At 40.3% G+C, this 60,948-nt stretch overlaps 1 protein-coding gene across 1 annotated transcript; it reads right to left on the bottom strand.

The window, feature by feature from the left end:
* Positions 1-702: 702 nt before the first annotated feature.
* KCNJ6 (potassium inwardly rectifying channel subfamily J member 6) lies at positions 703-37,972 on the bottom strand. The gene is made up of 2 exons (XM_005151680.3): positions 37,060-37,972; positions 703-1,028 (listed from the first exon to the last, which is right to left on the bottom strand). Exons 1-2 carry the CDS (start codon positions 37,955-37,957, stop codon positions 703-705), a joined length of 1,224 nt encoding a protein of 407 aa, XP_005151737.3. The 5' UTR covers positions 37,958-37,972.
* Positions 37,973-60,948: the final 22,976 nt, after the last annotated feature.

Raw genomic sequence — 60,948 nt, 5'->3', positions numbered from 1 at the left:
AGAAATGCCTACTTGATTGGTAGTTAGGTTTTGCATCCCAATACTTCTAGAAGTCTGTTTCTAAACCTACATTAATTACACATCTGTGTACATTATTTAGAAGTTCTTTACTACAGTACTTTTGTACATGCTGTGTTTATTACTAAATGTAAAGAGAAAGTAATTACATAAGGCATATGTACAGTATCAGGTTGGGTTGCAGATCCTTCTGCTCACCTTCATCTTAAAGCTGCAAGGCCCATTTCATAGAGGCTTGTCACCAAGTTTAGGTAACTGTCCTGAAATGCATAAAAACTGGAGCCAAGGCCCATTACCTTGATGAGCATTAACTGGTCTTTCCTTTTAAATCCCTTGTATATATTCCCATTGCTTTTGGGTTTTTTAGTTGTTGGTGGTGTGAATAAACCTGGATGTCTGAACACAGAGAGGTGCCGAGGAAGTCAGGAGTCATTACCAGGGTGGGGATTGAGATTCCACCATAAGTAATGGGTATTGCAGCTTTAACCCATGCCTTTGCTTAGTCTGTGAATCTCTTGTTTAAACTGGGCAGGTAGGTATTTCACAACTTAAGTATTTATTTTCCCGGACTTAAGTATAACAAAGAAGAAAAAAAAATAAATAAAAGGCATGTTGGAGAAAGAATAAGGGAGCAAAGAAGGAGAAGATAGAGGAGGTGGTGTGGCCTTTATGCTTCTGGTGGTTCTACACTTTGGACTCATTCTCCAAGTTGGCCACGTCACCGTTTCTTTCATTCTGTTCTTCTTGACTCTTTTCTTCCTCTTCAGTTTCCAGCTCAGCATGCTGGTCCAGCTTGCTGGAAACTGACCATGTCAGGGGTAGTTCTGCTCGGCTGGCCATCTCTGCCAGCTCTTTGGCACTGTAAACTGGTGTGTTGGTCTCATATGTTTCATGAAAACTGTTGTAGTCTACTTCATAAAATCCATCCTCCAGAGTGAGGACAGGGGTGAAACGGTAACCCCACAGGATCTCACTTGTAATGTATGAACTTCGAGCTTGGCAGGTCATTCCTGTAACAGAGAAGGGAGAAGTGCTGTAATAAGGACCCTCTGCTTTCCCAAATCCATAATTATTTTTTTTTTCATCTAGAAATAGAACTGTATATAAAGATGCATGCACCAGAAAAGAATTAGGTTTGACTTCATATAAGGTTGAGCTTAGAAAACAGTTTCACAGTGTGTAACCTTCCTGATGTTCTTTCTTTCTGTGCATGTATATAATCACAAGTGGTGAGACTGTGATCAGAGGTTAACATTTCTTTATTAAATGCAGTTCTGCTTTCTGTATCTCACCAATGAGTAACTAAACCTCTGATGAGTCTCAGATGGTTTATTGAGAGTGTACATAACTTGCACCATGCCATCCATCAGCTCCCTGGCATGTAACAAACCCATGCTGCCATGTTCAGCACTTCCCCAGGCTAACTGAAGAACTTATACAGAAGCTTTCCTCTACTGCAGCCAGCATATGAGCTTGTGATCCATGGGTTGACTTTGTTCCTCTAGAGGCTGGGTCTGCCTTTTAGTTATGATGCTTTGAGCTAGTGGCCAATGCACAAACGTCAGTGAAACTGCTGAAGGACATTGTGATAGTGTGTGGATTCTAATAAATGGGACTAACGTTTTTGCTACCTCCCTTCACAGCCCTGCTGGACCTCACTCTGGGAGCTCCTATAGGGCAAAAAAATCTGTAAGATGCTACCTTTTGTTAAGAGGCATAGAGATAGATAGGCAGTTTTTCCAAGCTCAGAATGTAGTCCAGTGTCTTCTGGGTGAAGAAACTCCTGGACATGACACAGACCTGGTACTTGAAGAATCTGTCCCATCTCAGTCAAACAACTCAGGGAAGCATTACAATCATAGAATCATAGAATGGTTTGGGTTGGAAAGGACCTTAAGCTCATCTAGTTCCAAAGCCCCTGCCATGGGCAGTGTCATCTCCCACTTGACCTGGCCTTGAACACTGTCAGGGATGGAGCATTCACAACTTCCCTGGGCAACTGATTCCAGTGCCTCACCACCCTCGCAGGAAAGAATTTCTTTCTTATATCCAATCTAAACTTCCCCTGTTTAAGTTTCAATCCATTACCCCTTGTCCTGTCACTACAGTCCCTAATGAATAGTCCCTCCCCAGCATCCCTGTAGGCTCCCTTCAGATACTGGAAGGCTGCTATGAGGTCTCCACACAACTTCTCTTCTCCAGGCTGAACAGCCCCCAACTTTCTCAGCCTATCTTCATACAGGAGGTGCTCCAGCCCCTGATCATCCTCGTGGCCCCTATCCATTCTCTCCATGTACTCCCAGTTTGCTGACAGCATGTTTTTCCTCTCAAATTCATGTCTCCTGACCTTTTTTTCTGGTCTGCTGGGCTTCCCCTTTCACTCCTAAGCATTAAGATAGCAGGAAACAGGTTAACCAAAGAAGTGGTGAATGGAGCATCCCTGGCAGCGTTCAAGGCCAGGTTGGACAGAGCCTTGGGTGACATGGTTTAGTGTGAGGCGTCCCTGCCCATGGTAGAGAGGTTGGAACTGGATGACCTTAAGGTGCTTTCCAACCCTAACTGTTCTATGGTTCTATGTGATGATTTTTCTTTAATTATTTGCACACAATTAGTTATGTATTACTAAGCAAACTTCAGTTGAACAGTAAATGTTGAGTACTCAGCAAATGGAGTTACGTAACCCCAGCACAAGCCTGCCACACATCAGTTATTTAGAAGGTAATCATAAGCAATTAAAAAAAATGTTTAATCTGAGAGGCACAAATGGCAGTCTGTAGAAGTGCACATTGTTTCTCTGCACTGCTGGCATCAGGGAAAGTGACACGGAGAGTCCCAGGAAGAGCAAACATAGATAGTTTAATGTCTCAAATATTTTTCAGGGCTGTGTAAACTGCTCTGGATAATTCTGCCCTCATTCTCTTGAGCTCAGACAGCTTGCTTCTGGGTGAAAACCGTTGTTTATTGGTACTCTTGTCTTTTTCACTTATGACAATGTGTTTAGAAAGACATTTACCAGCTTATACCACACTGCGGTACTTCAGCCCTTCTTCATCTTTTCCCTCCATTCACTGGAGTGCCTCAGACCCTCTGGAGTGGAGACTGTCAGGGAAAGCTTTAGTATGAAAACTGCTGCACTGAACCTACCTGCCACAGCCAGGCAGAAATGCCACTGCACTCCTACTGTGTTCATTGATCTTAATTTCTCTTTCCTTATGCCTGACAGAAATACTCAAGCCTTTGTTTTTCTCAGGGTTGCAGGACAAGACATGTTCACATTTCAATTCTCAACTAATGCACAATTAGAAAGATCTTTTTTCATTTCACAGGTAGGAAGGGCAGAAAGACATGAAACCATATGACAAAAATAATCTCTTGTGAGATTTCCTGTGTGATTTTTAGTCTAAAGGAGATCTTTTTCTTTGTTTTTTTTCCCCCCACAGAATGATGGATGGAGAGGAACTTGGCAGCTTACAGAGCACTATAGAGATGAGAAACACACTAGTTGTGTGGCAGCTTTCCCAAAGGGAGATTTGCTTTTCACATCACTCTTCTGCACAGAGCCAGTAGTTTGGGTGCAGTATTTGGTAGGATCTTCCCACCCTGGCAGAGGGGCACCAGTGGTCTGGGAAGCAGAGAGGCCCAGCAGCATCCAGTGCTGATGGCCATGTCCTCCCTGCTGTCTCAGGCACCTCCATGGATTGGTGTCTGACCAGCTCCTTTGCTGCTCCTCGGTGTTGCATGAAGACCAGTGACCCCTGGATGTGTTTCCCCAAAGGCATGTACCATTCCTAAGACTCATGCCATTCCCTTGCTCTGCTGCTGAAATTTGACTTCAAAGTGAGTGGAAAATTTGAAATTTTCATTTCAAGGGCAACTACATTAAATAAAAAAAAAAATAAAGTTGAGGCCCCTTTGAAGCAGTATTGTCCTTCCTGTGCTCAGACCAAGTACCCAGGGATCCTGCTGCTTTGGTTGGGAAAAATTTGTTTGACTGGTGGGAAAGAGCAGGGCGATTTTCTGCAGAAGTCAAGAAGATTAATTGAATTACGTTAGACATAGAGCTCATTAAAAACAAACCCTCATCTGAAATCTTGACCTGTCTCCGTTTTTAATTTAGTCTCCCATTCAGGAATGATTTAATAACCATTTCTTTTCCACAGCCAGATGAAATACTTTCAGAGCTAGAATGAAAGAGGATTTTTCAAGCAAGAAAGTTGATCAAGAGAAAGATCTTAGCTAGTGAGGGATGTGTGTATGACAGAGACCTTATATGCTCTCTAAAGGTTTGAGTAAGCTAATACAGAAAGAATGTGTAAGTGGATCACAAGGATTCCAGATTAAAATGTGCCACAGTTGTGTAGACCCTTGAAGTGATTGTCACTGTGCCTGTATGGCTCTGGAGGCAAAACAGATTAATTTCTGCATTTCTACACGGGGTGGCTTTACCAGCCCCTGCCTGTGCTGGCTCAGACGTCCTTCAGCTCCTCAAACATCAGACCTTCTGAACTGCCTTCTCTGCATTTAAGCTGTTGCTATTGTCTATATATTGATGTTTAATATATCATTGCCTGATTTACATGTTTCAGTGTATTCTATGGTTTTAATTGTCCTGTAAAAGGAAATGCAACTTTTATTATTTCCTGTAAGTTCTGGACATGCTTTTGGTTGACAGGGGAGGCTGCAACTTGGGTGAGGGCATTTTAGGCTTTAGGTTTCCAAGTACAACACGATATATTCTGTGATTGTGTGGTTTATATGTAGCTACAGATCTGTTACACAATGGCAGTAAAAATTACTGTGGTTTGACATTTTGGCTAGTGTCTCATTTTAATTGGATCCCTTCAGGGCAGAGGAGAGCCGGGGAGCCTTTGGAGCTACTTAGCTCAGCATTAATTGGACTTTTTCAAAACAAGCTGGGAAATTAAGACACCCAAATAATTCATTCTACATTAATTAATACTATAACTGGAAGGAACAGGCAATTTGAGAAGGAGCGTCGGAGCCCGGCGGAAACCTCAAGGCTGCCCTGTCAGCCCTGCTGTGATGGGCGCTGCACGGAGCCGGAGCAGCGGGCGGTGAGGGAGGAGCGTTCCCGCTGGGCTGGGCAGCTGCTTGCCCCTGCACGTCCCCGCGCGGCGGCTCTGCAGCTCCCGGCACCATCTGTCCCTGCTGCCCGGCACGGTGGGACGGCCGGGGCAGGATTAGGTTGCAGTGCCATGAGGCTTGTGCTTGCACCTGTTCACCTGGCTGCATGCTGAATGTTAAACACTTCGCGAGGTGATGAGATCTCCGATGGTTGCCCTCATCTGCTGCCTCACTCCCTTAAACTAGAAGCGTTTTTAATGAGCGGTGATGAGCCTTTGTATGTGTTACAGATTCCTGTTAGGTCTTAATGACAGCGTTGCTTTCTGTTTGTTTTGTGTTTGCACAGGCGAGGGAACCAACACCGAGTGTTGTGCAAATAGTTGATTGCTGGGCAAATTACCTAAGTAGTAAAATTAATTGCCATCTTACTTCATTGTAGGTTGTTTTCTTATTATGTCTAATGTTCGGTTAGAGCCTGATGGGATCTGCCCACAAGAATTGCCACTTCTCTGTAAAGATACCCACCAAGGCACACACAGTTCCTATCGCTCCTTCATCCCCATTCCTGGGTCAGAACTCTGCAAGGTGAGTTGCAAGCTGAATTTTGGTCCTTGTTATATCAAGAAAGGCAAACTAAATTATGGGCATTGGGTGAAGCAGACTTTTGGTTTTAATTGAAGCAACCAAGCTAACTGGGCACCATTTTAGTTGTTTTGCTTTTAAATGGGAACTAAAAAGTTGCTGCTAATAATGCTGGGATTAGCTCCATGTATCTCAATTCAGCAATTAGTTACTACTTTGGATGGTCTCATTACCATACAAGCAGTGTAATTTAAACTTTAATTTATCATCTAAATGCTTATTATTCGTATTCAACAGGTGAGGAGCTGAACTGCACAGAGACATGAGCAATGCTGCAGAGTGAAGAGTGGGTTGTGATCAGGAGCCAGCATGCCAAGTCACATCTTGTCTGCATGGAATCTGACACACAGCCGGGCTCCTGCTGCAAGGTACCCATGCTGGGGTGGGGATGCTGCAGAGGGCTTGGTCACATCTCGTAGAACACACAGAATAGTTTGGGTTGGAAGGGACCTTAAAGCTCATCCAGTTCCAACTCCCCTGCCATGGGCAGGGACGCCTTCCACTACACCAGGCTGCTCCAAGCCCCATCCAGCCTGACATCCATGACATTATATCATGTGTTTGTTTCAGCAAGAAGTCAGGACCAGCCTCTGGTTCATGATAACATGTGGGCTGTTCCTCTCCAGAGTGCAGGCTACAGTGGCTCCCTCTCCCTGGCTGGGAGCATGGACACTATTTTGGTGTACCCCATCAGCAATTTTCCTTGCAGCTAGAGTGAAAGGTTTTATCGAGGTTAACATCTGCACCACGCAGTCTAAGAAAATGACAGAATAATTCCCCTAAGCTGTTGCTGATAGGTGGATAAGGTTACAACCCCACCTTTGACTGATGAGAACTAATATCAAAGCTGATGTCACCTCCAGATTCATTACTCTTAGAAAGTTGACCTGTGCAGTTATTTTGAGGTTACAATTTGTTCATTATGTCTACTGGTGTTTAGGCTTATGGTTTGCACTTACAGTGCTACAAGGGTTTGGTGTGGTGACCCAGAGTGACTTGAAGCATTTTCTCACAGGGCACTTAATTTAAGATTTCATGGTAGCTTGCACAATAATATGCTGTGTCATGCACTCTTACCGTATATTATTTCACTTTGTGATGGGAGTCATCAAAAATAAAATGCTATAAAAAGTCAGGGGGGAAAGGGTACTTCAAAATCACAGCATCAGATACATGTTTGGGCTGAAATACAGTTCCAGGTCAGTCTACTGTAGATGACACAGTGACACCCTCATTAAGCTTTTATTTTACTTGAGGAAGTCTTCCTTATAATAGGATTTCTTATTTTCAAATTCCACTCCTGACAGGATTGCAAATGAAATGAAAGGGGCAAGAATTGTGGCCCATTACTGACTGCATCTCTGTCTGACAGCCACGATGTCAGGCTGATTTCGAGGTTCAGCAATTTCCTCCTCACACTTCGCAGAATGAGGCAGACAAAATTGAATGAGATATCCCGTAAGAACACTGGTTTTCAATCACTGCATGGGAAATTTCCTTCACAGTTCAACTTGGAGTAAGACTTCAGCAGCAGGGACTCAAGTGTGCACAGAAAACAGTGGCGTCTCCATTTCTGGGGTGAGTGGAGTTTCACTCGTACAGAATTTGGTCTGAGGTGTCCAGCTGGGAGGATTTCCCTATGCATGTGCGATGCTCCTGTTATATTTCTTTCACACTGGCTTTATTCATAACTTCCTTTGCTAAGGTATCACTAAGGTAGAGGTTTTGATCTACTTCACCAAAAGGTTCATTTTTATCATGAAAATCTTTAAAAAAGACACAAATCAAACACGTAGGAGATTCTATGGCTCTGGAGATTAATTCCTACAGCCTCTGTGTCAGTGCTCATGATGAAACTATTTTGCTGTAGGAATTGTGAAGGGGGAGGTGCTGACCCATAGCGTTCAGGCTGACTTTTGCACTTTGCCTGAGGGGAGGGTGAGAAGGTGGGGGAATTTCATTTAAACACTGTGATGATGGTGCTAATCTGAGTTAATTAGATCAATGTGCACCTTGCATCTGAAACTTCAGTATAGGGCTCAAAAAAGCTTCAGTGACTTTTTAGGCTAGTTAAGCAGTACACTACAAGGCAGGAAGATGGCCTCTGCCAAGATGACCTTTTGGTCTCACATATATTTGGTGCAAGATTTGTCAGTCTGCTATTTTTAGATGTTAAGAGGAATGAGAAAGCAATGTGTGCTATTAATAACAACCAAAAGGGTAGGAGTCAGGAGCTCCTGATTGATACCTTGGTTCTCCTGCAGACATTGTGTGGGCTTTGGCAAATTACCTTGCTTTTCTGGGTGTATTTAACTGGCATGCCACGAGGGATATGCTGGGATTTAAATGCAGTAGATGTGCTTGCAGTACATCCTCTTTCTCGTTTAGACATTCACTGTCAAATTTGTACTAAACAATTCTCCCTGGTGTGAAAATCATTGCCTCAAAAAAAGGCAGAGATTTAGCACAAAATTTTCATAGTGCCACCAAGTTATTGTCAGCATCATCAGTTGTTATTGCTGGAAAATGATGCAAATACCACAGAATCATGGATTGGTTAGGTTAGGAAAGGACCTTAAAGATCATCTGGTTCCAACACCCTGCTATGGGCAGTGGCACCTTCCACTAGTCCGGGTTGCTCCAAGACTTGTCCAGCCTGGCCTGGAGCACTGCCAGGGATAGGGCAGCCACAACTTCTCTGTGCCAGTGTCTCATAATCCTCACAGTAAAGGATTTATTCCTAATATCTAATCTCAATCTACCCTTTCTCATTTTAGAGCCATTCCCTCTTGTCCTGTCACTACATGCTCTTACTCTGGTAAGATATTTTTCCCCTCCTTTTTGAATTTAGGTACATCTGACAAGAAATCAGGCAGGGTATTAGCCTTATTTGAGTAAAAATCCCATAAATACTTATCTAAACTTTCACTCAGAGCTAGCAAAGGGGAATTCCCTGCGGTTCTGATAACTTGATTCAGATCACACCTGGAAATTGGCTGCTTATCTCATGCTGAGCAATGTGAGGATTTTAATGTATCTTTGCTTCAGCATGCCTGGGGATCTGTGCATGACAGCCTCATGTTGTGGGTTATGAATGGTGTGCGTGTCTTCTCCATGCCCCAGCTACATCATAGCATGGCCACACCAGGCTCTGGGGCAGCAACTGGAGAGAGGAGTTTGTATGTGAATGGGAGAGAAAGGGAGGGGAGACAGATGTTTTTGTCTTATGAGAACATAAAGAACTAACTTTCACTGTTATTTTCTTTTTGTTTTGTTTTTCCCTTTTTAATGTTAATACTGGTTCTTTTTTTTCTGTAAATGATTCAAGTGATTTGGTATTTCTATTTTTGTATTTCTTATTTAATCAGACTAAGAAGCTGATCACTGTATTTGAAATTCTATAGCTTTGATCTAATTCCATCTGTGAATTCTGATCAGAGGTCTTTGTGGTAGCTGCTGTCTTCATCTCACAGCTGACAATGGGACCAAGTGACAAGCTCCACATCAGAAAATGCAAGTTGCCGTGGAGTGGGCTGGAGCAGCTGGCCAGGCCACCAGCAGTGGTAATAAAATCATATCCCCCATAGAAGGAGGCATATATTATTAGGTCATGTTTGCGTAACAGTGGATTATGCATAGGAAATTGAGCTGATGAGATGCCATAATTTCAATCCAGTGAGACTTTCTGACACTCCAAAATCTACTTCTTTCTAAACAAGATGAAAACAAATAACAAGTATGAAAAAAATTGAATTGTTATTCAGTTACATTCTAAATGAAGTTTTAACTTGGATCAGTCAAAGCATCTGTTTTCAGTCTGACTTCTTCAAATGTGATATACTGTACAATGCAGCATCTAAATTAGCAAAAGATGGCCATGTTTTAGTCTTTTCAAAATATTTAAACAAATGCATGTTCCCCCTACACCCAAAGATTTCAAAGCCAGCAAAATTACATTTTCCAATGGAAAAATGCTGAGTTATAAATGTTTGACTTACTTGGTTCATATTTCTCCTATCAGGAATTAAATATACTTAATTGAGTATTTTTGTGTCTAATTTCTTGCTTTTAAAGTGCATGTGGCTTAGTCTTAGATAAGGCATAAAAGCTTGACTGGTTCAATCCCAAATGTGCTGCCATGTTTTGCTAACAGTACTACATATACTCTCAATAAACAGCTTCTCAAAGATATCATACAATTACTATTCAGCCAGTAGTTAGCCTTCATTTAGCCTTATATTCAGGCCATGCCCAACACATCAAGCTGCCTGATGCAAGTGAATTTTAATCGTTATTTCAGCTGCACTTTTTCACATGGATAATGATTACATTTTGCTGTTGACTAAATCTGTGGAATTTAATACATTAAATAACAGTGTCTGACCAGAGAGAGAAGCTTGTTCCAGAGTTGGCACTCGGAGCCCTTGGAAATGGAAACCCAATTCAGTGGAACTGGAACAAGAAGTACCAGGATTTTGTACCCTACTCTGTGTCTTGACTGTTGGGCTACATTTATAGATCCAGTGGTTTCTCAAACACTGAATCAGCACCACACACGTGCTTTATTTCTCCTAACAGGTATTCACCACAGGAGGATATAGGGGAAATTTGTCTACAAGAAGCTGCAGTGCATGGTTTTATCTGTGATGGCCCTGCTTTCAGAATGCTGAAGACCTGTCCTGACCTCTTAAAAATACATTGCTGTTAATCTATGGGCTTCCTCCTGAATTCTGGCCTGCAGATAGGCAGTCTGCTCTGCAATTCCCTGGTAAAGAGCTGGGAGCAGGCAGCGGGCTCCAGCTGAGCCGCCTGCTGCTGCCTCACTGGAGAAAGGTCTTGGCATGACTCTTCACTGAATAGCACAACCTGATCCACCAGAGCAGAGGTATGACATGGAGCAGAGGGGATCCTCAGTGGCAGGGCGTGTGAAGGCCCCTGGAGTGCCTCAGGGCTAACAGTGCTGTTTATGATTTTGGACCTCTCGAACTGTGTCTTGCTAGCTTGCTTCCTTAACAGAGAGGATGTCAAGTCAGCAAGAATCACAGCCCTTGTGGGAGTTCATGTTGGCTCAAAAGCTACATCTTTAATCCTTATACCAGAGAAGCTCAGGAAATACATAGTTTACACAAATATTCCAGTTTAGTTATCTCAGCGTTTGAAAGCACTTTGGGCTCAATTTGTTTTATGGTCTCTCCAGTTACTAGGTTCACTGCTGCTGGGGAAAAACATCTCAGAAAAGTGCTATGAGAAGAGAGGATGTGGGACCCCCAGTGGCCAGTGATAAAAGCCCCCTGCCCTTTCCCTCACCTTTTATGAATGGGTGGAGGGCCCCAGGAAGATTTAGTTTTAGATAAAAGAAGGGTGAAGAAGGAGCTGCTTGAGCTGCTGCATTACCCATCTTCGTGAATAAACCAGCAGAAGAGCTTCTGTTCTTCTCTGTTCAGCATAAACCCATTAAAAAGTCTAAATGAGAACAGTACCTCAAAAGCAGGTTCTTCTCTCTGAGCTCTTTGCTGGGGAGGCAGGAGATGAGAATGGGACAGGTACAGATTACAGGAAGGAAATGAAAATAAAATGCACACTCTAACACTTCCAAGCTTCACAGTTTGATAAAACACTATGTTTTTTTGAAAACTCCAGCTTTGATAGGCATTTTAGATGGGAACTGCTTCTTCTCCAAAGTGTTCAGGCTACATTGCAAGACACAATGCACCTACAGCAAGCTTCCCAGGAAGGTATTAGTAGAACTAGATGCTTTGCAGGTTGCTTGCTCAACTGTTGAGAATACAGACCCTAAATGAACTTGGCCTTGGAAAGCTGCAAAGATATTGTTTATGTGAGAGCTCTTCCTCTAAGATGCATGCGCAGAGAACCAATCTTTTCTGGAGAAACACAGCTGACCGCTATATTGGCTCCATGCTACATAATGCACAGCATATGCAAGCTTCTTGAGGAACATGTATTTAGCACACAGTCATGGCTGGGGCTGAGACTAAAACATAGCATGTTTGGGCACTGCTGAAATCCCACATCAGTGTTAAAGCCAAGGGGCAGCTGGGAGAAAAAACCCTTTAGTTGGAATGGTGCTTGCTGTGAAAGAAGCGTTTTCTGTAACAGCTTTTACCTGCTGCACACTTGTGTTGTCATGACAGTGAGAGAAACATTTAATTAAAATAGATGTGTGTTCTATTTCACCTCTTGCTGTGCAGGCTTTTTAAACATGTAATTTGCATGTTTGGATGGCTTTTGTTTCTCTTAAAAGGCTACTTACGAAGAGAACAGAACATCTAAGGTTTGCTCTATCCTGAACTTTAACGATTTGGAGCTTTTTATAAAAAAGTCACATTTACTGCGGAAATGCTTGTGAACCCAGGCCTGAAGACAAACCAGTGTGACATACAGCATGGCACGATGTAAAAGTCAGGAAATAAGGATGTTCACTAGCTTTTTCATAACAAAATCAGTGACTCACCCACAAAGCATTCTAGTGGTTGTTTCTAGGTTTGTGGCTAATGGCACTGCTGAAGCTTGCCTTAGTTGTTGTGAAATCAGAGGAGGAGATGAAAGAGAGTTCAGGATAAAACACTTGTTTCTGCCAGGCAGATGTTGGTGATGGTTGGAAATGCAACACAGATAAAGAGAAATCATGTTCTGCCCAAAATCACTTGGATGTTTTGTAAGCAACAAAACATTTCAGTGGGATTGCCTGGGCAGTTTCGTAATGGTGCATCCTTTTAGGTAGGCTGGAAACCAAGCTAAACGTGAGTAGGTGGTACTTGCTTTTAGAAGAGACAACTTGTGGAAATATTTTTTTCTAAAGACATCTGAGTTTCAGAGATTCTATTTTTGATTTATATTTCACCCAAATGAGTACCAAAAGGACTGATGTAGAGGCACTCCATGTTTTTCAGAAGAAAGCTCTAAATCCTGATGGATTTAGCTACTATTTGAGAAGTCTAGCTACTATCACACATCAGCCTACCAAAAGCAGCTGAGCATGGGGATGTGTGAGAGCTGGATTGGTTCAGCTGCATAGCACTGGTTAATAACAGAACAGCTGCTTTCTTGTTCTTTAACCAAGCAAACAAGCAAACATCCTTTTCTCTGTGCATTTTCGACAAAATTCAGCTCCTTGAAGGTGTTGCTCTTTGGTGATGGCGGCTAAACCTGTGCTTAATTCAGCTGGCAGCTCCCTCTCTTCTCTCTGGAGGTTTAAGCATGGGCCTGCCTCTAGCCCCATTCCTATTGCTGTGCCCTGCTGGCAATACAGCACTTGGCAGGTGAAGAAATTTCGCTCATATATTTTGAAGTATATGAGCAAAATTCCCTGGTTTTGGGAATCTTTAGTGTAAGAGCTGAAGCGGAGCAGTGCTGTGGTCCTGACTGCAGGATCCCCATGCTGTACATGACCCAGAGCTAACTTACCTGCTCTGGGAGGAAGAGGAGAAATATCTGGGCTAGTTTTGTTAGCATTTCAAATTATGGGTTTGGATAGTAGACCTTACACCCTTTCATTTTCTTAATGGGAGAGAGTTTAAGCAACCAAATATTTGTTCATGCTGTTTAGTAAATAGTGTGATTGGTCAACTCCTTTACAAAAATATTTTTAAGGGAAATTGTTAAACACACTAAGCTTAAAAATTAATCTGTCACAATAACAAACTTCTTTAATTAAAATTGAAATTAGGTTTATTGATTCAGATATTACTATCTTTACCATAACAAAAGAATCAGCCAATCCCAGACTTCATGCAGCTCTGATTTTTGACGAACTTTTCCAGGCCTTCTAGCAGTTATGCAAAGAAAATCATCTATGCTGTTAAAATCCTCCTACTGAATAGCAAGTGGGTTTTGATTTTCTCATTTTTTTTTATTCAGTTCATAGGATGAGACTTATTAAGTTGATGCTTTCAGGTTAATAATGTTGGCTATCTGACAACTTTAGCAGCATATTTTTCAAATGCAGGACTGAGCAAAAACCAGCTGCCTCAGGGAATGAGATGCAAAATATTTCACTTCTGAAGCACTGTTTAATATTCAAGTTATGTCAAAATTTGTATCCATATTTTAGCTGCTTGGCATCCTGTCTGATAATAGGTGCTATTAATATACCTGCTGGTAGATCAATGATCATTTTAGAAAAATTAATACTTCACTTGGTTTTAATTGACTTTGGTTTTATTTGAGGTGGTGAGGAAGAAGCTGATTCTGATCTTTAATTACTGCCTAGGATTTAGCACTGAGTCCAATAAAGGAGAATAGCAGCAGTAGAGTTGGGATTTTAGAAAAGCTTCAGTACTACTCTCCTGATATTTCTATTCTGGGAAAAAACAGGAACAACACACTTCAAGCCCAAGCTTTTTAATTCTAGCACTTTCCTCAATGCCTGAATTTGATTGGTGTGTGTGTGTGTTTGTGTGTGAGGAAGGCAAGAAAACAGCAGAAAGCTATTTTGCTCTCTTCTTTGTTCATTTGTTGTAAATGTTTAAGCTAACTGTTTCTGGGAAGAGCATAGACAAATCAGTCCATGACTATATGTGTCTGATTTTGCCATGAACATTTCCAACTAGTGATAGAGCAAAGAAATTCTGAGTTTCTTTGACACTTGCACCTCACTTATGGAAGCAACAAAAGTCATTGGGACTTTTTAGCAACCCCAAATTCACCTTAGTTCAACAATAATAAACTGGTAGAGAAAAATTACTTGTTTTAGTAAGAAAAAAATGATGTACTTGAGAAAAGGGGGTTATGTAGGAGAAAGCTACCTGAGAAAGAAAGAAGAGGGTGGTCACACTCAAAATTGAACAGTAAGAGTACATGAGGCAGCACGGAGGAGTCTGAAACAAAGTGTCTGGGCTTTCAAAACAAGAAGCACTTTGTATAGAAGCCTCCACAATGTCACCTTCTCCTGACTAATTAATTTCTGTTCAACAGTGAGGATGGATTTGGCGTTCAGTGAAGATGCTAAGTTTATTTGTCCTGCAACGCAAAGGGCTTGTTTGGCAAAGGGGTGTTTGTCTCAGGGCATTGTGTCACCGGAGGAAAGCTGGCTGGGTACAGAGGGCATGAGCTGCTCCTGTCCTCCCTGGCTGTGAGCGCTTGGAAGTGCTTTTAGCTTTACGGCTGTGGCTTGCTTCATTCCTCTCTTTCAGTCATGAGGTGGCACTCTTCTACCAGAAGAGATAGCTTACAAAGGGTTTGAAATGTGCAAATATCTCTAAACTAAGAAAAAAGCAGCAATGCCCAAAAAATATTGTTGAGAGATTATTGCAACAATTATTTTTTAAATGTCTGGGCTGATCAGACACCAGCAGGAATGTAGTAAGTGAAGGAAATACCTTGCTGAACTCCCTTTGAGATAGAGGTTAGCAGCTTACTTGGCTTTCTTCTGACTCCCATACACATTTGAGACATTTCTGGACACCAGCTGCAGACTATATTCTTCTTCATGACAAGCACAATTACACAGTCTCTTTCTTGCAGCTTTTATTACTGCTGCCAGACCACTGCTAATTTTGAGCACTTCGTTGATACATGCTTTGTACAATGAGCACTTGGCAAAAACTAGACATCCTTTACTCTGACGGTATCACACCTCTCAGAAAATAAACTAGACCTAGCTTCCCGTTTCAGAAGTGAACGGGGTTAATAAAATAAACCCAGGCATTTCTTGCCAAAGAGCTCTGTGTCTAACGTTGAGTATGAGTGTTTAATATGAGGGTTTAAAAAAATATGTATGCCATAACAAGTGGAAAACACTGTGCCAGATTCTAGTCTCATCCAGCAGCATTTCAAACCAGCAGCATCTTCCATCAGGTTATAGCTATTCTTGACTGCGGACCTGACTCAGATCTCCAGTTTTTTACCTCCATGGCACCCTTGCTAAGTTCCAAGCAATCTAGATGTTTACTTGTGAGGCAGAATCCTCTGGCTCCTGCTGTGTTCCTAAGGCACACTTAACCTCCAGGACGGGAAAGAGAAAGAAAACTTGGCATTGCCTCTTTGAAACTTTGCTGACCCCTTCTCTCCATGCTTGCGTTGAACAAGGCTTTCATAGTAAGGGAGCTCAGAGATGTCTTTAAAGCTAGTCATACTTCCTTCAAATAGTGTATATCACAACACCTGAGAGGAATAGTGCAGGAGTTTGGAGACAAGGCAGGCTGATGAAAGCAATGTGAGTTTGAGAGTAGTTCAAGAAGGTATCATAAGAATGCTGAATCCAACCATCCCTGTGCCATGCAGTGAGTCCTTCTCTCTCCTCCCACCATGAGATAAATTTTCCCTGGCTTCCAAATGAAATCCACTGCTACTGCCTGCACTTTGTACTTACTCAAGTGTTTTTTTTAATCTGAGCGATACAGGAAGTAAAAATCCTGCACAAGGCACTTTATTATCTAAGCAAAACTGGGAGGTGCCTCTGGGACAGGTGGCAGGGCCCTCTGGACAGGATTGATAGGGCCACCTTGGTTTCTTCCCTTTGTTTCTCCTCAAAGCACAGCTGAGGATCTGGGTTCTGATGTGAATAGGTGTTCATCACCCCTCCAAGGCTGAACTTCTGCCTGGTTAATCTGAGATCTACACAGGCAGAGGTGTCTTGAAGAATAAGGGCTCTTATTCTTCAAGGGAAGGAAAAGGGAGGAAAACCTTGCAGTCATTTATTCCCAGCAAGCATGTGAATACTGGAAATTAAGTGAAAGATGTAGCTGCACCCGAAAAAGCCCAAACCCTGACATTGCACATTGGTTTAAGAAGAAGCTACAGAGCTGCCATATGCTGGGTCCTGTGTCCATGGAGCATTAGCTGCTACTCATTTGGTGTAACCTGGATTATTTGCTTCTTGTGTATCTTATCAATTTTTAAATTACATTTTATTCTGATTTTACTGGAAATGTAGGTCAATGTAAATACAATAATGCAAGTGCAGAATGTATTATGCCAATATGTCTGCATCAGAACCCAGAATCACAGTGGGGAATGAATTACTGAGGCTCAGAAAGGATAAGTAATGTTTGAGTCTTATTTCCTGTGATCTTTTATATGAAAGTCTCAAAGGAAAGGAAATAGTATTATTTTTGTTTTTCCAATGGGGAAATTGAGGCAGATAATAGTGACTTGCCCTAAGGCCTTCTAGAACATGTGTAGCGAAGAAAGGCTACCTGTGTAGCAAAGTGAGGTGAGGATGCATGCATTTTGATAGTAATTTAAGCCATACTGTCTGTCTGTCTGCTTTCCTTTGATGTAAACCAGGAAAATTTTCTGGCCTAAAGCAATGATTCAGTTTTCATGGAGTGCTAATGTTTCAGAAGAGCATTTTTTTCAGGTCCTGTTGTTTCAACACAAAGCAAACTTCTGCTTATTACTGGGCTCTGAGCAGAGCTCAAAATCTTTCATAAGATCAATTCTCTCCTTTGCTTTAACCAGTGCAGGGTATGGATGACAAAACTGGAGAGCTTGTTTTGGGAACAGAAGGCGGATGAGATAAATAATGTCATAGAATGTGAACGTGTTTTCCTGGAGTCACAATTGTTCTTCCTCAGCCATTTCCTGCTCTCTGTGTAGTGGAGATATTCTCTTCTTTTAATCATGATTGCAAAATTTCTGCTATCAAAATAATGGAGATTTTGCCTGCGGGTTCTCTGGTGACATTAGGCTGTGGCATGCTCACATGTATGCACACACATACAGATAAAATGTACAATGATACCAAAGTCGGTGATTTTGTGGTTCTCCTGTACCCAGAATAGCAAAGCTTTGATGTGTGAGCCTTGGAAATCCTCAGTCCCTTCAAATGCTTAATGACATAAGTTGATTATCATCAAATAGAAATTACTTCTGCTGTATGATGGGAGGAGAAGAAAATTTAACTGGCAGCAGTGAGAAGACAATTAACAAACTTCAGAGAAGCACTGGGACAGTTAAGATGTCATTACATGAAAATAATTGGGAAGTGATGGATAGATCAGGCTATTAAAAACATATGGTGAAACCGAACAACAAATCACCACAAAATACTTGGTATGATGGGATTAAATCAGCAAACAAAGTGAGTTAAGTCCTGTTACACCATCTCAGTGAAGAAATGCTTGAATTTTACATTTTTGGGAAAGTATAATGGCATTTCCTCCCTCTCCCCCCACACAAAAACATTCATAGTGCAGAAAGCTTCACTTCGGGGAAATGCTGTACCAAACCTCATAATTCTTTTTCTGCACAGTTTACCAGGGTACTATTACATGTTTTGGCTGCAAGAAAGCCCTGTAATAAATGATAGCTCTTTCAGCCTTTTGGCAGTATACAGTCCAGCCATCAGTCTTGTAAATGTTCCCATAACCATTGAAAAGTTGAAATAATTTGGAATTGTGGCTTAACACATTATTAATCACAGAGCAAAGGGTTTGCTCTGACTTCACCAGGCATACTAATGCAAAAAACGTTATGACCCTCCCAGATGCCAGCACAGGGATAAAAGCACAGCTAATCATATGCTACTCCCCTGACTGAATACAGGCTTCAAACCCAGCATTTCAGGGAGCATTCCTCAGATTTTGGTCAAGTATGAAGACTTTAATTTAATGAATCCCTCTGTACAGTTGACCAGGTTGTATGTCAATGTGGGTATGTGTCTGTGAATGAAAGAGAAGCTGATTTATATCTTGTTTACTTTCCTGACCAATAATGAGAAAGAGAAATATGATACGGTTTCTTTGTGAACTGACTGCTTTAGCTGTGATGTGCTCATCTTGGGCTAACCAGTGATCCCATTTCTGCAGGTTTTCAACCAGCCAGCTGATGGGTCCAAAGTAAATGACAAGGTGATGGCCCAGCACAAGCTTTGCAAGAGTCTAGAGTATCTTTTTACTGCATTTCTTGGTGTTTGGAAGGGAGTGGTTCAAGTCCGGATGAGAGTAGGTTGCAAAAGTCTCTGTGGGAATGAAGATTCTCTTCAAGGTCCCTGAGCTTTGGGAAGTTACTTATTTTTTTGTGTGTGATTGCTTGATCACATAAGTGTTTCTGAATCCAAGTGTGCCATATGGAGTGACAACAAAAGAACTCATTCAAAGGAAATCAGCCCAAGGTAATGAGGCTGCTATTAATATCTAAAATGTATAATTCAGCTCCATGAACTCTGCAATACCTAGCAACAATACCACAATAGCTCTCCACTGCATACAGTGCTACGTTCAAGCCACATCAGGCAGGCCTGCTGCTGTTTGGGTTATTGTTGTACTTTGAACTAAATTGCTGTAGCAAATATCACAAAAGAAAGAGCACAATCAGAGCCCTGATACTGCAAAACTCCTGAATAATGCTGTAGCTTGTGGCTCTGTTGCTAACAGGAGAAAGATAAAGATGGCAGCTGCAGAAGAAAATTCACTTCATAGACACTTTTTACACTGTCATATCTAAGAAAGAAAGCTACAAGTATAGCTGATGAGGTATGATGCTTTAGAGGAGGACACTTTGGATTTCCAAGAAGCTTTGAATGCCTTGTTTTCCCACAAGTGTTGCCATCTCCCTTGATAAGCTAATTTTAAAAGTTAATGGACTAGATCATTCCATGTGTTAGTGCTGCATTGTACTGCTTCAGTGGTGTGAAAGAACACTAAAGCAATCTCCTTCTGTTGCTGGAGGTTTTTCCCTGTCCCAGGGAACTGCAGGGCAATATGGGTCATCCAGAAGGGATCTTCCAGGAGCCCTGGTATGTCTGGAGCAAAGGCTTCTGGGGAATAAGTAGGATGAGAGGTGTAATCATACACCCTGCATCTGAGTCACTATTGCTTTAGAACTGTAGGCTGACAGCAAAAAATAATTCTACAAGCTATTGATAGGCAATATATTCCCAAGACTGGAAGAGCATTGAAAGACTTTAAGTGGTGTTATGCATTGCCACCGTTCCTCCACTCAATCACGACATGTGGGTCCCTGCTACTTTGGGCTGCCTACTTGGAAGAAGGCCCAAAAAGCAGTGAGGGATAAATGATTCCTTGCAACTAATTTCCTCAGCTACAACTAAAGAGTCAGTTTATTTTGGTGTGGGTTGCACCTGCTGGCCCATAGCCCTGGTCAATGAGCACTGTGCTGAGTTAGGCACCAGCTGCTCTGGCATCTGAGGGGGATGCTGACCCAGTGGGGCATTGGTGCACCTACTGTGCAAAGGGGAGACTAAACTAAAGGCAAAGTCTGTGGGTTGTATCATCTACCCAAACCCTGCAATGCACCCACTTACTAACTCCATGCTTATGTGATTCGAACCAGGGGTTTTGGAAGGTTTTTGTAGATACCCTGGAAAACCACGGGGTGCAGCAACAATTGTGTCCTTTAAAGCAGCATCAACTGTGACAACGTTTCTCAGAAAGGAGACTGGCAGGAGGCAGTAAACAGCTTTAGCTGTCCAGTTTCAATCTGCTGTTTGAAGTCCATCTGACTCCAAGCCATGGAATGAGCCCCACTGTCTGATTGCCTCACCCTTCTGATGAGAACAGGAGCCCACAGGAAACCAACATGAACAGGGCATCTATAAAAGGAAACAGCAGTGAATAGGCAATCAGACTGGTCACTGTTACCACTTGGTGCCATCACATAGCGGTAGTTCAAACTTTCTACAGCTTAATTCTGTCATCACTCAAGAACCTAGACAGGCTCCCTGCTCTTCCGATACAGACTCAATATTTTCCACTCACGAGCTTAAGGTTATTGCTGTTTTTCACTTGAAGGAACCTATTTCATTTAAATTGGTCCAGATCTAGACATATGGACAGGTCTTAAGCACAGCTGATGGCTCTCAAATGGATTGACTTTGGGCCTATATAGTTCATCTCCAACCTGGGCAATGCAGTGAAGTTTAGCAAGGCATAAAACCATGGGGCAAATCTATGCTGAATGCTGAAGCACTCCCAGAGACACATCTTACCTGTCATTTCATCTCTACAACAAGAATAAAACCATATGCTTTTTTTTAAGGTGTTTATTACCTGAGACCAGAATAACTATAGACCATTTCCATCCTGGGGAAGGACGGTCCAAATAGAGCTTTTCTGTTTTTACAGAGGCAAGAAACTGAAGAATAAACTCCAATGACAACTAAAACTCAGTAGTTTTCATTTGAAGTGCCAGACAGGCATTTTTGACCTTGTATTTTTAATGCAAATACAGAAGAGCATGGATCAAAAAAACAGACACCACATCTGACATACTCTTCTTCTGATGTAGGGAGGCTATAGACCACTTCTGATACATTTCAGTTGTGCTGCATAAAGTCTTTAGACAATTCAGCAGCAGAGATCTATCTGAGAATGGGAGAAAAAAGAACTCCCTGTGTAGACAGTAATGAGACCAAGAGGCAACACTTCTTCCTGGGAAAAGCATCACCTACTAAACTAGTCTTCCTTCTTGGGGCTGTCAGCAAGGGCCAGGACTGAGAAACCTGAGGGACAGAATTGCAACTTGATGGTCAAGAGCATCTCTTCTTTTTCCTTGGGTACATGAGCTGCTGGGGCAGGACAAAAGCACATGTCTGAATTTTCCCTTTCTGTTCCTTTTGTGCTAAGTGTGAGGAAGGAGAGAGTCAGTCAGCTGGGCCACCCATGAGTGGAGTGGATGCCTCAGTGGGAGACGCCTTCCGGGCCATGACCATGTAAGCAGGTGGGGTGTAGGGCTGATTCTTTGTTTTGCATTAGGTTTTGATACATTGTACTGCTTGAGGGGACAAAATCTCTATGCTAACCCATAGATTGCTGCTAACCCACTCCCATACAGTACTTCCCTGAAGGACTGCCATGCAAGGAGCAGCATGGATAGCATCCAGGCTCAGCAAAAATTCTGTGTGATGGAAAACTGAAGCTGTAGAGAATTGGCTGGAATAGGAGCAGGCATGCCCTTTCTGCCTCGTAAGTTAGTACAGCTTCATGGTGTGTCATGGAGAACTTGAGGAAGACGTTTTGATTCCAGAAAGTATTACTTTTAAGTCTCAATGTTTTATGGCAACATGGAGAAGCATAAGTGTAAGGGTGTACCTGTAGGTTGTCAGTACCAGAACACAACCTAGAATGTGAATATCAATAACTGGAGAAGTTTTGAACAGTGCACATCAGTATGAGCTGCAGGAGCAGAGCAAGTTTCATATGTTCAAAGGATGTGAATAAATTTTTGTGTCTGGAGCCATTCTGGCCCTGGTACTGTTAACAGTCCTGCTATCAGCTGTACAATTAACTCAGCATTATCAGGTGATCAATTTAGGTAAATCTGAGCTGAATGTAAATCTGGCCTCTGTGTGGCAGATTTGTCTTAAAGGAGGGCAGTTGGGAAGATAGAAAACTTTTTCCTTTTGTCTATTCTTTTTTCTCTCTCCTTTTCAAAAAGTGAAATGGCACACCATCGGGTATAATCTTTAGTTGAATGAAGGCTGTAATTTGATTAAAGGTCTCTGAGCAGTTTTGAAACAATGGTAGCTCTTAAGAATGAACCTGGAGGATTTAATTCATTAGCAGTGTAGGTGCTGCATAATACAGTTTTCATAAACCTTTCCTACAGTAACAGCTGGAACTTCTCTCTGTCTACACATCCTGCTGGATTCAGAGGGACCTAACAGAGCTGAAAGATCCTGTGAAAGGGCAGCTAATGAAGTAAACTTCAGGGAGGTTCAAATGAAGACCTGCAGTGACTTGACAGCTGCTAAGCAATCTGCGTGGGAAAAGGATCTGAAACCCACAAAACAGAACTGGTTTGAGATTAATTTCTCAGCCCTTAGCTCAGGTCAGAGTCACAACATTGAAAAAAACCTGTCATTTGACAAAGTCTATACTTGGTATAAATGTAGTTGGAACTCAGTAAAGCTTATTAAATTCCATGGTGCTGTCAGCACAGATATAAAGCTTGAGGTGAAAAGCTGTAGGTCAGAATTGAAGAGATATTTTTTCACTTGTGCTTCCCCAAAAAACATTACCATTTTTTTGTGTCCCATATGAGGGGCTTAGCACCTGTGTGGGGATCAGGCATGTGGATCAGACATAATTGCTCTTAGCTCTAGAAGATCAGGTTCACTTGGACTCTGGTTTGTAGATGTGTAGACAACATGGCCTTATGGAGTCTCCAGGGGAAACCTGGGTTCATACATTGCCCAACGTCTTTAATGTTTTGGTTAGAAGACTTTGGACACAAGCAAGCCAAAATAAATTATTATTATTATAAATAAAATTATTATTATTATAAATTAAAATAACCAAATGTTTTCCTATTCATCCAGCACCACAAAGGACACACAGAGGAAAGGTTTTCAGTTTCTTTCTGGTGGAGCCAAGGTTAGATCACTGGGTCACTTCTTTGGAGACAGCTAAAAAATCGTACTAGAGAAAGGTGTCTTCAGGCCCCAGATAGAAGGAAGACCCAATCCTCTGGTAGAAAGGAGGGAATCTCTTTTTCATTCCTGAAAGTCTACTTCAGTAGCACCCACACACTGTTCCTTGGACTGGAAACTTAATAACTTCACTTGAAAATCATGCCTTTTTGATGGCAGTGGAAATAACATGACTTTTAAACAAGTAGAGGAGACTGTCATTGAAGTCGAGCCAGTTATGTGGGAGTCAGATGATTAAGGTAGATAGGATGTAGGAGGGAAGAAATACTATCATCTGGAAAAAAATATTGTATTTTGAACAGGTTTAACGTTCTCTTCCAGGAGAGTAAGGTTGTTATTATCAAGTGCATTACCAACATTAGATGCAGGGCTAGATTATCTCTTGATGTGCCTTCTCTATAATTGCTCACATCCATGCAAATTGCCTGCAAAATTAGTCTAAGTTGTTACTGAGTTGTACAGTTTAGGGGAAATGTGTGTTCACTTTATCAGATATAAAAACAAAGAGGTAGAGGGTGAGGTGAGAGGGAATTCCTCTCTCATCCAGGTCATGCCACTGTCTGCCTGTCTGTCTGTAATGCAACAGTCCAGAGATTTATTATCTGATCCAGTCATAAGGTCTGTTTCATTCTTGTTGGCCAGACCCGAGTCCTAGCTCAAGGCTGCACAACGCTGTTCCCTTTTCTGGGGGGGACATGACAGTGTTGCTCCAGCACGGGAAACTTCCCCTTCCATGGTTCTTGGGCTTTGAGTGATGTGGGGGTCTCAAACTGGCCTGTGATGATGCAATCCAGCAGCCTGAGAGAGGGTGATGCAAACAGCCCTTTAATTTATGGTTTAGCTCAAGGCATGTGCTCAGCACATACCCAGAGTTGGCACAAGTGCAGGCAGCCAAGTGCAGCAAGGGCAGCTGGAGGGCAGAGACAGCATTTCTGGTTGAGCATGATGCTGTGTGTGAGATTCAGCAGCAGCTGGGAAACGGCTGATGCTGAAAGGTCTGTTCTTCTGAAGCAAGAGAATAGAAGCTTCACCTCTGAAGCTTCAGTCCCTCTGCTCCTCTCGTTGCTGTCCACTGAAGAAGTCTTAATTTTGCAGCATGGCTCCTTCACTGGGCCTGTTCCTAGTTTCTCTTTGTGGGACTAACCCAAAGCCAAAATGAGGTCAAAAGGCTTGGTTCTGAACATTTGTTTCCCCTCACATCTTATCCCAATGTGAAAGATAAGAACAGAATGCACAGTTTGAGAGTGCAGATTTAGAGCTTGAAGTATTTATATTTAGGCTTGAAGTACTGCTCACATGGTACTTTTTTTTTTTAATCAAATGCTCTTGCATGCAGTTACTCCAACACTAGAAGGAGAGGAGGAAGCAGAAAACCTGCTTTGAAAACTTAATAAATACAGTATCTGAGATAGATTTAGTATATTATCCTATGTTCTGGGTGCAATAAAATCTCAATGTGGTGATTATGCAAATGTAATAAGCCCTGGTGACTTGACTCAAAGCAACAAGATTCTTTCTGTTGATTTCAGTGGACTCAGGGTCTTCTCACCCACACTGGCAACTCCTTCAGCTTAGGGTCTCAGCAGTCTAAACCAGTGCCCTCTGGATAGCAGCCCATAGGGGTACCTTGCAAAAGGCTGTTTTACTATCAAAATTATTTTGTCCTGTAAACAAAACTTCTTCACAAGCAAATTTCCTTCTCCTTGACAAACTTATACAACTTTCAAACTCATAGAAAAATTATATTAACTATAATATATGCTCTAAATACTTTATGCCAGGTTGCAGAAAAGTTTCTTTCTTTCTTAGCACAGTTACTGATCTCTGATGGAGGAGCTAATTGACCCTTAACTAATAACCAGAATGACAATGAATGTAGAAATCAGCCTCTGAGCTTGCAAGATGTTCTGTGTTAGCAAGTATATTTTGATTTGTATCAATGCCTCTACTTTTCTTTAATCTTTCTTTCCACAAATGCAAACCCTATATCCATAAAACAAATTAGAAGACCCTGTTCCTCATTTGTTACTTTGCCTGGGATTTGAGTGACCACGTATATTTGAGTGGCCTCTGCACAAACACTTTCCCTGGTATTTATTGCAATCTTGCAAACTCAGTGCTTTTTAACAATCTGTGGTTTAAAATTGATTGAGAAAATGGCATTTCTTCCTTGGCAGGTTACAAATGTTTTAAGAGTCCCTTTAGCACCAGGTCTTTCAGACTCATGTTAATGGAAGTTCAATATGTTACAGTCTGGAGACCAAAAGGGTACTACCCCAGTACAAATATTACTTTTACAAGATTATCTAGGTTAAGCTTATTGTAATTTCATGACTTACAAAGAAAATACAGTTGCTGTGTATTACCACTACCTGCTTGGAATATCCTTTTTATATCAGCATGGCTTCATCATTCAGTTGTAGTGTGATGCTACAGTGTGTCATGATAAAGACATTATAACACATATAAATGCCAATATAGATTTATGAGACAATCTGCATTTTTTTGCTTTCACAGCACTGAGTGCTAATCGTACTGACGGTGTATCTCTTCCTGCTCTGTGTTATTTCCTTCTCCTTTTGCTTAAACAATCTAGAGATATGTTATGCACTTTGTTCTTTTAAGTGAATTACATCCATCCTCAAAGGAAATAGCTATTAAATTGCTTTAAAATTGAATTTTCCTTATTTTCTTAAGTTCTGCATAGCTGGAATAGTAGAGATAAAACATTCTGTATTGCATGCTTTTACCTGGAAAGGTATCTGGCTGAAGTACACTGCTCTCCCAGCAACTAGTGATAGCTTTGTCCTAACTTTTTTGGGGAAATGAGGCTGAAGGGTGCTACTTAAGGGCAGACTCCAGCTGCTTCAAAATTACCTGGGCCTCCATGGGTGATGTTATACCTCCTGCATCCCAGCAGGACAGTGCACACTTTTTTTGTGTCCTTACATCCTGCCAGGTGCCTGGAAGCAAACTTAGTGTGCTGCTGAGGGTCTGGGCTATGAAGAGTGGGAGAAGTGTCTGGCTGTGTGGCATTAAAAGTGTCCATAAAAATTGGGTAGCATCACTCTCAGTATCTGTTGAACAAACTGCTGAGAGTCAAACCAGACCTTTAAAACTTGCCTTGGGGAGGATGACGATTTGAGCCTCTGTTCTCCTGTTCATTCTGCTGAATTCTGCCTTGCTCAGCTCCCTTCAGGTTGCAAACCATCAGCCTTTGTGTGACCACAAAACTATGTGTTTTGACACCAATACATTGAATGATCTGTCTTACATTTCCATCAAATGAATCATGAAAGCAGTGGTTCATATTCAGCAGAAAGAGCATTGGATATTTATACATTTAGGTTTTGGCTATTATTTTTTGCCCTGTCTTCATTTTTCCAAAGTTCAGGGGTTCTGGGGTAGTCTTAGACTGAGTAATTTTGGAGATAGCAGAAGAAACAACTCATACCAGAAGACAGTTTTAGCTGGGTACCTCTCTTTCATCCTCATGGACAAACATAATGAATTAACTTATATATTTTGTTTATGTTTTCATCCATCTGTTTTATACACAGGCACACACATACATATTATACCCATATTAGCGTATAAGATGGGGTATTGACATAGTAAGTTAAAGGTATCATTCTTCAACTATACCTAAAGGCCTTTTAAGTGCCATGAGACATCCCTCCACTTTGTTGCAATTCCTTACACCTGTCTTAGTCACACAAACCTCCTTTCAGCTTGGTGTGAATCAGCCTACAACTTTCCACCTCTAACTTGGCCCCTGATATTGCAACACTGAGATTTACATTACTGTTTCGTCCCAAAAAAACAGAATGCAGTTAATTTTGTGTTCCCTCACATGTTTTTTTATGTCGCAGTGGAGCATTGCATAAAGCTGGAAATCAAAACTCGCTAAGGAAAGTGGGAATGGGAGAATCACAGCACTAGGCTATCATGCCCTGACTGTTTTGCAGCCTGCAGGTGGAAGATACTGTATGAGTTGCTGGATAGAAATTATTATGACTATTTGTAGCTTTTGCTGCATTTTATTTTGGTTGCTTTGTAGACATCAGTAAAACTTGGCTGCTGTCTTTTCAGCATCACAGGTTGGGCTGTTGGGTTCTTCAGACACTGTCTGAAATATTGTCTGCCTATTGGGTCTGTTGAAAAAGAAGTGAGAGTATGAAAAAATGAGGAGAAGAGCATGACAATGCTGGAACAGTGATGTCCAGACCTCATATTATAAACAGGGTTCATGCTCAAGATACCTTCTTGCTTCTGAAGGAAAATGGGCTTAATCTGGAAAAAAAATCTAGGAGAACTGTTGGAGATATTTTATTTTTTTTTTTGGTATTTAGTTAGTGTAATGAAAAGAGTTCTGAGATAGAGTTGGTCTCTGTCTTGGCTGCTGTAAAGATGATGAGCCTTGATATCTGTGTGTGTTTATAAGAGTCCCTAGCTCTCTGTTCTAGTTCTGTTATTTTTTAAATTAAATCATTCTGACGTATTTGTAATGGACCTGCTATACCTGGTGAAACAGTGGCTCTTGGTTCCTTTTTCTGTAATGGATTATGCACTAAACTCCATATGACAGATGGAAAGTGTGGTAGGAGGCTGTGAATTTAGTACATAAGTAAGGGAGATAGAATAAGATGTATTTTAAAGGCCCAAGCATTTTCATACACAGCAGTGTTTGTATTTGCCGTGAACAGTTTGTATGATGAAATATTCAAGATTTGTTGGGGCTGTCTTTGTGGAACAGCTTGTTCCATCTGTACTCAGAAGAACGATGATTGTGGAGAACAACTGCAGAAGTGCTGCAATACGGCATGCCTGAGGGAAAGATACCCAGTCTGATACCATCATTCTTCTCATATGTATGGAGTCTCCTCAAATGTCATGAAGTCCCCTTTTAGTAGCCAAAACTCTCAGTATGAGTACTTTATCTGGATCATAAACACTTATCTGCTTCTAATCTTTCATTTGCTTTTTAATTAGTCTTAATTGTTTCTTCTCTGAGGCCATTAGGGAGTTCACAAGTATTGCACAGCTCAATTTATTCCATTAGGGTCCTAATTCAAAGGCCACTAGAGGCTGAGACCTACTCCACAGGTTTGGGAGAGCTTTGAATCAGGCTGGAAAATATATATTAAACTTTTGATATACACTGGTAGATATTTCTGAACTAGATTTCTGTCACTGATAGCTTTTGAATAATTGAACAGTATTTTATATCGCTTTGGAGGGTAAAGGAAGGCAGATGTAGCAAGGTTAAGATTCATGTCTTATGTCTTAAACCCTGGATCTTGACTAATTTAACAGGATTTTAAAATCCTGTTGTACTTGTGTTCAAACCCCGAGGGAAGAGTCTTAAAGAGGAATTTGAGTCCAGTTATAAAATAAGCTGTTCTAGAGCACAGACAGGCAACTTTCATTCAACTGTTTCTAATTCAACTGTAAGTTGGAAAACGAGTACTGGATTTATTTGGAAAGTTTTCTTTTGAAAGGACTTGGACCTTTGTCTCATTGTTCTCTGCTACAGAAAGCGAAGGAAAAATAAGCAATTTAATTGTAAAATTGGAAAGGGGAACAGACCAATTGTTGTTCTTCAGTGAAAGAATGGGGAGGAGGTCAGTTGTGAAAGGTGGGTTTGTGCTCATTCTTGCCCTAGCTGCTGTGATACCTTCCTTGCCCTGATATCAATCCCTTTCTCTTCGTGTTGGCTCCCCTTCCTGCCCTGCCCCAAACTACAGACTGTGGTGGAAGTGTTGTGAGAGATCTCTTTGCTGTGGTCTTAACACACAAACATACTGGTACTTCCAGCTTGTATTTCTGAAATGAATACTCTGCAAAAATGCTCTGGAAAGGTTTGAGTTGCTGTAATAAGGGCACACAACATGAGACCAGGCCAATCACCCACAGAGCCTTGTGATCAGTAAGGTGATCAGTCAGATCCCCTTCATCAGTCAGGTACTGGCAAAGTGTGGGACAGTTGTGGTGTGAAGGCAGATGCTGGTGATAACAGATGCTGGTGAAAACAGATGCTCTATTTTCTCAAAAGAGCCTGCCCTTGCCTCAAGGCAGGGAAAGGGCATTTTCCTCAGACTGCAAATCTAACCCTCCTCTGCTTCACAGATGTATAGACATGTCTACTGTCTTTGAAGAGTTTTGGACAGACAAGAATCCCTGACTGACTCAAGACCTTTGGCTTTGACTCTTCTACACTTTATCACAGCATCTGTCATGGTTTTATTGGCTGATAGAAACTCATTGCTGCACTTCTATCTGAAAAAGCAGCTCATTTGTTGTCTTCTCACTGTAAAAAGAGACTAATAGAAAAAGAATCTGAAAATTATGGAAAAGGAAGGGGTATTTTCCCATCCTGGAGATCTAAGGGTAATAAATTAATACTTATGCAAGGGTGAAAAAAAAAGAAAAAGAACCTAACAGCTGGTTAAAAGAAGTGCCAGCATAATTTAGTTGGACTGTCTGAGTCATAGATCTTTTTTCTTGTGGTGGTGCCTGGCAGCTCTGCCATAGTCAGATTGATTTTATTCCTTTGGTGGTAAGTCCATGTCCCTTCAGTTAATATTAGCCTGCATCAGCCAGAAATGTGGAATAGAAGTTGTCAGCCCTGATGTGCCTTAGGGCTCCCTCCAAAGACAAACTTAAACGTTTTGACTCTATTGCTAGATACAAGGCTGCCAGTTGTGGTGAAGGATGACAATAACAATAATGATAACAATGGTAGTGGAGCAATTGCTTGTAATTGGATTTTGTGTTGGCAGTTTGAATCACACAAAGCCCATCCAATGGACAAAGAGGCAGATGATCACAGCAATGTTGGATGCCTATCTCGATCTCCTTCACTGTCTAGAGGGGCAGAAAAATGTAAAAGAGGGTGACTGTGGCCAGGGGAGTGGGACAAAATCCAAGACAAGAAGGGAATGCTGTGGGTTAGTACAATCTTTGGATCACTCTTCAAAGACTGGTTGTCTGATGGAGTGCAGCCTTACAAGTTTAAAATTTCCTCTTTTGTTAGACCTCCTGGAGTAAAGCTTGGTTGCACATGCTGCCTGCCTGCTGACATCAGTGAAGTCATGCTCCTTACCCAGTTCTGCCTCCCCTCTCTGAAGCAGTACTGTCTCCAGTGGTTCAATGACAGCCACAGAGCAACTTTCAAGTATATATACCACAGTTTCTTAAATGGTGATGTGTGAGAACAATGAAAGCTGTTAGCTGTTGTTCATTTTTCAAAGCCATTCAGTTCTTCACATCTATAAAATGCTAGGAGGAGCTGGCTTTGAGTTTTATAATTACAGGCTAATTTGGGCTGGAAGGGATCTATGGAGTCATCTGGCCCTACCTACTGCACAAAGCATAGCCAAAGATTTCGAGTTGCTCAGGGCTTATACAGTCAAGTTATGGATATTTCCCTGGTGATCCTCCTGGGCTCCTGTTTCAGGATCTTACCAGCTTTGTGGAAAGGTTTGTGGAGGCTTGTTGCCTCCTGTCCTATCACCCTGCCCTTCTGAGATGTGCCAGCTTCCACCTTCTCTGTAATCTCCTACTGGTATGTTCAGAGAGTGGTAAGATTCCCTTGCACTGACCCTTCTCCAGGCTGAACAGTCCCAGCTCCTGCCATGTCTCCTTGTGTGTGTCTTGTGCTCCAGCACCTGACTGTCCTGGTGACCCTGTCGGACTTGTTCCGCTAAGTCCATATCTGTCATATACTGGGGAGCCTTGAACTGGACACAGCACACAGGAAGTGGTCTCACTAGTGGTAAACAGAGAGGAATGGTCACTTTCCTCAAGCTTAAGGTCATACTCTTACTAACACAGTCCAGCATGTAGCTGGCTTTATTTACCAAAAGGACTTCTTTGGGTATGTATCATTGACTTGCTTAATAACTTGTAGTTGTAGTTTAGTAGTTGTAGTTTAATGAATTGCTTAAAACTGTTATCTAACAACCAGTAACGTGTTAGTATAGTATAGAACTATTCAGAGAATAAAGTTATAAAAAATGCAATCTCTTTTCCCTGCCTTCCCTGAGGGTGATATAGATCTCAATTTCTAACCAAAATTTTGGTTGAAATACTCATAATCAGCAGATCTCTTTTCTCATTAACTTTGCTGCCTGACTTCTTGCAATTTTTCCTATTGTGTTGACTATTGTGAAATTGTAATTGCTTCATTTAAGCCTTACAGTCTCCTTCACCAGATAGTCTAATCTTTTCTACCTGTAGAGAAATCTTCCTGAAACAAATATTGCAAAGAAATTGGAGTGCCTTTTATTTCTGGCATCCATAACTCCAGCTCACAACTGCACTTACTCATGTAAGTCTCTAGGTTTCTGTGTTAGAATAAATAACAATGAAATCTTTTGTTAGAATTAACAAAAGGAAAATGTGGCTGAGAAATACAGGTGAAGGGGACTGCTGGCAAGCACTATGGAAATGGGGAGAAATAAATTGAACCTAGATGGCCATGTCTAGCACCCAGCACACAGAGGTGTTAGAATTTTTAAAACAGAAAGAAAACCTAAAGATTGAAGAGCCATTGTATTCTGACCATTCCTGAAATGATGATGATCCATCTTAAACCAGAAACCATTTATTCTTAACCCTGTTTAAATTGCATTTCAGTAAATGTATGTTGGTCACATTCCAGAGCACAAAAATGAAGTCTGCTTTCACCACTTATACTGCAGGAACACTTGGGTGTGAGAAATCCAGGTTCTTTTCTCCCTTTGGTCTACATCCCTTTAAGAAGCAATTTGAGAGCATAAACATCTCTTCTTTGAAGAGTGGAAAAAACCCTATAGTAGAAAATCTGTAATCGGAGCAATGCTTATTTGGAGAGAGAGCAAAGCCTGTTGAGATGTTTTGAGTGGCTGGAACTGTTAACATACATGTCAGAGGGAGATATTTGCTAGGTTTGAGCAAGGATAAAGGGTAAATATGGAAATTCATCCAGGGGAAATAAAAAAGGCAATAGATCAGTCAGTCAAAGGGGCTGTAGTGAAGAGTGGGAACAGCTTTATATAATATTTGTCTAGTTGATAGCGTCATCTACTATATAAGTAACCATCTATGTGAACATTTTATTATTTTCTATACACATTTCCCCCAGCTGGCAAGCGTGTTTGTTTACTTATCTATAAACCAATCTGCAAATACTGCTCTCAAGCTACCCATGTGTCAGAATTATAAATACACACTACTACAAGTTTATTTGTAAAATAATCCATATGAGCCCAGTTATGTGTCCATCTTTGTGGCTTATTTTTTGACAGTTATAAATGTGTAGATAAGTTTCTTTCCTTCGTACTATTTCAATTTTCATGTTTTAATTTTTTGGTAGAGGGAATGGCCAGAGCATCGCCTAGGGCACCCTGCTGGCCATATACAGCTTCTCAAAGTCTGAGGACCTTGCTGGCTTGAGTAGTTTGAAAAACTTCAGATTCTTTTAATGTGTTACAAAATGCTGTTTTCTGTAGATTAATGCAGGTTTAGAGGAGGTATTTGCATCAGGCTGCTTATGATTCAGGAATGACATTACCAACAAGGCTATGGGTTATTCAAGATACTTCTCTTATTTTTTTCTTCTGTAAACCCCTCTCTCTGAGTTTCTCAGTTTCTTTCTCAGGTTCTCCAGATATTGTAACATACCTCACTTTCCCACCTCATCTTCCCAGATTTAAAAGACTTACCTTTGCTTGATCTCAATTTATTTCCTGTAGTGGAGTTATAATTTTGGAAGTCTTGTATAATTTTTTATAATGACTAGTTTGCTTATGATGATAGGAGCTCCCTTAAAAACAGTATTCCATAGTGAAAAAGGTTTAAAAATTTCAAGCCTTTCGTTAAAAAGAGGCTATTAAGGTATAATAGAAAATTCTTACTTGCAGATTTTTGTTTATAGTTTAAAACAAAAAAGTTTTTCAAATTCAAGTTTTTGTGCCTGCTGTTTAGGGAGTACAGTTCTGGATTTTTGAGCCTAAGCTTCTTTATTGGTCCAAGGAGAAAAAACAAAAACCAAAATTTTCTCAAATTCCACTATTATAAATGTGAATATTCTAATAACTCTCTTAATTGCTCTTTAACAAATCTCTTAAGTGGTCTCCATAAAATAATATTAAAACAGTTGTGGCACTTTAAAATAAGCCAACTATTTTGAGTGGCAAATATCAAACACTATTGAACTGAGGTCAGTGTGTTAGTCGTGTTCTTTCCAGTTAGTTCTTTTTGCATTTGTTACAGCTCTCCCCTAAGGAATGGAGGATGCCAGAATGCTGCTTTTTAGTGCTGAGTGTGAGGAGCCCATACCAGAGCTTTTGCTGATATGGGGCTATTCTGTTAGTGTCACAGCTGTAGTCTGACACTAAAAGAAGCATAAGTGACTCAGAAATGGCTTCCTTGTTGAAGGTGAATGCTGCTCTACTTTTTGCAGAGTTAGTATTAGAAATAGTATTAGAATTGCACTGGCACTCCGAACTGTTGTTAGTATGGTAGGAAATGGAATGAAGGCTGCAAAACATGGAAATAACTGATGTGCCCTTCAGATATGGTGACATCTGGCTGGACTTTTGCTACCCATTCATGAAGGCTCATTAGCTGCTTCATGGCAGCCTAACATACTTCACACCATGATTGGGTATTTTGGACACTTGAGAGATGTGCATCAGTATCAGGAAAACCACACAAGTAAATCTTTGCAAGAGTGTTATCCTTTGAACTCAAGGGGATATTTTTGAATGTAGTTGTAAATAAATACAGAAAATTGCATATTGGAAGGATTCATAATGAACATTTTTGAAAACCAGTCTTATTCTGAGTTTTTGCTGATACGGTATGAAATAGTCAGGTTGACTTCATGTCTTATTGAAAGTGCCTTATTGAAAATTCTGCCCTCAGAATAATCTTCATAGCAAAATGAATGTGAATAGTCAAAGTGTAGTCATACTTTCTAGGCTCATATTTTGCTTATCCGCTTTGGTGAAGACATACGTACTTCTTTTGCATCTCAGAAAGATATCGTAATGCTTGCAAGGAGAATTAGGGGGTTCTTGACCTGATTTTTCTGCTGAATTTAATTTGGTTAATTATTTCAACTTTAATAAAATGCGTTATTCTTAATTTCCTGTTGTAACATGCAATGCAGAGTTCACTGCATTGATACTACATAAACAGCAGTGTTTCATACTATAGGTAGATATGATTTTGGAACCCTTGAGGTAGAAAGCATAATATATGTATAAAATGATACCGTCTGCTCAGTAAAAGTTTAAGCAGAATAACATCAATAAACAGGAAAAATAATAGCAAATATTTATACTTAGCATTTTCCAATGTATTACTTCTCATTAAAGGCATAAATATTGTCAGAGTTGGGAAAATCTGAAAATAGAGAAAGGATTGTTTTCACTGGTCAAACTTGGGAGTTGTTTTCCTGATGAATAGCAGAAGTTAATGATTCCTATCTGGTTTTGACCCATGAGCAGTGATGCTGAACAGTGATATTGCTATAGCTGAGGTCACAATTTCTTAGGCTCAGGTTTAAAATTTTTGTATGCCATGACTTGGACCAGTATTAGCAGGTAGGAGAGGTAGTGTACTGTTTGCTCTCCAGAGCTGGAGATTGCTGCTGTGAGCAACTGCTTTTGCTGCTCTCACTCTACATAGGGTATAGGAAGGAAATTTGAATGTATGGTGGCCTAAGTTTGCTTTCAGCATTTTCCAGACTGTACCTGAAATTACATACATATGGTTGTAAATTCAAAGACAGAAAATGTCTGTAATTGGTGGAAAGTGGGTCAGATTGCACCTTCAACAAAAGTAAACCAGTGCATGTGGGCAAAGCACAGAACAAGTGGCTACTTGCACAAACATGCTTTAGAAATTGTCCTGGTAATTGACATTAATATTTCTGATGCCATAGTTAAGTGGCATTATTTGATGCCCTCACTCATGTTGCATGCAGCTGGAGAGCCAACCCAAACAGAACAAAATGGAGAAGCTTAAAATGGTAAATGAAGCTACCTATCTGAGGCCAGGGTAACACCTGAGTCCCAGATGGCTTCAGTGGGCTTTCAAATCACTGCATCCAATTTCTTTGTTAATATGGACTCTTGTAGCATTGTAACTTAAATTTTGTCAGATCGAGCAGTCTGAGAGGTAGCCCTCTCTGGTGAAGGATGATAATGACCAGGTGAAAAATGTGTTGAGTATCAGCAGCTAAGGAGAGCCCAGAGAGCCGTGTGAGTGTGCAGGGGTGAAAATGGGGTAAGGAAGGAAGGGCTAAACAATAAAGAGGAACGAGGCTTAAGAGACAGCTAAGCTACATTTGACACTGCAGAAGTATATTGTTTTTTGATCACATAGGTATTTTCTGTGAGATTTTTTTAATTCTTCTACTACTTGCCAATCATTTTTCTAGAAAGGATGGAGTTCAGTAAACATGAGAATACCCACTGCTCTGTGGGATGTCAGGCTCATTTAGTTGCAATTCAGAAATTTCAAATGTTTTCAGTTGCTAACAAACAGCAATTTCCTCATTGTCTCACTCAAAGGTGATGCAGATGTTTGAAATCTTGTGCCTGCAGTGAGTATCAGAAACACCAATTTCATCTTGATTTCTCTCCAGTATCACCTACTTCCTGCAAAATCTGGAAGCCTTGCATTTACCACTTCAAATTCTCTGCCAAGTTCCTTTCAAATTTTTTTTGCTCCATTTTTGTCTCACACGTTTATTATATGGTGACAAATGCAGTTTTCTTCTGACACCACATAATAGATGTGTGAAACACACACACATGTTCTAGTAAAAGACTGCTCTTTATTTCCTGGCTCCAGTTGCAAAACATGAGTCAGGGTTAGAAAGGTTGTACCTCTGTCAGAGATGTGTAATCACCATCCTCAAACTTCCCTAGCTTTTGCTACAGTAGTGCTGAAAAATGGAAAATGTTGTTCTTCCATTCCTATATGCAGTGTTTCTTCCTCCCCAAGTGTATCTTTTCTTCATTTTCTAATCACCATTCCCTTTTATTGATTACATTTACTTACTTCAGAGATTGATGCTATCATTAACAGGCAAAAAACACCTCCTAGAACAAGAATATCAGCATTCTGACTGGGGGAAATACAACAGCCTTAGCAAACATATACTCCCACTATATTCTGGCTTTAATGCAGAGCAGAGATATTAGTAATCCCTTTGCTGTGAATTCCAGGCATTGTTTTCTCTGCATCAAGTGATACCTGATGTTCTGCTGTATAATTTTAGGTAATGACCAAATAGACTTTCAACAGGTCTCTGCTGACATAACATGCCATATCTGTTTTTATCAGCTTTAAGTGTTCTGTAAACTTCTGCAGTGTATATGGTGCCTCAGTGAAGTACGAAACCAGCAGATCTTTTGTGAACTAATGTGGAATAAGCCCCATGTTACAAGTTAAAACAAAACCAAGCAAACAAGCAAGCAAAAAGAGAAAACTGAACACATTATCACTTCCTACAGGATCCAATCAGCTTAGGAATTTCACATGACAGGCAGTTATTCTGCAGTTACCCATGGGTGATTGAAAGCAGCAGGAAATACGGTGCTTCCAAAAAACAGAGATTTATATTGATTTTTTTTTCTAAACCATTTTATCCCATAAGGTCCTAGTAGTTGGGTTGCTCCTGAGTAGAATAACAAATAACTGGGTGACATGCTGTGAAAAATTTTGAAAATGAGAAAGGCTATCCCATTTTCCAAACAGAGCAGAAACAACACTAATTCCATTAGGCAAGATGGAACAGACAATTAAACTGGGCATGCTTTTAATTTTGAAGCTAACCAGACAACTGATGCTTTTTTCAAAAGTAATGACTATTGAAGTGATTCTTTTAGAGTGAAGCACAACCACTGTTTTCCTTTCTAAAATTAAAGCATTTACCTTATACAAAGTATAAGAAATGTTACCTGTTGCCTCCACCATTCCTTCTAGGATTACAACAATTTCTAGCTCCTCTTTGGGCAACTGGGCTTTGGAAATCTCCCAGAAAGGACTCTGCTGGTTAATTTCATGGCTGATGATCAGTGGTGAAACCAAAAAGAGACGATCATCCCCTGTGTAATAACCTACGTTGATATCTGTCTGGTTGAGTGGTATAAATTCCCCCTCCTTTGTCTGTTTGGATTTGATCAACTTGGCTCGTATTGATGCCTCTACAATGTGTGAATTCCTAAGGTCTCCTACTCGGAACATCAGACACAGCTTTCCATCCCGCATGGAAATAACTGCGTTTGTAGAAAAAACCAAGGTTTCTGCCCTCTTCTTGGGTTGGGATATTTTCACAAACATGCAGCCAACCATGAAAGCGTTGACGATAGAACCTAAAACAGACTGCACTAAAAGCAGAATAATTCCCTCGGGACACTTGTCCGTGATGACCCGGTAACCATACCCAATGGTGGTTTCTGTCTCGATTGAGAATAAAAAGGCTGAGACAAACCCATTGAGGTTGCTGACGCATGGGGTCCACGTGCTGTCCCCTATATGATCCATATCTCCTCGCATGTAGGCAATTAGCCACCATATCATTCCAAAGAAGAGCCAGGTCACAGTGTAAACCATGACAAAAATCAACAGGTTGAACCTCCACTTGAGATCGACTAAGGTAGTGAAGATGTCAGTCAAGTAACGATAAGTCTCTCTGACATTCCCATGGTGGACGTTGCATTTCCCATCTTTCCTAACATACCTCTGGATTTTTCTCTTGGCACAATCTTTGTTTATATTTTTTGGCAGATCCTCTCTAGCTTGTTTGGGCAACTTTGGCTGATGAATAGCGACAGGGCTCTCTATGTCCTGCTCCATTGAGTCTTCTTCCAGTACGTTAGCTGCCATGAAAAACAAACAGGAAAAAGGTAGGCGTTATTTTTCTTATTATTTCTCTATGTCAACACACAGCTTCTTTCGGTAGTACAGGCATTTGGAAGTAATTTGCTAGTAATCAATAAAATTATTATCCTCATACTTTGCTCACCTATTAAATGCACAACAGAAAAGCCAAATGATGCCAAGCATCCTCAATTCATTGCTAAATGGAAACACCATGAAGGAAATGTCTCATTTCCTGTCTATTACGTCATCCTTTCTACACCCATATTTAAATTCTGCAAGATGTGTTTAAGCAGATCTTTCTTCCCCTTACCCCCCTTAACAGTCTAATATATGGGATTTCTTATGTACCAAGTAAGATCTTCTGGGAGACAGAATATATAAATGAGGAAATGGATTCACTTGGGGGCTTTAGCCAACAAGATGAGCAGAGAAAATGAACGATTGTTGAGCTGTTTTTTCTATCAATTTCATTGCTATGGGCCAAATATAAAATAAGAAGTTTATAAAAAAAACCAAGAAGCTTCAGTTTTAAGGAAGAACAATCATACTCTAGTTGAAGGAAAGACAGGCTACAGAGTAATATACACCAAGAGCAATTCAAGCACATTTCCATAGAAAATCAATGTCTCGCTGATACTGAGACAGGGGATTTTGTGTCCTTCTCCCAGCAATATAAAACAGAGTACTTCATAGCATGATTTCATTTTAATTCAGTGTGCCTGTGGTGTTTGATTCAAATGTACCTTTTTCTCTAACTGTGTGGGCCTAAACAGCATTCCTCTGTAAGTGTCTTTATAAGTATTTAAACCCCTAAAATGCCTGTAACTGTGTTTCTTTTCAACTGTAGTTTCCCAGCATTTTGAGATAAATAGCTTCATTATCTTGATGTGCAAGAAAAAAAAGAGCATACTGGGGAGGAGAGTGGTTTAATCAATTGTGTTTTGCATGAAGCTGAGGACATGGGGAGGTCTGGAGTAACTGTTGCCTTTTACTGGAAAACTGTCTGCTCCCTGGGACTTACTCCTGCAGGAATTTCAGCTCCTGAACTCCTAATTTTTTCCTTTCTGGCTAACTGCTTCTGTCACCAGGCTGTGAAGGGAAAAAGCTTCTGCTGGCTCCGCCTAGATGCTCGACTCTGAATATAGCAGCACTGATATGATGTTGTACCATCGGTTTATGGATATGCTCCTCCTGAACAGTCAGGGCTTTGACCTGTGTGTTATCAGTGCTGTGAGTGGCGACCTTTAAGCAGAGAGCTGGGAGCAAGAAGGTTCAGTTGGAAAGTACTTAATTTCCCCAAGAGATGGTTGCCTCTGAGTACCTCTTGCCCGGCTGGGAAATGGAGGCATAAACCCATCAAAGCTCCTGTTTGACACAGCAGTCCTGTCTCTGACACTGAAGAGGCTTGAGTGTGTCCACCTGGCACTGCCCTGGGCAGTAGAGCCAAATGCTCTTGCATGGAGGAGCTCAGGGAAAGCCTGAGCTCTTGTCCAGAGGGTTACACAAGGAGTGCTTTTGGTGGGTCAGTGTAGCCTGAAGAACATTTTAGTCTCTGACTCTTAGAGATCCGTGTTACATAGCAGATCACCAGTGAAGTATCATAGCACCTGTAGCTTTTCCAAGATGCGCAGGCTCATCCCTGTGGAGAAAGATCACGGATCCCTGTAAAGTTTTAGGGATGACTGAAATACCTAGGAAGAAAGAAAGTGTTGAAGACTGGTTGTTTTTCTTGGCCTGCTCCATTGACAACCAAACTTCTCTTCAGCCCACAGCCTTTTCTATGCTACAAGAAAGGTTCTGGCCTGACTATTAACAGTAGCATGAAAACCTGATAGCAGCACTGTGTTTTAAGACTGTGTGCTCCATCCTGTGTCATCTCTTCAGTTTGCTGCTGCCTCTAAATAGAGCATTATTCAGGCTGATGGTAGTGACAAAGCTGGAAGTTGTGTCACAAGGCAGTCAGTTCTGAATTAACTTACCCCAGTTCGTGACAGTGTGCCTACTTGCATTATCACTAATGCTATATAATGTATGACGAAATCAACACAATAAAAAGGCATTGCAGGAACCTTGTGAGGCAGACTTAAACCGAAGTCAGAAAATTTGAAGTTAAGGCTTTATACTTTACGCTTAACTCTCTATTGTGCCTAAGGGGATTTCAGTCCACAGGAGCTATCACATCACGCAGTAATAGAACCCTCAAATAATTATGAACAGCCTATGAAGGCTCTGGCTTTTGAGACCTGAATGGACTGTATGCTGGGCTAGTAATGTTGGTTTAATGTGGTTCATTAAGACATTATGAATGTTTTATTTTACCCTCCCAGCTAGAGCCTGGCATGAACTCAGAGACAGGGTGCAAGCATCCCCTGTTGCCTTTGGGAATATACCTTACTTGTAACCTTAATGTTAAAGCCAACAATATACTAGACCTCCCTGTCTGAGCATCTCTTACCAGAAACAGAAAAGTGTACTAAAAACCATAGCAGGACTGAGAGGGGACACAGGTACTGGTTTCATTACTGGCGTTAGGAGAAATCTGAAGGGGCATGCCCATGCTGCACAAGTCTAGCCTGCTTTTCATGCAGCATATATTTCCTATAGAAGTACTTGCTAACAGTGAAGCACCTTTTTATTCATACAATGAATTTTACTGACGTTTTCAAAATGTTTTGTCTTGATTTCAAGCCCTTGTGCATCTCAACCAACCTTTCCCATCTTTCACAGTACATGAGCTGATTCACAGAGAGAGATAAGTGCCACATTTTCTCAAGTGGCCATAGGTTTTGTAGCAGGAGCAAGGAGCTGCTGTGCTCTCCAGCACATGATGGTGGGTTGTCACTGTAAAAGGGCTTCAAAGACCTGCCCCTTCCGACCTGGAAGGATTTTTCTTAACCTTGAAAGGTCACACCAGAGCTGACTGCTCTCTGGGTATATAAGAGAGCAGCTTTCAACAACCAAAATCAGTGACTACATTTAACCAAAGTCTCTCCCAGTACAGCATCTCACTAGCACATGTTAATCTCCCTGGGGGATCTGACCATTTCATAAACTCTTCAGGCTCTTCCCAGTGCTGTCATTTCCCAACTCTGAAGCATCCTCTGAGAAGGAAAATCAAGGTCAAGTTTTCAGTCTTTCTCTTTATGCAAGACACTGTTTTACTCTTTCCCTCACCTAAGTTATCCTGCTGTGAGACCCAACAAATACCTCTATGAGGAGGTCTCTAGATCAGTCACAGCCCGTTACCATCTCTTGGTCTGAGGTCTCATTCCAGAAGGAACCTTGGGAGCAGCAGTTTCTGAAATAAGTGATCCAAGGATTGTGCATCTGTGTGTTTCCATGGAAATGCCTGATGAATAAGTTTTAAACACATGGCAGGATCCCTGCTCACCACTAAGGCTGAGGAACAGCTACATATTTTCTGTGCCTTTGCCACAAAACACTTCAACTAATTATATTTTTGCTTGATATAAAACCAATTAGCTTATGCTGTTTATATAATTCAATTTTCTTTTCAGTTATATAATGGCTGTCATGGTTCCAGGAACAGGGGATAGCAGCTATCTCACTTGAGAGCTATTTTTACTCTCTTTGCTTTTCTTCATGACAAAAATATATACATAATATTAACCTGCACTGAAAAAAAATAAAAAAGAAAGAAAAAATCCCTAGTTTAGAACAGTTACCTCTCTCCCAACAAACATTTTATTTGTTTGAACATGCAGGTCAGGTAGAAATACTGTGCCAATTTAGGCCAATGTAGACTATTCTGATTGAAGTATTTGCTTCAGTGAGTCTTTTAGGCAAATGTGTATATGATGTATGAGATTTTAGTGACTTATTTTCCAACAAATCAAAAGGAGTGCTCCTAAATAAGCCCCTGAATAGTTCACTTGTGTTTGTCTTAGCAGTACGTACTGGCTATGGCTATATTAGCAAATTGAATGTATCTAGGCCTATTCTTCAGCATGGAGGCTAAATGGAGTGATGCATCCCACACTTGTATTATTGAACGCCTGTTGTTTTCAAAGCAGGGTAGTCTCATACAATCTGCTTATTAGGAATAGTCTGAGTCCCATGCTACCACCTGAAATGTAGCCAGAAATTATATATACTCAGTTCTGCACTGGTCAAAGCCATGCCAGGAGCTTTTCTAGGAATTTTAAAACACAAGGTGTTGTGTGCCAGTGCATGGGAACATTTTATTTTCCAGGAGAGATGGAACCAGTGTTGTGGCCCTGGTGTTGTCTATTCCAGAATGGCATTGTACAGGCACAATCCAGTGTTTTCAAGGACACATTTTTATTTAGAGTCTGTCAAATAACATGAATCCAGTGTCAACAACAAACCACGAAATGCAGAGAAAATGCTCTCATGACTTCCATGACTCTAAATGTAACATATTATTATATTCCAAAAGCAATCATTTTATCATTGACAGTGTTATTTTTTTTTTTGTACTTTGGTAGCGCTTCAGAAATCTTGTCATCGTACTGTACAAATACAAAAGCAACAAGATGTATTTAAAGGGCAAACTGGTCTGATTTAAATACTGGTTTAAATAGCCTGTTTTCATTGTATACTGTATTAGAGTTGTAGGATGATCTGCAAAATAATTAGGAGTTTCAACAGAGCATATTACATTTTATAACTAACCTTTTCATAGCAGAAACTGATATAGAGTTCAGTGAATGTTTCGCTGTATTTTAGTAGACTAATTTTATCTCTTGTAACACAGTTGTGAGTGGTTTGTATACAAATTCACTGAAAATTCACTAATTAAAAAAATTATCATCTACAAATTGTTCTCAAAGGCTTTATTGTACATATAAAAATGTCAAGCAGACATCGTTTTGACTGTGATTTCTGACTGCATGCATGTCATACCCCACTTTCCTGATAGGATAAAGCTAACTTTTTAGATACTTGTATGTTTGCATTTTTAAGATCCGATCTTGCCTTTTGTGAACAGTCTTCAGTATTCACCTCTCATTTGCTGTGATCACAAGCCTCCCTGACATTGAACTCATCTGTGGAATATTTGGCAGTACCAGGTGGCTGTTTCTGTTCCCATGTGCCTCTGAGAAGTTGTCAGGCTTTGACATCAGGAGAAGGCACCATAGCACAAGACATTTTCTGCATTGTTTATTACTCTGTTGTAAGTCTGTGTCTTTCTGTTTCTTTTCATGCTTATGATGCAATGAGAAGTCGGAGAGAGGAAGCAGATGGGAAGGTTTCTAAATGCTTTGCGTGAACTCTGGCTGGTATTAGTCACTGTTTCCGAGATTTGTAAAATCTTATGTCTGATAAACACTGGGGGCACAGGAGCAGATATTCTTAGAATAGAGGGGGATTTGCCAGTTTGATGAACTCAGCCTGTATCACTGTCAGTGAGACCAGGTAATCCGTACTGCAAGACACTGTGTATTACCACTAGATATGAAGAGAAAGTCTTGTTTACAGAAGAAAAATGGAGTCTTTTCTGGCTGGTTAACAATTGTAAGCAGTCGTTATCACAAAATGCAGATTTTCTTCTGAAAAAGGAAGGAATTAAGATCTGCTCCTGTGCTGTTGAGATCAATACAAGATTATCTATTCACTTGGCTGGGAATCTCGTCTAGTCCTCATTTTGAAATGTTGAAATGTTTGATGAATACTGACTTGGCAAATTTCTTCAAGAGCCAAGTTACTTATTTGCACCCATAGAATCATAAATATACTTTCAGAGAGAGCACGCGTGTGATCTAAATTTATTTCAGCAGCAGTTTTCACTAGAAAAGAAATGCAAATTGAAGTATGTTTCTGATTACAAAAGATGCTGTAAAGATGATACCTTCTTTTCACACTACCTGCTTCATCATTGCCTTCTAACTCAAGTTGATAAAAACAATGTTCTATTATTTTAATTCTTTTCTTTTAGTTTTTAATCCTGTGTAGCTGCAAAAAATCAGCCTGGGTACATTTTACCTCTATGCAGTACAAACTTGTCCATTCATTTCTGATTCTTGGCCCATTTATTATGAAAGATGGAAAAGGAAGCTGATAACATGAATTAAAAAAATCCACAACTCCGGTTTTGGTAGTCATTTGACCTTGTAGTTTTTGTCTTGGATTCTAACCAATTTTGCTGCAGAATTTACCACTTAAGGCTCCAGAATGCCATTTTTACATTTGCTTTGCTAAACCTAGCTTCATTAGAAGCACAGGGAAGTCAAACAGCCTCAGCTTTGTTACATATATGGAGCAGTGTACAAAGGCTACATATTCTGGACCTGCAAAGATGTGAAGACAGTTGATTATCAACATCATTGCCTTCCTATAAGCTGAGGATCTCAAACTGGGTTATGAAACTTATTACCTGAAATCTGACAGCTTGGCATCAATGTTAATTCAGAGCCATCTCTAGTGCAAACACCTGTCATAAAAAATAGATTTCTAGAATAAGGAGAGTTTGCTGCTTGCATCTGATTAGTCTAGATATAAATTATATTTGCTGGAGGTTTGGCTTCCAGAAAACCTCAAGAGGTTCAGAGCAGGTAAGGCTTCTCTTTAAAGCCTATGTTTTTGAGGTCAGCATAAGTGTTACTCATTCACTTTCTCATGTGTGTGATGACTGTGATTGATGTTTAGAGTGTTTGGGAGGGAGCCAGTTGAGTGCAGTCTAGATGCTATTCTTTTGAGCAGACTCAGCATATGTATGGGCTATTGCTGATATTACACATGTACTTTGACTTGTGCCATGTTCTTACTCATCATATTCCTTTGTACAAGTAATCTCTGTCACAAGCTATATGTTAAATTAAGAATATCTTCCAATCCCTTATGGCAGATGGTCTATCACCCTTGTCTAGTGCTCACTACTTCTTCATGCTCCACCTCCTCACTTTTTTCTCATCAGAAAGGCAAAAACAAAGGTGTTTTCACCTTAAGCAGGTAATGAGTAAGAAAGTCTGAGTATGACAAACCAGAAAAGCTACAAAAAGGAAAGTAATAGATTCTTCATACAGTTCCAGAGAATGCTGAACAATGGAGATTAAGTTCAACATGATCATGGAAGCAGTGGTTACACTGAAAATCATGACCTATGAGGAAGACTAGATAATGGAGGACTACCAGAAAGACAAAATGGAGACTCCAGACCATGATAAGTGTGCAATACTGGCAGTAAAATCAGAGACTCTTGCATGCAAGAGTCATAGCAATGTACAAAGAAGTCAAAGAGGTACTCTATCTCTTTTGAAAAAAGTGAGACCTCAGTCTTTTGCTATAATATTCTTATCCTATTCACAACCGAGGCAGAAAACAGCCTTCTCAGATGCAGTGTTTCTTCTGAGAAGTTGAGAAAGATAAAAAGGATGCATTTTTTGCACTTGGAAAATGCATAACATTGTCACTTCTGCTGCAAGCAGTGGAGCAAGGTCAGTGCCAGAGACAGCCCATGTGTCCCACCCTGAGTCATCACATCTAGCAACATTAGACCTTGGCTCATGTCTAGTATTTCTATGTGGCAAAACTACTGACAACTGCTGTAGTAGGGATAATAGCAATCATTAATGATTCACAGTGCTGACAGGCCTTAATAGCTGCAAATACTGGCCACGTGCTTGCTTTCTAGTGCCTCTGCATCAGATGTACGTCTCCCTGAGTTGCGGTAACATGTCATTGTTTGATGTGCCCTTGAGAGATTTCTTTTTGCAGTTACTCAACTCCAGCTATTTCCGCCAGTTACTATCATGTGTACTAAGCAAAAACTTTTGTCAGTTACACTATTTCTTCAGATATATACCAAGATCTCAGCTTTTCGTCTCTATGGGAAGTACCAGGAAAATAAAACAGCATGAAAGAAATACACTCACCTGAGTGTTATCAAACTGGTTTACACACTCTAACTGCTAGAAATAAAAAATAAATAGATTTTCAACCTGCTTAAAATCAAAGAATATTTTGTGTTGGAAGGGACCTCTAAAGGTCTCTTGACAACCTCCCTGCTCAGTACAGGACTAACTTCAAAGTTAGATTACATTGCTCAAGCAAGAATGGGACTTTCCACAGCCTCTCTGGGCCCTGAGAGATGCTGTACCTCTCACATTAAGAGCTTTTTGGGCTTTTTGTTTATATCCTATTGGAGCTTCCATCATTGCACCTTGTTCCCATTGCTCCTTGCTTTGCCACATGCACCTATGAGAAGAGTATTACTTCATCTTCTCTTCAGCTTTTTTTTTTTTTCATCTGAGCTGTTGACTTACAGCTCAGCCTTCCAGGACAGTTGTGTGAGGACTGGTTAAATCCTGGTTTCTCCACATATTTCCTTTATTGATTACTTTGAAAGAAGAGTATTCTCAAGTTTTACAAGAAGAGATAAAGAGAATCGGGTCCTTCTTCACATGTTTGTTTTTTTGTTTGTTTTATTTTTCCCCATTAAAATTTTCCCAACTGAAAACTCTAGAAACAAAAATTAGCTGATCAGCTCACCCTTTCTTATAGATAATACTGGCTCATTTAATTCTGCACCTGTAATGTCACTGACATCAAGAGAATACTTCTGGTTGTTTCTGGAAGCTGAAGTGTAAATAGGAACTTGGCTGGCCTGTCCAGTGCTGAGAATCTGTACTGCTAAATGTTAGCAAGCTACAAGTCCTGGCTTTACATCATGCCAGCTAATGTTCTGAGACAATACATAGGAATGATTTGAGACAGTATGTGCCAGGCACTGCTCCCATTAGGCAGCATGGATAAGATTGCATCAGGTTTGGCTTCTTTCACTGTCACTTGCCCAATGTATCAGCAGACCTTGCTCCCTCAGACCTCTCCACAGGCTTTCATGCCACCTCTCTGTCAAGCAATGTGTATCATTGGTCTGTAACACAGACCTTATGTTATTTCAGATAATTTGAAGTGGAAAAAAAAAATCACTGTCAATATACTTACTATGCCTTAAAACCAAGAGACATAAAGTCTACAGAAGACTCAGGGCCATGTGCTCTGTGACATGGTGTGGATATCCTGTACCATTTTCTCTCAAGGATGCAGACCAGTTCCTGGCCTGGTTTTATTTAGAACTGTAGATGCAGTCAGATAGGTGATGTACATGTTGCATATTCCAATATGTGAAAAGTTCACAGATCAAGGCAGGCAACTGTTGTCCTTGTCAAAGTCTGTCTGTCCAGCTATGTCAGTAGAAAGGAGAGAACTAGACCCTCACAGAAGAAGTTAATACCACCCGTTTTTCCACTTTCCTGTTGGCAGAAGAAGCAAGCCCTTTTCTCTCCTTGCTGTTTCCTATGCCAACTCTATTCCTGTTCTTTTTAGCTCCCCTTTCAGAAGTAAGGGTGGCTTTACTTGAATCTTCTTCTTTGGGATAGACAAATACAATTTTTTCCTGCATTGCTGAACAACCTGGAGATAGCTTTGTGTCTGAATATTCATAGAGCTCCTTGAGCAGGTGTTGGAACCATCTTGACTACTGCGCTGACATACTCTGACAGCTTGCTTTGCTTTGATCAATTAAGTATCATAAATTTAAGGCATAAGAAGAATAGAGAAGGATATTTTTGTCAGAAAGGAAGGACTTGAATCAATCAATATGCTGTACCAGTGAACTAAAGCCAATAACTTATATAACAGGGTAAGCCTGAATACCAAGCAAAAGAACTTCTAGTACTTCCTTAGAGAAATGAGAGAAGATGCTATATATTGATACAGATCTTGTACCTGATCAGGTTAAGGTTAGGGGATCTGAGATAACTTTGAGAGTCCTTACTTTTTTTCTGCAAAACATCACCTAGACTGAGTAAAATTTCCCTAGGTCAAGATGGTCATTCACTGGGGAAACCACCTGTCACTGGTGCTCTGGGTAGTGTGGGTGTGTGTACTACAATGCAAAGTAGCACACACACACCCAGGCACCCAGGAGCCTGTCTCTCTTCATGTCTGTTACTTTGCAGATGATTTTGCCCATCAGCAGTTTTCTTGTGAAGCAAAAGGCTTTGGGGGAGCAGTTTCAATACCACTGGTACAGACAAGGCATTTAAGCTAGAAAGAACTATCAGTTGCTATGTCTGCTTTTTTTTTTAGATCAAGAAATATGACTGCAGAAAACAGAACGACTTGGAAGTACGGATACCTGGTTCTTCCTGCTGCTCAATTCTAAAAAGAAGAATGAAAAAAATGTCACAAACTTCCTTCCTTAAGTTATACTTCCCCACTCAGTTTACACACAGCTGCGCACCAAACAGGTTGCCTTTCAGGTCACAGATATTACCTAAGTGTATTTATTGGTTTTCCTTCTGCTATTGCATAAAGTTGCACGAAGCTATAGAAGGAGCTGAGAAGACTGGGGAAATTGAAACAGATAAAGACTATTATTTTAGTGGGTTTTTTGTTTGTAGTTTTTTTTGTTGTTTGTTTTGTTTTTTTTTTACCTGGTAATAGAAATTTATTTCTTGGAAACTTCTTTGCAGTCAAAGGAGGATTCCAGTGGCTTTTACTTCTGAGCAATGTATGTCAGAAAAGCAAGACACTCCTCTCTTCTGAAAATCTGTCAGGATTTTAACTTTTGCACACATTTTTGAGAAGAAAAATTGCTACATTTTTTCTGATAGATGTTGTTTCACATTTCTGTGATTCCTGCCATTTATCGTAGTGGTGACTTGGTGGATATACACAGTTTTCTGTCATTTGAGGTGAGTGACATTGTTCATTTGCCTTAACATAAAAAACCAAGCTCTTGCATCCAAACATTACCTCAAAGATAGCAATGTCTTAGAGACCAGGCAATTATTCCTCTTACAATTATTTAGTTTATCAGAGCAGCTGCCATGTTCTTTCCATCCCACTCCTCTTCCATTTCTTACTGCAGATGATACTGGGATTCTGGCTGCTTTTTTTAAGCTAAATAATTAGGCCATCACTAGCTTCTTCCCCTTTTCCTGCCAAAAAAAGTCGCAGTGAAATAGAAAGACCTACTTTCTTGCTACTGACTTCCCATTTTCACTTTGTTCGTTTTATAGACTGTAGAGAAAAAAATAACTGAGAAATAAGGCTAGAAGTGACATTTAAAAAGACATTTAGAAAAAATAAGTATTTCAAAACCTCCATAATTACAGCTGGATCAATGTTTTGTTTCAGGTTGTGGTGTTTTGATAACCTGAAAATGGTAAGGACAGAACAATACTTTAGCCACGTTTCCTAAGGAAATGTGCCTTATCAATCGCTCTGTCTGGCCTCCACCCAATCACTTTTGAAACTTCGGCTGATATTTAGGCTTTTAGATTTCTTTGAGATCTTCAGCTAGATTCTGAAAGGTAGGCACAGCAGCATTTGATGGTGTGTGGACATCTCAGAAACCCTAAATTCCTACCAGTGTTGTGAAAACAGACTGAGTTGACCACACTGTCAGATGCCAAGGAATCTATATAAGAGGGAGCTGCTAGAAATGTTTATTTTTCATGAGTGCTGCTGCTCCCAAAGCTACAATCAAATATTTTTTCAAATAGCTATTCCACTCAATGTCCTTGTGAAGTATCTTCAAAAAATTTGCTCCTGTTCTTTGTAGAGCCTGAAGGGTTGTGTGCTTTTATTTCCAGGCACTGAGACTGCAGCTACAGGCTGGATCTGCCTAATGCTCATATCTGATGGAAGAAATTCCACATTCAGCAACAGGTTTGTATAAGTCAGAGCTTGTGTCTTTGTGTACAAAGCAAATTGAATGCAAGGAAATAAATCTGACTCTACTTCTTTTTATTTTTTTTTCCACCAGTATATTTTTTAGTTGAATTGGAACAAAAAATTGAAGAACACGTGTCTGGTTTCATCCAATCAGGTTTTTTTCTTAATCTTTGTTGAATTTGAAAGAAAAAACAATAGAACCTTTCTGCAATAAGTATCAGTTATACAGAATTTTACACCCATCTACATATGAACTTATTAAAATATGTATTCAGGCAAGTACAATATAAGACCCAACATGACTAAAAATTGAAGTTAAAACCACAAAAAATGTTTCCATGTCAACAAATAGCAACATTTTGTCTTGAAATAAGCAATTTATTGGTGTCTAAACTACCATTTAATATGTTATTTTGCTTAAACTACATAATAAATAGGTCTATAAACTTGTTTGAAAAAAGAATCAAAGACATTGTTGTGAAATTGCTGTAATTGCTATTATCCTTTTCTATAGGGAAATAGGTAACAACAGAAGTACTGTAACCACTAAAACATTTTATAAATTGGATTCAATTTGACCAACAGGTTTTCCAAAATGCTTTATGAAGGAAAAGACATTTGATTTCAGACTTTCAAAAATGGGATATTTCATCTGTGAAATATTGAAGTTTAGGAGCTTCTAGCAACAGATAGAGAATTTAAATTTTCACAGTAAAATTTTACCTAGCTTTAGGAAACAAAGTTGTTTGAAAGGATAAATAACCTCAAAACTGAAGGCTTATATGAAAGACTTTGTAATGTCTATTTTAGGTGACATAGGGGTTTTATTTGTTTTCTCGCTTTCTTAAAAATATGTAAAAGTCTTTTTGATTTGTTCTTCATTTTTTCTAAATTTTTTTCTAATATGAAAATTACCCATCATTCACTAGGATTTTCCCATGCACAAGTCACAGAATCCCAGAATCCCAAGGGTTGGAAAGGACCTCGAAAGATCATCTAGTCCAACCCCCCCTGCAAGAGCAGGGTAACCTAAAGTACATCACACAGGAACTTGTCCAGGCGGGCCTTGAATATCTCCAACGTAGGAGACTCCACAACCCCCCTGGGCAACCTGTTCCAGTGCTCTGTCACTCTTATAGTAAAGAAGTTCTTCCTGATGTTAACGTGGAACCTCCTCTGCTCCAGTTTACACCCATTGCCCCTTGTCCTGTCACTGGATATCACTGTAAAAAAACTAGCCCCATCATCCTGACACCCACCCTTTACATATTCGTAAACACTGATGAGGTCACCCCTCAGTCTCCTCTTCTCCAAGCTAAAGAGACCCAGCTCCCTCAGCCTCTCACTAGGTCACCAGTTTCCTCTCTAAAAGTAAAATACTTTGAGAGGTAATCAGAACCCTTCCAAAAGGGTAGAAAGACTTGACTGTGCTGAGCTCTCATTTATCACACTTGGCTAAGTTACAACATCCAGTTTCTGCAAATGTGTTAGAAGGTCTTCATGGCATTTGATTTTTAATGTAGAGCTTCATACAAAAACCACTACTTTGGATTTAAATTTTCTTTCAACAGTATGTATGGATCTTATCAGAACAGGCTGAAGTGGTATTATGCTTTTTAAATAATTGACTTTTTAGATGGTACATTAGCCTTCAGATAGCAGAGCCCATATATCTTTATTGGAGCTAGCAAAGCTCAGCATGAGCACAAATAATTCAAAGCTTTCATAGCATTTAGAATCTTGAGAGAGAAGAGTAGTTCTACTTTTCATGTATCTCCTGATTTGCATAGGGAGAAAATCTATCTCTGAAAGGTATGAACTATCTTTCAGTGATTTGCTCATAGACATCAGAAATCCAGATGATTGCTCTCGTTAGAGCTACTGCATAAAACAATAAATATGCTGGAATAAAACGTGAATTCTATGTATTTTTTAGTCAGGTGTACATAGTTGGACTCACTTAAAGACTTAGTTGGTAAAGGAGCTGACCTCTTAAAGAGAAAACAGTTCCCATGTGGTAAACAAAAGTATTGAGCCCACAAAGCATAGCTTTGATACATGAATAGACTGGTAACAAGAACACACTTCTTGTGCATCCAAAAACAAAATTAAAGAGAAAACTGAGATGGTAAAAATAGAGCTTGGCTGCTTCAGAGTGGCTTTCCATGCATGAAATGAGTGGAACATTTGCAAACAAATTAGCTTGTGTATTGGGTAGGTTTCTGGTTTTCTTCTGTTTAAAACTAACTCAAAGCCCATCTGTGAGGCTGTGGCCAGTGGCAGAAGGGTAATACTTTGCCAGGAATGATGCAAGATTTCAGCTGCCTGCCCTGGTGCCTAAGTCTCCCAGCAGCTCAAGCACCATGGGGATCTACCTGGCTAGTCTAAAGGATGTGACTATTGGCTTTGCAGCTGCCCAGACTTTCTCAACAGGGACAGTTTCAAGAAAGGGCTTCCAGATCAGAGCACATGAAGTGGCAGAGCTACACATGGATTCATTTTTAATGAAACAACAAAAGCTTTAAAGGGCCTTCCCTTAAAAGTGTAATTGTGCTATGCTGCTGTGTGTGTCAATTTGGGAGCATCGGAGGACATGGGTGTGTGGGAAAGAAATGAGGATCCTGGGATATCAGAGGTGGGGGAATGGTAGGCAGGCAGAATGAAATATCTGGGCATTTGCATGGGTATGTTTAAGCTGGCAGAAAAAGGAAGTGCAGGCAGCTAGTGAGAAAGAAGGAAGGATAAACTACTGTAGGAGAGGTAAGGGACCAGATTTGTATTTGAGAGAGTGATGGGAAAGAGTCTGCAGTATTCAGACTTGCTTGGGTTTGTGCATAGGATGAGATTCACTTGTTTCACTGCTGTCAAACCTGGATACAACCCAGTCACTTTATGCTTGAGTTTTAGCTTCCTTTTCTTTGTCCAGGACAAATGGTGATGGGATAAATTATGATAGGACATGGAAAAAGATGTGGCAATTTCTTTCAGTGGGCTGCCCAAAATGTGGCTTAAATCTTTGACTTTCAACTGGGGTCTTAGCTGGTAACGGATACCTTGGGACTTGATGTGCCAACTATGAAGATAGAGTAGCTGCATAGCTCCCCTGGCATCCCATGGATGGCCAAAATGAATCTTAACATTCTTTATCTGAGACCTGAGGCCCAAGGGCTGCTTGGCTTCCAAACAGGGTAAATAAATAAAAAAGGAGATAGTTACAGCTCTGTTTGTTCTCAGGGCCAGGAGCCACCTTCTAAAACCAGGTAACATTGTATTGTACTGTGTGCATGCATGGTCCCTGGACCACAGGAGGCCGTGGAAGAACTGGAGAAGGTTGTAGAGACGGGCAGCCAAAGGGGTGGAGAAGTTCCAGCATCTCCCACACAAAGAGATGGTTAAAAAAAAGCCTGGATTCTTAAGTCTAAAGAGATTAAAGGCCAAGAAGAATGGCATGGAGATGGAGAATCCCAATGTTCTGTGGATAAGTAATAACCAGTAAGAGATTGTTTTTAAAAGAGTTGCAAGAAAGTATTCCTTTAACAGCCGGTAGTGGCTTCAGAAGCTTGCTGCCCTTGGGAGGCTGTGCAGTTGGACAATATCAGGAAGTTCAAAAGTGATTTGGCAAGCCCATAGACAATAGGCCTTTGAGTAGATACTGAAAGGATGGGGCAGGGATGCTCCCTCCAAGAGGTTTAACACAAGAAGTAGGGTTGTGAGGAAGTAGGTGGAAAATGGACCTCCAGGCTTACATGATCCCACTATCATGGCATGGTACAGCACTTTTCTTCTTATATTTTCTCAGCTGTATAATATGCATGTTTCTCTTTCTGAAGTCATTGACATCCTCTGAGGTTAAGGGGCAGGGGGATGAGTTCATAAGAAGTGGACAGATGCTAAAAAGGTTATTTTATCCTTATCCTGATAGGATGAGCAACTATCCTGATCCACAACTTTGTTGTTCATGTAAATGCTGTGATCAGTTGACATCAGAGGTAATGGGGCCTTAAGTCACTATTATAAAACCATTTCTGAATTTAAATACGGAGCCTTAAACTTATTCTTTTCCCTAGCCTTGCTAGTTTCCAAGGAGATCTAACCATGTAGATTCTTTGCAAAAGTGGTAATTAGCCAGCAATGAACAAGATGGACACAAAGGACTTCTTGGCAAAAATCAGAAGTTCAAAGCAGTTCTTTCTTCTAATGGCTAGCATGCAGAAGCAATCTGATCTGTTCTTTTCACACTTCAAACAGGCATCCTCATTTGCCTTCAGAGTATGGTTTTGTAAACAACTGGCTTTCAGATTGGTGGTTGAACAGAAAAATGAAAAATGTCCTCAGATTGATTTGGATGAGAGATTTTTTCAGAATATCTGGCAATTAAAAATAGCATCCAACAAATTATTCTGCCTGCCTATAAACAATAATAGCTTGGATTTATAACTCAATGTTCAGAAAAATCATAGAGTCACAAGGCAGTGAGGAGCAAAGGCAGGTGTCATTCTTTAAACATATTCCTTTTTTAATGCTACCCTCACTTGGCCATTACATAGGGTAAAGAGTCTCAGATTTGCCTTTGAGTATGGCAAAGACAGGATTTGAGCTTGTGCTGTCCTTTATGCCTGATTCTTACTATAGGTTTTGGGATTCAGGAAGGGTGAGAAATAGGTAAGAAAGGTCTTAGCTTTTACTGACTCTCTTGGGAATGCAACCTGAATGTTTTTATTAATCTAACCCACAAATATAATACTGATTTTGTAAATAATAGCTATATTTTCCTCCTTAGGAAAAATTAAACCAATATTTAGTTAAAAATATTTACCCAGTTTGGCCCAAATGTAACCATTTTAACGTAGACTACTTAAAACACAATTTGTTCTGTGAATATTTGCTATTAAAATGCCTCATAGCCTACGTCATAATGAAATTTCAGGCACATCTAGGTTGGTGCTGAAAGAGAAGCTTTAGAAGAAAAGTTCTTTGCAATATCAATTGTGGAAAGGTCAGGATGGCTGAGAGTTACCCAGATAGAACCTTTGGGTAGAAGAGTAGAAAATCTATCAGTTTACCCTTGTCACTTTGACAAATAGACTGGATTGGACAGAGCCTTGGGTGACATGGTTTAGTGTGAGGTGAGGGGGATTGGAACTTGATGATCTTCAGGTCCTTTCTAACCCTAACTATTCTATGATTCTATGATAATCATTATTACAGTTTTTATGAAGACTGGATTAAGATTTTGAGCTCAACTCTGACTTTCACACCTCCCATGTATCCCAATACCTTATTTTTGTTAACAAGTGCATACTTATTTCCATTTCCACAGAATATGTGGGAGTTATGTGTGAAATGGATAATGAGGACCTGAGATACATGGAATACAAAACAATAAATATGCATTCAGGAAGAGTGGGGGATATGCACAGGAACCTCTTTCTTACCTGTATATAAACACATTTTTTTTTCCATCCCAGATACCGAGCTCTGAAATGGTGACTAAACCCTTTACTCTGGGGCTATTACTCCCCCTTCAGCTTGTACAACTGATATTTTGTTCTGGAAGACCAATGCATGAAGCGGCATCAGAAACATTTTTATCTGATACTTCCTCAGACAGGCAACAGGGAGCAGTAGCAGAGTAAGCATTTCCTTCTGCATGATGTGTTTGTTTGCTGGACCTACTGTTTTCCTCTGAAGCCTGAGAGAGTGGTGAGTTTGTAAATCAGCATTCCTGGAGGCATATGAAATGATCAGCAGCACTACAATGAAGTAGAAAAAGCATTGCTTTCTCTAGTTAGACTTCTTCTCTTGCATTGAAGGGTGCCAGAGCTAGCAAGTACCATTTGCCTGTTCACATACACAACACTGTGAAGGTGGCCTGGGTAAGCGTATTCTAGTAATGCAACAAGGCATTCACTCTCTTGACACCTCTGTTATGTTGGAATAAAAAAGGTAATGGCATACTTTCTGTGGACTGTTGTGTAAGAAGATATATTATTCTCCTCACATTTCTCATTTTACATTTCTCTATGTACAGGGACCTTAAAGAGAGCTTTATCCGAGGGTCCCAGACAATCTTCTTTGAGGTTTGGTAAATGGGAGATTTAGAACAAAGAAACTTGCTGCTGCAGAGTCATCTAACTCTCTAGGGACCCAGACATTACCTCAAAACCAGAAAGAATATGACTTACAGACCTTAGGAAATAACAAGGAAATGTGTAACAACCCACACTGGGTGTTACTTCTGCAGGTACCAAATAAGCAGAAAAACTATTTCTAAGTTAATCTTCAGTTTGAGCCTGAGTACAAGGAGTTGAGGCCCTGAACTGCCACAGGACTGCCTCCCAGTGCACAACACATGAGGCACTACACCTTCACCATGTTAATGTATTTATTATCACTGTCTCAGCTAGCAAATCTGTCAAGCCATTGAAAACAGTTGACTGTGATAGATGTTTATTAGTTACAAGTGATTTCAGCATTTTGTGGCTGACCTAAGCATATGCAATCAGATTGTAGTACTGTTCACATGTAAATTAAGTACAAGTTCCTATTGCAGGGATGCTGTGGCAATCAATTTTAACAAATTGCCTAACTCACTTGCTTTCACCTGCCTTCTCTTCCAATTGCGTTATTTGTTTTCATATTTAGCATTAATATGCCTTGTCTGGTAAAGCTTCTCTGTCAAATCTACGAGGAACACTGCTTCCTCACTCACCCTGCCCATCATCTTGGTACTGTTTAAGTGTGCTTATGCTGTTTGGTCCAGACAAAATTAATAATAAGAGCTAAAAAATACAGCCAGATGCACTTGTAAGTATGTTTGTAGGAGGCAGCAATGTATTATGTTATCTACAGATTGGTAGGGGAAAGGCAGGGCATAGCGCTGCTCACAGAATGCTCCCTTTCTTTGCAGGCCAAACACTTTTGATCTTCTGTGGTGTTATCCTAGAACTTTGATGCAAATAAGGGGGGTCCTGAATCTCCCCTAAGAGAAGTCATAGTTTAGTCAAGAAATTTAGGGTGAAATTTCAGGGGCCATACTAGGCTGTGCATCAGTTTTAGTGATTTTAAAGAACCTTTTTGACCAGCATTTGTTCTCCTCTCATAAAACTGTCACTGTTTTCATAGAATCATAGAATAGTTATGGTTGGAAAGGACCTCAAGGTCATCTAGTTCCAACCTTCTGGAACTAGAAAAACTAGACAGTTTCAGTCCTTCTGTTCCATTCTCTTTCTACTTGTAATAAAAAGAAACTGTTGGCTTCTGGTCAAGTGACTTTGAGCTGGAGAACAGGCCTGTATCCACAGGAGGGAACACTTACACCCTATTTTCCTATGTAAAGACAGGATCAGTGGATAAAATAGGAAACTGGCAATTCTGCAGCATGTGCTCACGGACCTGGCAAATGACTTAGGCTTGTATTAGGTGTTGGCCTTGAATCCTGCTTTACTTAAGTACTCAAATTTTTGTCAGGAAGCACAGCATGGACGCTTTGTAATGGTGGCACCTACATGCTTTTGTCCAAGTGGCTGTTGCTGAAGTGGGCCTGATGCTTTCATAAGGAGGTACAGAGAAGATACCCTGCTATAATGCAGTGTGTTTTGACAATTGGCAGCTGAAAGCCAGCAGTTTCAGAAAGAGGTAAACAACTCTGAGCTGTAACACTTCTGGTTTGGGAGATTATTTGTTTTTCTTTCCTTTTACAAGATGCAACTGCAGAGGAGAAAGAATGTACAAGCTGTCTCTGTAATCCAGGACACATTATTTCCTACGACGGAGGCTCTGCCAAGCTCCCTGCTGTGAGGTTATCTGGGTGCTAGTTAGGACTCCTGGGCTCTCTGTGCTTGCTAACTTGAAGCAGTGCATGGAGAGAGGGTTGCCAGGGAGAAGGTGTGGGAAGCTGCTTCCCCACAGGAGTAGTGCATGCAGGGAGTTTGCATAGCAGGAGGACTCAGGGGAAGACAGTATTCCATTAGTGTCTGGATGCTGAAAAGTAAGATCTGCCAGTAACACACAAGGGGGAGAAGGGTGGCTAGGAAAAAAAAACCAACTGTATTGGTGAATAGATTTTGGGTTTATCTCATTTTCCCTGTGAGTCTGTTCAGAGTCATATGTACAGATGGGAGGACAGGGGAAAGGCAGCTCACAGAGCAATTCACTCTGCCAGTGCAGCCCAGCCTGCTTACAGAATGGTGGGTCTTCATTTCTGTAAGTGTTAGCCTAGAAGGGTTTTATAGCTCCAAACCCAACTCACATTGGAAAAGGAAAACAAAATTTGTTGTTAAATGATGAGAATAACTTTCCTGTATCCAGTTAGCTTACTTACAAAAAAGGGCAAGAGAGAAGAACAGAGACCTGAGGCATGTTTTGTGGAGTCCTCTAGGACAGCTGGTACCTGAAACCTCTCTGTTTTTTAGCTTTGATATGAGAAGATAACATGGGAGCCTGCTTTGGATTTACGCTTGCTAATATACTTGGTGGGATTATATAGCTTTAATAGATCCACTTTGAAGAAGGCAATCAAACTTCTTGCAAGTTGCAAATTCTACAGAAACTTCTTCTATTGAAATGAATATTAAAAGTATTGAAAGCATTTATTTTTTTCTCCTGACCCTTGCAAACAGCGGTGTGAAAGAAGTGTGATGATCACTCTGTTGGCAAGGGATATTATTAGCATTTGCTTACACTCATAGTTTCTGCTTTATATGAAGTAGAGGATGTATGGTAACTCCATGGAATGGCAAAATGGGATGCTCTGAAAATAGAGAGAATCTGTTGTTATAAATGAAGGGATTCAAAGACAGAAAATAAGTAGAGTTTAATAGATGTGGGAGATAATAATATGTTAGTTGCAATGGAATGAAGCAGCAGCGAAGACTTAGACAAGTTGTGTTTTGGGGTTTGTTTTTTATTTCTTTTCACTACGCTTTTCATCCTCAATCACTTCTCTGTCTAAAATAAAAGAGGAATACAATTAATTTCAAGGTTGTGCTGCCATGTCACTGAATGCAAAATACAATTTGGATATTCTGTTTTCTTTTTCCCTTGTAAGTTTTCTTTGCATTTTTATAGCTCTTTCTGATTCTTAGAGCTTTACAGCACAGGTTTTGGTTACAAAAATGGTGGAAATCATTACCATCTTGTGTTCTCATGGTCTTTTCTGAATTGTGCACTATTCTCACATGTTTTCAAAGCAGTTGCCAAGATGCCAGTCTGGCTAATGTAATTTATCAGTATAAACACCCTGAACACTTCAAGTTATCAGATATTAAACTTTCCTCACCAAATGCACTAAATAATCCAGCAACTATCGAGCATTGTACTTGTGGGTAGAAAAGCACAGCTTTGAAATAGCCTTAAATTTCTGGGTTATAGACAGTGTTAATCATGAAGGAAAAATGATAAATCAGGGAAGCCATAGTGGAGATGTTGCTCTGCATTTTTAGATACAGTTTACAACCCAGGCTCTGTCTAAACAATGTCTTTCAGCATTCAGTACCTAGCATTAACGTAATTATTCACACCAAGGTAGTTGTTAAGACTATCAATATTACCTCTACTTTCTATTGTGGAATTAGTCAGCCTGTTACAGCACTTCAGATGAGGCAGTTGGCAGCTTTATGTTGAGCACTAACCTAGTGTGCACGCATGCTACAAATTGTCAACTCCTACCAGCTGTACTCTTCTAAGTCATTCTTTTTCAGTAAACAAAAAATAATGATTCTTTGCCTCATACAAGCTCTATCTTTTTTTTTTTTTTGCCACCATAAATAACATTTTTAGAAGGACCTCTCCCAAAAACTCCCTTAGTAAGGATGCCTTGTGGACTGAAGTTAAACAAGACAATGTACTCAAGTGGATGTGTAATGCTCCATTTCAGACTGGGGTGGGTACTGGAGGAGGAGAAGAGGCCTGAATGCAAAACTGCCAGGAATCAGAAATCTGAAAATCTCACTGATGAAATGAAAAGCTAAAAATCATGGTTTTTTTTTGTTTTGTTGAGATTGCATTCTGTAGTAAGTAGTCCAATGCAATGGAGAAATATTTTGCAGTTGTGAAGCATACTGTACAAAAAGAGGGGTTTTGAACTGTCTTCAAAGAAGCTGGTAAGAAGGGAAGAACACGACTTATGCCATGCAGAGAGTAAGAACTTAGCTGCACTTGGCTGTCATTGGAACATTTTCAGGCAAGAGTGGCATTTGTCAAAAACAGCATTTTTGGGAGAAAGTCCTGTGATCTGAAAAATTTCCCTAAGACTGAAGGTTCACTCAAGAGTTACTGATTTTTCCTTTGAAACTCTGATGTTTCCTCCTTCTCAGATAGCATTTTTAATATTTTTAGCTTTGTCTCAGGTGACCCTAAAGCAATTAAAACTTTCCTATTGTAAAATTAGAGAGTTAAAAGTTTTCACATTGCTACAGTTTTATTTGTTGTGACTATTTGTACATCAATTTCATATTACTACTTTTTCCAGAATTTTCCTTAAAGTTTTGTGTTTTCAAGCACATCCAGTGCTCTTCTTCTGTTACAGCTTCCAGCACTATCATATCTGTGTATATCTGGAAACACATTGACTGCAGAAGACAGAATGTGAACTACAATTTTCATAGCAATTGTAAGATTATTCTTGGGAATAAATGTATGATTTAGTTATTATACCAAAACTTCACCCTATCACTTTTTGTTCATTTGGGTTTTTTTCTATTGCTTGAATTGGAGAGAAGAACTTGAGAGAAGGAGGCAGCTCAATTATGACTTCACTTGTCTGAGGAAAATGCAGAACTTCCTCCAGCTAGAAAATTGAGCTTTACTGTGAATTTAATTATCACACTCCACTCCCAAGAGTGTTCTGTCTGCAGAAGAGCAAGGCTGGACCTTTTTTTACTCTTTTTTTTTTTAAACAAGAGTCCTTTTTCTTCCCTGATCTGCATATTTGAAAGTTAAAACTGCATCACTGAGAAGGATGGTCTGAAGGTTGTGTGCAGTCACTTACTTTTGAAGTAGAGCATTTCTATATGATCTCTGTGTTTTCTATTCTGCCCTTCCAAGAGTTCTCATATAAATGGTTTCTATATGCGGAGTATGGCTTTCTGCTCGTTTAGTCATGTACTGCACTGGCCGAGTGCCTCCTGTCCCCTCTAGTGGCTGGACAGTGCAAAAAACCCCAACCCTATCTATAATCCATGTTTTTAATACTGCTTTTCTATTTTTTTCCAGTAAACTTCTTATGTCAGATATTTACTTGGGCTCTTTGCCCATTTGTGGAACTTCTTACAGCTGGTAAGGAAAGCCCCAAGTGG

Source organism: Melopsittacus undulatus, chromosome 2, assembly GCF_012275295.1.
Source record: "Melopsittacus undulatus isolate bMelUnd1 chromosome 2, bMelUnd1.mat.Z, whole genome shotgun sequence".
Classification (NCBI taxonomy): domain Eukaryota; kingdom Metazoa; phylum Chordata; class Aves; order Psittaciformes; family Psittaculidae; genus Melopsittacus; species Melopsittacus undulatus.
The sequence above is the reverse complement of the archived record's forward strand: the minus strand, read 5'-3'. Positions and strand labels throughout refer to the sequence as shown.

Excerpts from the sequence above, each read along its gene's own strand:
- KCNJ6 (XM_005151680.3), bottom strand. The coding sequence starts at position 37,957 with ATGGAGCAGGACATAGAGAGCCCTGTCGCTATTCATCAGCCAAAGTTG. Across the intron at positions 1,029-37,059 it reads AGGAATGGTGGAGGCAACAG|GAATGACCTGCCAAGCTCGA; the intron begins GTAACATTTCTT and ends TCTCTGTTACAG.